The sequence below is a fragment of the Corythoichthys intestinalis genome, chromosome 19 (assembly GCF_030265065.1).
Source record: "Corythoichthys intestinalis isolate RoL2023-P3 chromosome 19, ASM3026506v1, whole genome shotgun sequence".
In the NCBI taxonomy this organism is placed as follows: domain Eukaryota; kingdom Metazoa; phylum Chordata; class Actinopteri; order Syngnathiformes; family Syngnathidae; genus Corythoichthys; species Corythoichthys intestinalis.
Window position 1 is genome coordinate 12,454,994 of NC_080413.1, and position 72,089 is coordinate 12,527,082.

The following is a 72,089-nucleotide window of genomic DNA, read 5'->3' on the forward strand; positions in this document are numbered from 1 at the left end:
TGCAACATTGCTATAAAATATGAAGCTACTGCAAATTGTGTACTTGCACATAAAGAGGAAACAAACCACAACCACTGATATCTCTTGGAGAGATCATGATGAATGGCACCCCTTAATTTCTTTAAAGTTTTAAATCTTTAAAAAAATAAATAACAGTGCTGTAGGTGTCAGTCAGCAGTTGAGCTTGGAGTGGGGCAATGATGAAATTAGTGGGTCTTTTCTTCGTAAATGACTTTTGTTGCCAAAAGCGTTGGTTTGAGCACTTCCACCATCTGCTTCAGCATTTGAGAAGTTGGACTGAGTCACAATTTTCCTAACCTTAAACACAACAAAATAAAATAAAAAATATTAGTTACTTAATAGCTTTTGAGTTGAAATCCTGATTTTTGTGTGTGTTGGAAGTATTGAGTGAATTAAAAAAAATATGAATTGAATGTATAAAAATTAAAAATGCAATAATTACCTATTTTTAATATGTAGGCTACATTAATTATCATGCACATCACCTTATATATCTTGGAAGCTATTCAAACCATTTTTATAGCTTATCGCATTAAAATGGCAGTAATAACAGTTTGAGTAGTAAACTAGATGAAAAGTGGTTCTCAATATCAAATAAATCAGTAAATTCATGTAGGCTTGTTCGATATTCATTTTCGCCCAGTTTAGGGTCCTGGTTTATTTTATATCACTCAACACCAAATGTCATCAAAATAATGCATGTAAATTAAAAAATCAATTACATTGCAAAACTTTCTTACCTCAAGTGATGAAAGCGAAGCAGTGAAGGAATCCGTGTCCACTTCGTCGCCAGCTGCCAGTGAACCTTATTTTTGTTAGACAATTCTTGCATGGAGCAAAGTCCTTGTTCACCTTACTTCCTTTCTTGTTGGTGTAAAATCTAAAGTGTGTCCAAATGGTGATTTGTAGCAATAATTTCGTCACTTTTTCCTCCACCGTTCCCACGAAGCTTTATTTTTTTTTTCAACCCACTTGGAGCTTCCTCTCTTCTTCTCTAGACGAGTTGTGCGCACTTTACCTTCACCGCCATACTTGAGCGCCCCTAGTGGACCGCCAAGGAATTGCTCAACAAACATTGAGCAGTTTACAGCATCCAATGGCCAATATGTCAAATAAAAGTATCGATACTTGGCGGGAGCATATCGATAACCGATCGGGTTACAAAATATTGCGATATATCGTTGTATTGAGATAAGTCACACTCTTAATTAGAAGCATATAAAGTATTACCATTGATTATTATATTGAGTACATGTTTCGACCAACAGAGGGCACCATGTTTTATATGTGCAATGGAAGCTCGGGGTGATGATGTAGTTTGTCACTGTCACTAGACGAACACTACCGGTGTTCTGGAATTCCTTCCTACGCGGCGAGACGACCAACACATGCGTACATCGGTTAAAATCGGCGAGTATTTACCATTTGTGTTTTTATCGAGTCTTTTATTACCTTTTCATCGCCTCAAAATACTTTTTGCAAGTGTTTCTCTCTCTTACTTTTAAGCATTGTGTTTTCTTGTGGTAGCTTTAAAGCAGATTATTGATCTGTAATTTGATATTACTACGTTTAAGTATTTCTTTAGGCATCTTTAGTACGTTCTGTCTGTATGCATCTAAACAAAATAAGCTAAAAGCACACGGTAGTACTTTGGGCGTCATATTTGCCTCTTGTAGGACGTTTCGCCAGTGACGCACATTTTAGCAGTACACCGGTTTTGTCCTACTCTCATCTCGTCTCATCCTGTCTTTCCTGTTCATTTTGCTTTTGCTGATTGTTTTTCTGAAATATTGAGAGTGCTGTTAATGTTAATGTTCCTCTCGGGTTCAAATTTAAAGGGCTGAACTGATGACATGTTTATGTCACTAAAGTCATACTATGGAAGCCTGGCAGCCTAACCCAGTGAAGTCACCGCCCTGCGACGTCAACAACAATGGCGACCTATTAGTTAACCAAATTTTACAAATTTTATAAAAACGAAAACAGCAAGAGGCGTTTTAATATCAAATTCTTTTATCCTCATAATAACATTTGTCCTTTTAAGAACTACTAGTCTTTCTATCCGTGGTTCCCTTTAAGGAATAAAAAAAAAATGAAAGAAATAATCATATAAAGCATGAAGATATTTTCATGGGCTTTCTGAATTGATCAATCAACACATTCGCTGACTGCACCCATGCACTTTTCTTACAGTGTTTTTGAGTATAAAATATATAAAGTCGCATCAGAATTTATGATGAAGACAAAAAAGTATTTGTCACATATTAGGGTGGAGGGTGCCAACAAGCTAAATAGACATTTCTTGACGTAAAATGAACAGTTATTTACATAACTATAGTCTAAACAGCTCAACAACGACCTGTTTACCAAATCCCTCAATCTCATTTAAAATCACTACCAAATACATTTCAAATTTTCATCTTTATTATCACTTCTGAACAACTCTTGCACTAGGTGGTGCACCTAGAGCATCCTTCTTATGGATGTTAGTGGGGTTGGGGGGGGGGGGGGGCAAGAAACAAAAACAAAAACCACATACTGTATGTCTCACCTGAATATAAATCGCAGGCCCAGCCAAATTTAAAAAAGGTGTGAATTATAATCCAGAAAACACAGTATTTATTCAAGGTTAGCACATTTACCTCAAAGTTCAGAGGTCAAATGTTCAAATCTGAGTCATTTTTACTTGCACTAACTTTAGGTAAATCGGGCCCTTAGTGAGCCTAAAAGACATTTAGATGGTGGCAACGGACGTGGACAACACTGGCGGCTCGGTGGCTGTTCCTTATTATTCAGACATGCCGATGAGTCTCTACTTTCACAGCCCTCGCTTCTCTTTCATCGGCAAGCCCAGTCATCGAGAAGCCGCTTAAGTGATAGCACGTTGTTCTCAGCGGGGCGTCAACCTCCCTTGGCAGCACACCAGCCTTCAAGGAGGCGGCTGTCATTCGTGCCCATATCAGGATTAGTGATAGTTTATGTCCCAGCTGTTGTGACGGTAAACTACATGGAGAAATGAAGGCGTTTGGCATGAAAGCCATGAGTCACGTTTGTGAAGAGCCAGCATCTGTAATCATCAGTCTTATTTTTTCACTCCAGCCCGGAGAAAACAACTTGTGAATTCCCCCAGAAGCTGTTTGCCTTTTTTTAAAATTGTTGCTATTAACGCTACGCTGTAAAGTCAAACCTGTCAGAGTGTCTGACTGTAATTAGCATCGACTTTTTAGGCGGGGTTTAAGTGGAGCTTCTCGGAGAAAGTTGGTGCAGGCATTCAGTCTTTTTGGCAGTTTTTAGGTTCATTTGAAAGTGACATTTCTATTAGGTCATTAGCTCACATTGACAACAATAGTCACCCAATCCATTTTGACTACTTTGACTTTGGATCGGACGTCTATCTTCATGAGTGGCAGTCAATGAGTTCATTAACTCTGGCGGCAAAGGTATATGAAATACTACAGCATATTGATCTTAAAACTTCACGATGAATCGAAATAAAACTGTTAAATCAAGGTACCAGTGCAATTTGCTATGCGGCAGAAAAAAATGTTCTCTTACAGTTTTGTGCTTTTTCATTTCACCATTTTATGAGATTGAAGTAATTGTCTTACAGTCACTATAATTATGATTTAAAGGCCGCAATTACATAGTTTAGTGATGGCACATTCCAAACTATGTACAAAGTCTAGGTTATGTCTTTTTCATAGAAAGGGAACATTGCAGTAAATAAAGTATTGGCTGTATCGGGCAAGGGCGTAGGTTTGCATAGGGACGGTAGGGACATAACACTACCAAGTTTTCAGGATGCTCAAATTGTCCCTACCAACTTTTAAGCAACCTTATTTGCCTTATATAATGACTTAATTTGGATAGATCGTTTAGATTGTCTTCCCACATATGTAAAGATAGAACTGACCCAACCATTTTAAGTGAATTTAATGTGAATTTTATTATTTTCAGACTGACATTGCCCCCTGTTCACTTGCTGAATGTGCCGGTCCATTTCTTCCCTCAAACGCAAGTTTGATTGGCTGATGACTTGACTCCCCCTTTCCACACACACACACGCGCAATCACAGTTCCAACACAAATACAACAATGCCGCCTCCTCCGCCCCCTTAGAAGACTATTAGAAGTTTTTTTTTTTTTTTTTTTCCACCAGCAACAGCCACTGTAAGTAATGTAAAACTGTTGTGGAGGTGATGAACACACCACTAATTTTGCTCCTGAAAGTCCGACCTGCATCTGAGTTAGCATAACATTAATCTGTGTGAATTTCCTGAACTTGAGTAGGAAGCTGCTTTGAGAGAAATATCCTCCTGTATGTGTTTTCTACTGTTAAGGTTAATTAAACTGTGAGAAATGTAATGAACCGAGGTTTACCCCCTTTTCCCCAATTTTCATTTTTATTTTATGTTGTCTTAAAGCAGTCCATGGAAGCTTTCATTTTTTTGTTGCGTTTGACTGTGCTTGTGGACAAAAGCAGTAGTGTTTTACCTGAAAGAAGGCTCCATTTCTTATTTATTTTTGTTATTCCCTTACTAAGAAGTTTTTTCAGTTATATTTAATTTCTTTATTTCTGACAGACAATGTTGAGTGTTCATAATATCAAATGTGTATTTATTTATTGCTTCCTGGATAGCTTAGAGATTATTAATAACTTTGTATATTTATTTTGAATGATAATATAATTTATGTTCAAAGATTGCACTTTGAATTTTCTAATAAAATCCAGAGATTTATTCTGGAAGTTTTCAAAAAATTTTCATTAGTAGTTTTTGAAAACAGAGATTTAAATCGAACGGTGTATCACCTGAACAAATACATACAGTATGTACTGCAAAAACACACTTTCTTAAAACAAGTTAAGTTCCTTTGTTTTCAGCGTAAATCTACTAGTAGTAAGTGAAATGATCTGCCAGTGCTTCAAGTAAATTTTACTTAGATTTCTTGAAATAAGAAAAATAGCTAACTGGAACTAAGTTTAACAGACTTATTTTAAGCAAAACGTTTGTATGTTTAATCCCCACCAAAAAAGCTTGTTTGTCAGAAATGTTTTTAATTCACGAATAGATTATTGTTATTACTACATTACATGACATTATTTTAAAGCATTTTTTTCTGGATTTAGGTGAAAAATGACCAACTTTTTGATGTATGGGCTTAATAAGAACAAATAGTAACATTTACCTAATTTAAGTGGAATAATCTGACATATTATTTTTTTAACTAGTCTTTAACAAAACAAGATGGAGAAAATTATTCGACGAGGTTTAAGAAAAATATCAGATTGAGACGTTATAAATTTGCAGTGTGAAAGTTAGTATAAATCAATACAGATTTATTTTGCATTGATCATTTAGCACAGGGGTCGGGAACCTATGCCTCGTGAGCCAGATCTGGCTCATTTGATGGCTGCACCTGACTCCTTTGCGCATTGCGTGAAACGGTGACGGTCACTAGCAACTAGAAAGTCGGTTCGCAGTAATTTTAGTGGGAAAGTGGCAGACATACGTGTCGTTGTGTCTATCTATCTATCTATCTATTGCATTGGCAACGCAGATGAGGCAGCGACACTGCTCAAGTGGGGTTGCTGTACTTTTCTGTCGAAAATAGCGGCTGATGTGCGTGAGATCAAGAAGTAAAGTTCCCTCTATTCAGTTTCGTTTTCCGCATTGTCAGCTAATTTTAGAAACCCTTTTGAGAGGATGGCAAAAAGAAAACAAGTATCCTACTTTTTAGCAGGAATGGACAGGACAGAGACTACAAAAGCAAAAAGTGTACATGCAGGTTATGCTGTTATATCGTCCCTACCAATATTAAGACCAAACCTACGCCCTTGGTATAGAGAAAAATTGGTAAGGAAGAGGACCTGATTCAGGTTTAATTGAGTTTAACTAAGCAAAAACCGCTTGTTTCCTTTTTAGGAGCATTTGTCTGGATTCTGAAAATGTGATTAATGGACACCCTCTTCTTCCAAAAATTCCCCCAAAACACGTGATGCACTTTAGTTTTGAAGTTTCTCCCTACAGGACAGATGGCGGTATTTTTGTATTTTCCATCACATATCTGAGCTCAACTTCCCATAGCTGACAACATTATGTTGTCTTTCTTTTTAGTCAGCAAAGTACTGGAGACCAAATGATCATATTCGATAATGTATGGAAATCATTCATCGGGATTATTTGGAGAGCTTCAACAGGAGTAAAAAACCATCATTCCCTTCCTGGCGTAACTTTAGAAGAGCCCTCTGGAAACATCTGCAGTATCCAAAAGGACAACACACAAAGAAACGCTACTCCAGAACATTTCATCAAACGTTTGAACACACAGGAAAATAAACCAAGGCAAATATTATTCCTAGGTCCGTGACGCTCGACGTTAACGGTGATGTATGAAGTGCGACGTATATGCTTTATAAACGTCTCTCACAATATGGCAGGGAATACCTGGTTTGGAAAGCGATTCCTAAAAATTCAATATTCCTGCAAAGGGTGCTTTCTTTTGATGAATGCAAAGGAATATGCAGGAAAACAACTTCATGTCAACAGATGTTCACTTTTTGTGATTTTAGTTCTCCTGTGAGACCAAATGTATTCAGCAGTACAGCAATTTCATTGTTGAACACCATGAAAATAATCTTCAAGAAAATGTAGTTTATAAGACAATGTTGATGATTGTCTGCTCAGTACCATACCATGTTTATTGAATTCAGCTCAAAAGGAACCAGAGTAACAAAAGAGCCCCTTTTCAGGAGGTCGTCCATGTGGCCTGCTCTCCAAGCATGACCAATCAATAGGCTTAATCCAATTGCTACATTAGTGTAACAGTTTGATTGATCGTAAATCGATCAGTCATGCCTTGAAAGTGAAGCACAATGATGGCGTAATAGACATAAACGGTTTGTAAAAAGTATCATTACAGTACGTTGGAGTTACAGTGTATCACAAAAGTGAGTACACCCCTCGCATTTCTGCAGATATTTAAGTATATCTTTTCATTGGACAACACTGACAAAATGACACTTTGACACAATGAAAAGTAGTCTGTGTGCAGCTTATATAATAGAGTTAATTTATTTTCCCCTCAAAATAATTCAAACAATAGCCATTAATATCTAACCCTTGGAAACAAAGTGAGTACACCCCTATGAAAAAAACGTACATCCCTAAATGTCCAAATTGAGTACTGCTTGTCAAGAAAGCCTGCAAAAAGTTCGCTGATGACATGTCAACAAAGCACATGGATTACTGGAACCATGTCCTATGGTCTGATGAGACGGGGGGGCTATCTTGTGTATCGTCTTCAGAAGAGGCTTCCTCCTGGGGTGACAGCTAGGGATGCAACGATACAGTTAATTCACGGTTCGGTACGATTTTCGATATGAGGGACACGGTTTTCGATTAGATTCAATACATTTAATGCTCAAAAAAAAAAAAAAAAAAATACAAGTGTTTTTTTTTTTACTTTTTTTATTTTTTATTTTGCTAACAAGCAAAAATAACAATGCCATCATATTAACATGCATTTTAGTGCATAATATTTGTGTGCTTACCTCTTACTGATCTGAAGAAATTTAGTATAAAAGTGCTGGGAACAATCTTTACTGTTTGTAAAGTGAGGCAGGTCACACTGTTGATTGCTACTCTTAGTAGCTATGTGCTATGCTATGCTACTACATGAGCAGTACATCCTATTTGTGGTCCAAGTCCATCTGTGTTACGTACTGAATTATTAATATTTGCAGCATTATCTATAGTCAGTGGTATGGATTGATTTGGCCTGCTTAACTTCCATTCAGTCATGGCGGTTTTTAATTAATCGATGTAGTTTTTGGACTACGCGTCCCATGATCACTCTGGGCTCACGCAGCCAATGGCATGGGATCTAACTTAGCACATCTAGGTTGCTATTTGATGATATATAGTGTGTGCGCGTGACTGTTGTCAGGCCATTAAAAAAGTTAACAGACGTCACAGAAGTCACGTCTGCTCATTACTGCACAACACCAGCATTTGACAATCGACTTTCATAAACAGGACGAGTTTGAAGTACAGCGCTCTTAATTTGCAACTCATTGTTCATCATGTAACCGTGAGTTAGTGCTCTGTGTCCCAGGGTTTAAGGCGCTGTCTGCTGTCAGACCGAAACTATTCGTTGCAGCCGAGTCGGCAACAATATATAGCGGGCATTGTTTCACATATCCGTATGGACAGTCTATGTCAATTATGTCAAAAAAAACGGATCTATATGACGTTGAGACCAACAAGCCGCCTCCACAAGCTTCTGTGTTTACTCACGAGTAATGGTCCTCGTGCACCACGGCTCCCGCACTTCAGGCAGTTTGGGGGAGGAATGGAGTGGGGCTGCTAGCGGGTAGGAGCCTTCTCATAGCTTTATTTACAAGGCAAAGATGCACCGGACATTATTGTGAGAGACCACCAAAAAGTTCGGAAAATACATTTTGGGAGCTTTTTCAATTGGATCGAATGTTTTGCCATATTGAATCGAAGAGGGCGTATCGAACGGTTCAATATAAAACAGAGTATTTTTGCATCTTTGTGACAGCCATGCACACCAATTTGATGTAGAGTGCGGCATATGATCTGAGCACTAACAGGCTGACCCCCACCTCTTCAATCTCTGCAGCAATGCTGACAGCACTCCTGTAACCAGTCACATGACATTTTGAAGGGAAAATGACAAGCAGTACTCAATCTGGACATTTAGGGATGTACGTTTTTTCACTCAGAAAACAGTTGATTGATGATTTTGCCACCACCAAACTTCACTGTTTTCTGAGTGAATCTCAGATCCATGCGGGCTCCGTAGGTCTCCTGCAATATTTGCGGCGACTGTGGTGTAATTCAATGGACGATTCATCTGAAAAATTCACCTTTTGCCACAAAACAGTGAAGTTTGGTGGTGGCAAAATCATGGTCTGCGGTTAAATTCAGTATGGGGGTGTGCGAGAGATCTGCAGGGTGGGAGGCAACATAAATAGTCTGAAATATCAACAAATCTTAGCTGCCTCTTACATTCCTAACCATAAAAAGGGACAAATTCTGCAGCAGGATGGTGCTCCATCGCATACTTCAATCTCTACCTCAAAGTTCCTCAAGGCAAAGAAGATCAAGATCCTCCAGGACTGGCCAGCCCAGTCACCAAACATGAACATCATTTAGCATGTCTGGGGTAGGATAAAGAGGGAGCATGGAAGATGAAACTCAAGAATGTTGATGAACTCTGGGAGGCAGGCAAGACTGCTTTCTTTGATGTTCCTGATGACTTCATCAATAAATTGTATGAATCCTTGCCGAACCGCATAGTTGCAGTCCTTCAAGCCCGTGGAAGTCGTACAAAATATTACATTTGGATCTCACAGCACCACTACTTAATTCGCTTATGTTATGTAACATTTTTTTTTTAACTGAAGTACATTTTTATTCAATTTTCATACTATCTGTAGGCGACATAACTTTTGCCTTGCCAAAATTTGACCTTTATGTCTTCATAAAAGGATAAATATTTTTTCAGTGAGGGTCTTAGCTTTCATATCAGCCATTTCTGAAACCAATTGAATAATTAAAAGTCAGGTTATTAGCAATTGTTTCTACAAAATGGATACGCGACAAGACTTTTGTCAGGGACTGTAGTTTGTATGTGCCTTTAACGCTCGTCGTCTGGAACATGGCCGATTAGTCTTGTTCTAAGCATCAGTTGGCCTACTATTACTCTATTCAAGTGTTTTCATTTTATATTTATGTCATCTGAAAGCGCATCAGCAACCTTTTATCTTTTCCACTTCAATCGTCAGCATATCAAGAGCGTGCTCGTCACTAAAATTTTGGCTTGCGACTCAAAGCAAAAACAACCAAAAATAATCAATGTCAGCTCGAAACTTGAGAAACTCTAAGTTGAAACACTCACAAGAGAAGTTACTGTTGTATTTTAAAGTGTCACTAAATTCCCTCAGCGTGAAGAATATCCTCCAGAAGACAATTCTTATGTTACCCTTTCCCCCCTGACTGTTTAGGGAAGGTAAAAAGTCATAAATCTAACCCTCCAATCGTCCCTTGATGTGCACTAATCGCCCTCCACAAGCTTCCACCATCTCCTTAACACTTTCATGTCCCCGTAGTGAATAGCGGCATCTGGTCGTCTCCACAACGTCCCGTCGGCGGGTCTTGATCTTTGGCAAGACCACCAAACTTGCACAAGCTTTTGGCGCCTGAACTCGTTCTCTCACTCCCTCTCGCTCTCTCTCTCTAGCGTGTCCATTAAATCACGTCGCCCCGCTTCCATCTCAATATAGCCATGTATTTTTGAACTAAGACAAATATTTGACTTATGCATACTGTAGGTGCAGCAGGGCTGGGATGCAGCCAAAAACACCATTATCAAAACGCCCGTGAAAGGGGAACATTCATGATGGGGGGCAGGGGGGAGCACATGCGGCATTTATTTGCCAGGCTCTGATAAGCTACCACTAAAGTAGAGTAACGCAAAAACTAGTGCAACAGCTGAAAATCATATGCATGGTATGTAATGTGATTATTTGTACATACATGATATGAGCCCTAAAGAGCTTCAGTAAACCTTAGCACTTTTTCTGTAGAACATTAATGTTAATTTATTTCAAAAACACACACGTATGCCCCTCAACTCAACTAGGTCACCATAACGTTTTGTTATACAGTGGGGCAAATAAGTATTTAGTCAACCACTAACTGTGCAAGTTCTCCCAGTTGAAAATATTAGAGAGGCCTGTAATTGTCAACATGGGTAAACCTCAACCATGAGAGGTAGAATGTGGGAAAAAAAACAGAAAATCACATTGTTTGATTTATTTGCAAATCATGGTGGAAAATAAGTATTTGGTCAATACCAAAAGTTCATCTCAATACTTTGTTATGTACCCTTTGTTGGCAATAACGGAGGCCAAACGTTTTCTGTAACTCTTCACAAGCTTTTCACACACTGTTGCTGGTATTTTGGCCAATTCCTCCATGCAGATCTCCTCTAGAGCAGTGATGTTTTGGGGCTGTCGTTGGGCAACACGGACTTTCAACTCCCTCCACAGATTTTCTATGGGGTTGAGATCTGGAAACTGGCTAGGCCACTCCAGGACCTTAAAATGCTTCTTACGAAGCCACTCCTTTGTTACCCTGGCTGTGTGTTTGGGATCATTGTCATGCTGAAAGACCCAGCCACGTCTCATCTTCAATGCCCTTGCTGATGGAAGATTTTCACTCCAAATCTCTCGATACATGGCCCCATTCATTCTTTCCTTTACACAGATCAGTCGTCCTGATCCCTTTGCAGAAAAACAGCCCCAGAGCATGATGTTTCCACCCCCATGCTTCACAGTGGGTATGTTTTTGGTTTCATCTGACCATAACACACTCTCCCACTCCTCTTCTGGATCATCCAAATGCTCTCTAGCGAACCGCAGATGGGCCTGGACGTGTACTTTCTTCAGCAGGGGGACATGTCTGGCAGTGCAGGATTTGAGTCCCTGGCGGCGCATTGTTTTCCTGATAGTCTTTGTTACTGTGGTCACAGCTCTCTGTAGGTCATTCACTAGGTACCCCCGTGTGGTTTTGGGATTTTTGCCCACTGTTGTTGTTATCATTTTGATGCCACGGGGTGAGATCTTGCATGGAGCCCCAGATCGAGGGGGATTATCAGTGGTCTTGTACAGAGGTTGCGCTAGACTTTTTCGTTGTCTGTCATTTTGACTGACAGGGTCATAAAAATCTGGTCATAATCTATTTTTACCCGTCACTTACATTTTTAAAATGATGATAATGACATTGTGGTGACCCTTTGTTTGGCATAATTCACCTTCCGTACTTGTGTGTCCATTTGGCCAAGCGTGTTACCGGCTACGACACAGTCACGTGACAGAGACACTTAAGAGACCTGCACGTTCCGGCTTGAATAGAGAGTTCACAGAGAGCAGCAGAGCTACAGCAGCTGGACACAGCAATTCGAGCTAACAAGACTCTTAACATTGCATACCGCTTCAACATATTCAATAGTATTTAGTTTTCGATCATTTAAAATTAATATTCTGTCCGAACAAGCTTAACAGAGAATCCACACCGTGCCATCACACATCAAGCAGATGAATATGGTAACTTTTTCTCTGCAGTGACAAAAACAGCTGACTGTGGCCCCAGTAGATAGGTAGCCTACCATATGTAGCATATGGAACAATGAAATTAACAGTTCACCTGCTGTGGCCTGAACGTAGTCTCACACCTTCCTCCTGGTGAGCATGGACTTGAATTGCGTGCCCGCTTGTGCAGTCCCTGTTTTTTCACCTCTTTTATCAACACCATCGTCGTTTTGGGGCTTTTTGAAGAAACTTGGGACACTCAGTTGCCTTGACATTTTTCAGAGTAAGGCCAACGACGTCATGCATCAAGAGAGACAATAGCTAATTAATATGCTCACTCGCCACCCTGTGGTCTGGGGTGTGAATTGCAACCTGTCAAAAGGACGGATGGACTTCAGTTTTTTCACCGTTTTAAAAAATCGGTCAACGACGGAAAATATTCGGTTAACGCGACCCCTGGTCTTGTATGACTTCCATTTTTCTAATAATTGCTCCCACAGTTGATTTCTTTACACCAAGTGTTTTACCTATTGCAGATGCAGTCTTCCCAGCCTGGTGAAAGTCTACAATTTTGTCTCTGGTGTCCTTCGACAGCTCTTTGGTCTTGGCCATAGTGGAGTTTGGAGTGTGACTGACTGAGTTGGGGACAGGTGTCTTTTATACTGATAATGAGTTAAAACAGGTGCCATTAATACAGGAAACGAGTGGAGCCTCGTTAGACCTCGTTAGAAGTTCGACCTCTTTGACAGCCAGAAATCTTGCTTGTTTGTAGGTGACCATATACTTATTTTCCACCCTAATTTGGAAATAAATTCTTCAAAAATCAAACAATGTGATTTTCTGTTTTTTTTCCCCACAATCTGTCTCTCATGGTTGAGGTTTACCCATGTTGACAATTACAGGCCTCTCTAATCTTTTCAAGTAGGAGAACTTACACAATTGGTGGTTGACTAAATACTTATTTGCCCCACTGTATTTCAAACATCTTCTTCATCAGCCGGCCACACTGCCCTCTAGTTGCAACAGTGAATATGACATAACTCGTTTAACATGGCTGAATCCAGCTGCTCCCTGTTAAGACCAACATAAGCTAGTGGTTTTTATGCATTCGATTCGATTATGATTTAATTTATAGGTATATTTAGCTGTTTTTTCTGGGAACCTGTGTTTAAACGATTTGTTAAGAGTATTGTTAAAAAAAAAAAAAAAGTTACCAATTTATAGCATTTAAACTAGCGGACTTGTGCTATTCAAGTTAGCCAATAGTTTTTTTGTTGTTCTTAGATCGTCATTTATTTTTCAATACAGTTTGAGGCTAAGCTCGGGTGTTTTGATTTATTTTTAAATGAGAGTGGAATTCTGCATAGTTGAAGAAACACTCAGAAATTTTATTTTGTGTTCGCATATAATGCTCTTTTGAAAGTGCAATCTTAGCAAGCCATTGTTTTACATCTCCTGATGCCTCGATTATTTGAACTAACTAGTCAATAGGTTAATTTGATTACTAAAATAATCGAGATCTCATTTGGCTTAGCAATTGGAGGAGTGAGACCGATTTTGCCATGACGTGTGTTTCTACGTCTACCGTAAAGAATGCTTTGATGATGCTAGCACTCACTGCTGAGGGAATTTACTCTTCCGTGAGGTTTCAGAATCGTCACCGTTCAAAGTAAATTTCTCGAGGTTCCTGGGTTGTCGAACCAATGCCAAGGCAAAGGGCATTAATCGGAAAAAAATAAAATAATTTCTTTTAAATGAAAATATAGAATTATACGCATGTGTATTTTTCGGCCCTTTGGTTATCGGCCAAGTGTTTCCAATATCAGTTTTAGCAGAGAATTTTGCTTTCGGTATGTCCCTAATATTTGTTAACACAGCATAAATGGTGGACTGTCGACGCCTGAGGCTAAGTTGGCGGCCTTTTCGAAAATCCGATCTAAAAACCATTAAGTATCACACAGTGCACATTTCCGTTGTTCTTCCAATAAAAAGTCTCGGATGACCAAACCACCTTACCACTGGTCTATCATTCACAGAGTGATATATTGCGTTATTTCACTGGTTACATGTAGAGGCTTTAATAAAACCCCACTTGATAGCGTGGAACATCCAGTGTGGCTAATATAAAAAGTTTAGACTTTATATAGTTATTTTATATATCTCCACCTCGACCCCTTTCAGTTCATCTCTTTCATTTTTATGTTCTCCTGGATGGGGGATTAATGCGCATAACATATGGTCACCATCCGCTGGTGGATTTCCTCTTAATGGAGGAGGGACAGTGTAGGCGAATCACCATCTTTGATCCGGCACGAACCCTCACATGCGTTTATTTCCCTGCATCCTCTCCGAAATGCCGAGGAACCTCAACTCTGGAAGTCATTTTGGGCTTGAGTGCTTAAACCTCCATGTAAACCCATTGTCTTTGCGGACGCTGGGATGGATTGGAGGCTTCTGTGCTGGCAGTGTTTCTTTGCCACTTGGGGCCTGATCACACTGCCAGGCCAAAATCGGATTTATATCATCTGTGGTTGAATCATGCCAGCATGATTTAATGAATTTTAAACAGCAACAAACCCAATCTAAGTACAAGCAAATGACAGTGCAGGCTGGTGAGCTTCCACAAAATCGTAATTGAACTGTATATTATTAGGCTTTAATGAGGGATTGGACACTTGGACCTGAAGTGAAAATCCATCCTTTGAACTGACTACTTGTAACAGGCGAGGCTCCCCACCGTGGAAACTTCTGGCCTGTTGGGTGACGTCCCAAAATGGCCTCCAGATTTCCAACTTTCATTCCCCGTTCAAACATTACTCAGCGGCAATTACAGTGGCAGTTGACAAGGCGACGACCTACGCACATCCACAACACCAAGGCGTCTGTTGATTGAGTAATGTAGCGCTTTCTGAACAGGCACAATTACAGCCTGTGAACTTAGGCTTCCCAACCGTGGGGCGTAATGGCCCCCCGACCCCTCGGTTCAGGATTGTCACCGAGGCCATCTCGAGACACTCCAACGTTAATGAGAGTAAGACCCCGCTAAGAATATCCGTCATGTTCCTTCTTCAGTGACTCATGAACCGACATACCCACCAGTGTACATCGCACACCTCAACGCCGCCTACACACACGTGGAAGCAGTCAGTGGACACCGAGCTCGGCCCGGTCTTAACTGAAACATGGAGGGGCTTTGAATGGATGATCTGTTTACGGAGCAGAAGAAAGGCAGACTATCAGGTTGCCAGATCTGGAACGCATTGATGTCGACGACGCTACTTTGACAGATGAAACTGCCGATGCTTTGATACGCAGCAGATGACTCGCAAGAGCTTTACAGGCTCTTTGACAATTGACAAGGCGAGGCAGATCTTCCAGAGCGCTCAAAGATCCAAGATTTAAAGAGTATTATCATTTAAATAACGGGAGAAAATGTTTCGTCTGTTCTCCAAGTCTCGAAACGATTATTACTGGACTGTTCTGGTTGTCAAAGAAGTCTCTCAAATGAGTGCCGTGATCACTAGACACATACTGGTATATCACTGTTTGTGTCAGGATTAGCGATTACATAGTAGGATGAGGAATGTTCACACATGATTTGTCCCAACACTGTGTTCGCTCCTACACATCACTAACATTGCTTGTGCACTCACCCTACCCTGTCACATCGATATCTGACCTATCTTCCCTTTTACTATTCTTCTGGTTACAATGGCGTCCCCTTGGCAAGAGTTGTTATTAAGAGCTTGCAACGCTGCTTAAAAATAGGTAGCATACTGTATTTATTCTATGATTTTGTATCACTATTACCTATGTCTTTCCCATCAACCCTTTTCTTTTTCAACAATATAAACAAACACAAAGAGCATACACCAAACTCACTTGTAGTAGATTAAAAAGGCTTTAAAGGCTAGTGGTGTGACGATATATCAAAAATGTGATTCTGTATATCGCGACACTTTATAGCCTAAAAGGTTATCAATATGCTGCCACAAAGAATCGATATATGTCACAAAACACAGACAAGGCTGAAAAAGCAATTTCTACTCTTGCACCCCCTCTTTAAAACAAACCGCTGTATTTTAAGCCATAAGAACTGTTGTGTTTGATAGAACAATATGTCTATATGCTGCCATAGCAATTTCATGGTGTACTGAGCCCAAGAACTATTTTTAATTTGTCTGTTTTACCCTAAAGACGCTCGTTTACAGACACCGCACAACCGCTTTTGTTTTAACCCAACCATATAATGAAGCTAAGTAATTATATTTATTATTCGAAATTTCTGTCATTTTTACCTTATAATTAGGGTTGTTCCGATCATGTTTTTTTGCTCCCGATCCGATTCCGATCGTTTTAGTTTGAGTATCTGCCGATCCCAATATTTCCCGATCCGATTGCTTTTTTTTTTGCTCCCGATTCAATTCCAATCATTCCCGATAATTTTTCCCGATCATATACATTTTTGCAATGCATTAAGAAAAAAATGAATAAAACTCGGACGAATATATACATTCAACATACAGTACATAAGTACTGTACTTGTTTAGTATGACAATAAATCCTCAAGATGGCATTTACATTATTAACATTCTTTCTGTGACAGGGATCCACGGATAGAAAGACTTGTGACTTTGTATATTGTGACTAAATATTGCCATTTAGTGTATTTGTTGAGCTTTCAGTAAATGATACTGCAGCCATCCAACCCAAATGCATGATGGGAAGTGGAACCATGACTGTGCGTGGTGCTACCAATTGATATATCTTCTCTGCGTTGGGAAATAACATAAGATGTTAAGAAAAAGATCAATTGCTACCTTGCTTCCCCACATTGCTTCCCATGATATTTCTAATCGTAGGGAGAGGGATTGTAAGGCTTTAGCCAATTAAAAAAAGGCTCCAAAGGCTGCCAAAATTCACTCTACTCAATTTACGCTGCCTTTTATCTCTCTATATAGGTAAAACGGCGCCATTACAGATCGAGCGCGACAATGCTTGAGTGGGTCGTGCAAAGCATGCATTAATTGCGTTAAATATTTTAACATGATACATTTTTAAAAAAAAATAATTACCGCCGTTATTGGGATAAATTTGATAACCCTACCTTAGGCATAAACTAAAGACTCTGGATGAGTGTAACATATTATGTCTGTAACATTAAATACAATTAGAAAACGATTTAATAAAAAAAAAAAAACATATATATATTTTTAAAAAAGGCATGGCCGATATTTTTTTGCCGATTCCGATACTTTGAAAATGACCTGATCGGACCCGATCGATCGGCATCTCGATCGGGACATCTCTACTTGGAATCATTAATTGATGTCTAATATTTAGTTTAAAAAAAAAAAACACTTTAAAAAAATATTCACTCGCATTTAAACTTTTAAACAAATTACATCACAATGAAAAAATAGTGTCTGTAATGGATATGTACCTCATAACTATCGCTTAATTGTATTATTATTATTTTTTTTTTGTTACTGTCGCATTTTCCCTGATATTTTTGAAGATAATTAATCGATCCCCCCCAATTTTTTTTTCTATGTCACTGTTGCATTTTCCCTGATATTTTAGATGATAATGAATCGAAAAATTGGGGATTGAAAAAAAAAACATTTAAAAGGTTAAATATATGAAAAAGAAAATCTCGACCACTTCTTGATGTCTGCGATTTCTGCATCGGGACCCTTGTTATATTACCATGTTTCACCCATAAAATCCCCCCAAAATCTGGCAGTGGCCATTCACAGCTGTGTCTTGACACCCGCTGATACATTCTTAATGAGTTTTTGGACCGAAACAAGGAAAGTATGCAAAAATATCTCGTTAAAGTCATGGTGTGTTTAATTATGCTCTCTTATGCTGTCACCTACAGTTAGGATTTCGCTGTTTAATTTTTTTTTTTTTAAAATGCCCTCCTGTTCAGAAATGTTCTTCCCCCAGAAAATTGAGATTATAAGCTTTCCAATGATGTATCACACATGCATATAGGACCATTCTGAAATTTGGCCAAATTGGGGGTCTCAGAACGGAACTTAAGTCACCTGAGTGTTTTCTGTCATATCTTTTTTAAAAAGTTTCACTGTTTAACCCTTTAACACTGAACGTGTCAGCGACGACAAAATTATGCATATCATCTTTGAAGCCTTGTCACGCTGTAATTACGTCACCCATGTACCGCTGGTTGTTCTCATTTGAATGTGCGGAAGTTGAGGTCCATGCCCATTTTTACTTGAAGTCAATTGTAAAAGCAAAAAAAGTAGACTGAAAAAAGCAGTTTCTGCTCTTGCTCTCCTCTTTAAAAGAAAGTGCTGTATTTTAAGCCACAACAACTGTTGTGTTTGATAGAACAATATGTCTGTATGCTGCCATAGCAGATTCATGGCGCATTAAGCTCCCGAACTATTTTTAATTTGCCCGTTTTACCCTGGAAACCCCCGTTTACAGACGTTGCGCAACCGTTTTTGTTTCAACCCAGCCATGAAAACAAGGTAAGTGATTATATTTATTATTCAAAATGTCTGTCATTTTTAGCTTAGAATCATTAATTGATGTTTAATATTTTGTTTTAAAAAAAAAACTTTTAAAAAATTATTCACTCGCATATTTTAAACTTTTAAACAAATTATGTCACAATGAAAAAATGGCGTCTGTAAAAAAGTCACAAATATCTACCTGAAAACTATCGCTAAATTGAATTTTTTTGTTACTATCGCATTTTCCCAGATATGTTAGATGATAAATAATCAATCCAAACAAAGAAAATTTGAAAAATAACGTTTAAAAAAGTAAATATATGAAAAAGAAAATCTCACCCACACCTTGATGTCTGCGATTTCTGCATCGCGACCCTTGTTATATTACCATGTTTCACCCATAAAATCCTCCAAAAATCCAGCTGTGGCCATTCACAGCTGTGTCTTGACACTCAGTGATACATGCGATATGGAGTTTTTGGATCGAAACAAGGTAAGTACGCGATAATATCTCGTTAAAGTCATGGCGTCTGTAATTCTGCTCTAGCGTGCTCTCACCTCCAGATAGGGTTTTGCTGTTTAAAAAACATTTTTTTCTTAAAAATGCCCTCCTGTCCAAAATTTTAAGCTTTCCAATGATGCATATCGGACAATTTTGAAATTTGGCCAAATTGGGGTGTCTCAGAGCGGAACTTCAAGTCACCTGAATGTTTTCCGCCATATATAAATTTCAAACCAAGTGGTATCGGTATCGGGGCAAAAAATGGTAATAGTGCAACACTAGTTTTCATCAAATTACACAGAAGTATTTTGTCCGTCTGTCTGACAACCTAAGTTGAATATTTTTCCTGAAAGAAAACCTGGTGGGTGTAAATGTGTTTTGAGCACAACAAAACCATCCAACTGAGCAATTTTGATTTAATTTTCTCCCTCATCCTGTCATCTCCTTATAACTTGGGGACATTCCTGCCTTTTACAACAGTAGGGCGGGAAAACAGCTGGGAGTACACCCTCTAAAAAACATCTACAGCACCATAGCAAAGTTTCCCAGGAAATGGGCGGCAGCCGCTTTGTGACTATTTGTCTTGTTTTATTTTATATTTTTCTATCAAACAGAAGCCATGCTTTATTTTTAAAAGGTGTTTGTGTGGACTCAACGAGAACTGCAGACCATATCCTGTTTTTGAAGGCCCGGGTGGTGTCTTTATGGCATGTTGGGCATGTTTCGTCATACATTAAGAGAGAAGGACACTTAAACGCTACCTGATGTTAGCGCCACTGGGACTTCTTTTTTTCCCTCTCTAAAGGCGTGCCTCATAGAGCATGCACAACAATTTGGCCATTTACTGCGGTCGCACGATGGTGCGCTGCCGCTGTTATATTGGTTTGGAATGTACCATTCTATTTCGGAGCGAGACCACTCAGAGGGTTGTGGGCCACGATGGTCACTGGCCCATTCACAACAGAGGCTGACGATTGGCTCAGAAGCGATGCTGCTTTGACGCGGGACATTTTTGAGGCCGGTGTGTCAACATTTCTACAACGCGAAGAAAGAATTACGAGCAATAATGAACTCCACTACTGTGTTTTCTCTAAAAATCATCTTAGTTAACAAATTGCACTCTCGGGATTTTCAATGTTTTATTGTTTAAAAAAGCACAAAAAAAAAAGTTTTAAAGAAATTTGCAAAATGCTGCTTATTCAAAATCCGTAATTGTGGAGAAGATAGCTCACTCAACTGAATTTACTGGAGCTTTTCACAGCACCATTTGTCTACAAAGCAAATGAACTGCAATGGCTCTGAATTCAAATACTTTGACACATCTCAGCATTTATTTGTGGATGTCATCAAAATTTCAGAGTGAAATTCTATACTTCTAAGTTTCCTGAGCGAAACATGGGCAGCGCCATCTTTGACATTTTCTGCTACGGACATCCGATTTAGACTAGGGTTGGGAATCTCTGGCATGAAGCCAATTCGATATGTATCTAGATACTAAGGGTGTAACGGTACATGTATTTGTATTGAACCGTTTGGGTACGTGGTGCTCGGTTCGGAACGGAGGCGTACCGAACGAGTTTCTGACATAATGTAACCCTTACTTTTCGAGTTTCGCTGTGAGTCGATCGGGTTACAGTTTCTTTGTGCAGATTATATTTACTCCGTCTTCTCTACTATAATGAGGACCAACACGGTAGGACAGTATAACCCAGAAACGTCAACGGCGTGACAACGTGGCCGCCGCGAGAACGCAGTGAAACGCGGGCGTTAAAGTCAATCAGCCAATGCACACCAGTCGCAGTGCTGCCGCGTGTTAGACTCGTCCCAGAAGCGGCTCAACACAACGCACGCGAAAACAACGGCAGAGTTTATTATTTGACGCGAGACGCGACCCTCCTGCGTCAATGCTACTACCGGTAGCTAGGACCGGGCAGGCTGGAAGTCACTCGTGTAAAAATACGGTGGATCCGGTCGAATTTCAAACTAATATGCAATCGTAACCCACTTTTTGAGTCCATCAGATCTCTTGAGTGGTAGATCGGGGCACAGTTGACTTGTCTTTGTTGATTTACTGCTGTCTTCTCTGCTATAATAATAACCAACACGGCCCTGTGTTCAATACAAAACCCTCCTATCGCAACAAAACAAATAGGAACTAATATTCACATTGGAACTAAAGTTATACAACATAAAATATACAATATAAATGAATACTACATCACATTTGTAAAATATAAACAAAATAAATAATAGCCCATTTAAATGAAATAAATTGAAATGAGCACCTGTAATTAAATAATAGGAATAATACACAGATCCTGCTTACACAATTAAATTTATTAATTTTTGTGTGGCGCTTTAAAGACCAAATGTGAAGTAATTTGATAACATGCCAAATAAGGTCACAATTAAAGTAATTAAACATTGTCTAACAAATAAAGCATGAAAAAATAATTTATATGTTGTATATTTGACAAAAATAATCGCGTTTCCGAAGTTCGAGCCTGAAAGGGGACGAACCCGGAAGTGATACGTCGCACCAAGAACAGCGATGGCAGCGCTCCATATGGCCGCCATACAAAGCTCTTCAAACAATGATTCAAACAGCGATATAAGCGATAGATCGAGCGCAAGGGAGGAGATCCAAGTTTTTGAAGAGTTGGAGGAAGAAGAGGAGGTTGGAATTTTATGTTGGACCTAACATGTATTAGCCAGACGCTAATCAGGATGCAAACAATGCGCCTAGACTACCTGACATGGAATGGAGACGAGACCCATCGAGATTACAAGATTGGAAAGTCCCAGCGTCTCATAAACAGATTGTGCATAGTGTCTTGTTATGAGCTTTTTTTTGACAAAGGTATCGAACACATGACGTGCTGACAACTTTGTTTCTTTATTAACAGATGGAGCTAACAGTACGAACACAGCTTGGGGCTCTCGGCAGGCTGTGCGGAGCGATAGTTAGAGCCTGTAGAAGTGGCGTCTAATGGCGTGAGGAAATGTAGTTTTTTCACACAAGCGAACAGATTACAAAGCACCACTTAGGTGTTGTCCCGAGACTACATTTCCCATGATTCACTGTGTGACCTGCGCCGCTCGCTGATTCACTGCGAGATTGACTCAATGGCTAAGCTAAACCAACACGCTAGTTGTCAGCTGTCACCTGTCAGCGGCTCTCGTAATACACAAACTAACGAAATTCATTCGCTTAGTGCGAACAAAAGATGTCCATTCACGTGCCCTGCTATCCTTCAGCCACTCATACAACTTTTCTTTAGGATTAGAACAATACATCGCCACACACCGCCGTGGCATCTTACCGAGAAGCAATGCAACAATACTGTGTGTATGGTGGACTTCCCTCGCAGTTCTCGGTGTGACGTCAATTCCGAAGATTTCCAAAGATTGTTGAAGAAAAGCATTTTCGTTGTCAAGGGCGTTGCTATGGGTTAAACAAAGAATCTAGAAGGGTTGCGTAAAAAAAAAAAAAAAAAAAAAAAAAGAAAATATGCTTATAATTGTTTAGCCATTGATATTATTCAAAAACATGGATGCCCAACCTTACTTCACATTTGGCCTTTAAGTTTGATCACATATCTGTTCTTCGCCTTTAGTTTGTCTCTTTATCGAACTGCCAAGTTAAAGTTTAATGTCCCGCGAGCCAGACCTGCTTCCAATATGGCTGCGTTGTTGTCAAATCTCACGTGATCCCCCATTCTGTGACGTAAACGCTCAAGCCCAATAGCGCACGTACATCAGAGTCTGTGTTTTCACACACAAATTGGAACAGCGCGTGACAAACACACACACGTAAAACAGAAACAGAGGGATATGATGGCAGAACATTCAGACGAAAATTTGTCCTTTACGAGGTGGAGATATAAACACTATTTCAAGTTGGTCGAAATTAAAGGAAAGAACGTGCATGTATTAAAGTGTAATTTATGTCCCGGGGCAAAGCTTTTGTCGACATCTGTGGTAAGCAATTCAAATCTGTTTATTTTTGTTGCACTTCAAGTGTAGGATAAATCTGTTGCTGTTGAGGTGTAATAAATATTACAAGGTTCTATAACAGTCTGTCTGTTCTTCTCTATTCAACTGACTAGAATACTGCTCAGAAAATTTCAAATTCTTTGACATACAACAACTTCTTTTTAAAGCAACGGAAATAGTTACTTTCCCTGGTAACTAGTTACTTCTACTATACAGTAATTCAGTTACTATCTCAGATACTTTTTGGAAGAAGTAGTGAGTAACTATTACAAATTACTAGGGCTGTCAAAATTATCGCGTTAACGGGCGGTAACTAATTTTTAAAATTAATCACGTTAAAATATTTGACGCAATTAACGCACATGCCCCGGTCAAACATTAAAATGACAGCGAGTTTTGTCGCCCTCTGCTGGCACATGGGTGCGACTGATTTTATATCATCAGCATCAGCAATGGCGGGCTACTAGTTTATTTTTTGATTGAAAATCTAACAAATTTTATTAAAATGAAAACATTAAGATTGGTTTTAATATAAAATTTCTATAACTAGTACTAACATTTATCTTTTAAGAACGACAAGTCTTTCTATCCATGGATCGTTTGAACAGAATGTTAATAATTGTAATGCCATCTTGTTGATTTATTGTTATAATAAATAAATACGGTACTTATGTACCATATGTTGAATGTAAATATCCATCTTGTGTCTCATCTTTCCATTCCAAAAATAATTTACAGAAAAATATGGCATATTTTATAGATGGTTTGAATTGTGATTAATTGTGATTAATTACAATTAATCAATTTTTAAGCTGTAATTAACTCGATTAAAAAGTTTAATCGTTTGACACCCCTACAAATTACTTTTTTAAAGTAACGTGCCCAACACTGGTTATGGAAGGTATGTTCGTCCTATGCCTGCATTTTCATGTGTCCCATGTGTCACGTTGATGGACATATATCGAGACTATGTGCCTTCTACGCTTCTGCGCTTTGAAGCTGGACGCTCTTCAAAACATTCTACTTCAAACTACCTATATAGGTGCTTCCAGGAGTTCAATCACAGCACATCTCGGAGTTTCATCTAGGTCGTGCTGAATCCATTTTTGCAAATTCCATGGGTTCCTCTGGTTTGATGTTGCAGTTTTGACTTTGTCAACAAAATGCTTACTTCAATCGCAACTAATAGTTTTTTTTCTAAACCGGAAGTTTGGAACAGACATTTTCCAAGATGGTGCTGCCCATATTTCGCCGTGAAACTTGTCTATAAACAAAGTTAAAACTGCAAAATTAAATCAGAGGAACCCACGGAATCTCCCAAAATTGAATCAGCACGACGTAGATGAAGCTCCAGGACTTTCTGTGTTGTGCGTTTTTTCTTATCACTTTGTTCACCGTTCGTGGACAAAATTCTAACAATCTGTGAAGCCTGTGTTAACATGAGATGTAGATTGATATGCCGCCCACTTGAGTGACCAAATTGAACCATTGAACATTTTAGGCATTACATCCAACATCAAATGACACCAGAGAGTTATTAAAATTCTCCCAGACAAATAACTGACATTATTTCCAAGGTTTCGTTGTTGAATTTCTTGTTTTTGGTAACATATTATCCGCCTTAGGCCGTGTTCAAAGACTCTTTGTTCTACATCGTTCATCGCTGGTAATTACAGAGTGCAACGCTGTTGTTGAAATTGCGCCTCAAACTGTCTGAAGCGCCACTCTGAGAGTGAAGCAAAATAAGCAACGTTTCCACGCGTAAAAGTAACAACTCCATGGCTGCGGCGGCACCGCGTTTATTTTCCCAGACGGCCTCCGCCGAGGGAATCTCAGAATTAACTGACAGACTTGAAAATATTTACGGAAAGGCTGCCGTAGCAAAGTGAACATCAGAGAATGTGGAATCAAAAAGCCTCCCCGGTTGTAGCTTGTTAGCGTTTCTGAATGCTGAACAGCTGTCCACCTAAATACAGACTCCCATGTCATGAAATATTTTGATTTGCTGCTGAAATTGAACGCCAACTCTGCTCAAATTTGCTGTCCAACTAGCAATATTGATATTCAACAGGAAAAAAATTGTAGTTTTCTACATGATATCATATTGGTGGTAGCACGAGCACTACTATATAACAGTTCAGTTTCTTTGGTTCTACCGTAGCACCGATTTTTTAGCGATTTTCTGAGTTAAGTCTGGCAGGAATGTCCATCCGTCCCTGCGACAAAGAAATGAAGATTTTTTTTCATGTTGCCATCCTTTCAAGAGTTAGCCAAAGTAACCCAGACAATTCAGATTAACATATTAAAAGTGGTTTTGGATTGGGAAAGCTATTACAAGAAAAACAAGAAGTCAAGCTAGAAAAGAGTCCAACCTTGATTTTCCTGATCTGAATTCAAGCATGTTATCTCTTGCACCACTAGCCCTGCAATCCACCTGGGACAGCCAAAGTAATTTATTCGTTACAGGTGAACATAATCAAAGACAGGAGTTTGGGATTGATTTAACCACAACATGAAAACAGACGAAACACAAGCTAGCAAGGAGTCAAACTTAGAATCACCTTATCAGGGGTGTTATCCATTGCACCACTAAACCTACAAGCAAGTGGCACTAGCTGAAGAAAACCTAATGTCAAAGGTGAACATAATCAAAGAGCAGTTTCAGACTAGCATAACCGTCACATGAAGAACAACAACAACAAAAAAAACAGCTCGAGGTAGCCCCGGGTCAAACCTAGAATCACCTGATATGTAGTCAGGTACATAATCCATTGGTACACTATCCTTACAATGCAGTTGTGCCAGTCAATGTAACCCAAACCCCACAAGTTAACATAATAGTAGAGAGCTATTTGGGACAACACGAAAGAGAGAAACCTAGCTAGCCAGGAGTCGAACCTGGAATCTCCTGATCCGTAGTCAGGCGCGTTATCCATTGCGCCACTAGCCCAACATTATAGGAGTGCCACTTGTATGAAACTCTGGAATCCTACCTTTACCGGACAATTGAAGCCTAATTTATGAAAATGTAACAGGGTGTGCTATATCTGCCATAACCCCAACTCCAGCTGAATTTGCTGCTACCACAATGCAGAGACACGCTCGTCACCTAGCGGAAATGTCGGTCCAACACTGTTGTCTGCAGATAAGCTGGAGTACAGTAAGGCCTAGTGACATCTGTATCCCGACATGTATGAAAAAAATGTGAAATGCATCCAATGGGTGCAGTTTGAAATAACCACAATTCTGATTACCATATATTCCACATCTAAAAAGCCTTCACTTTTCTCAAAAGCCAACAGTGCGACTTATGTATGGAACAATATTGGTTACTATTGACATGACATTCCCTTTAGCGCAGTTCCATCTAGGGAATGCAGAACGCAACCCCAATTACTACTACTACAACAGATAATAATACTACTACTACTGGGCCTTATGTGCGAAGCGCCATATATATGAAAACAGTTACAAAATAGGCCATTCGTTGACGGTGCGGCTTATACTCTGATTCTCCCTGATAGCAAAATATAACTGGAGGGGACATGGGCCAGATGTACTGCAAATTTCTGCCGAATTCCGTAAAGGATCCGCCCCAGTGTCTTTTTGAACAATGGCCCAAATTCAGTAGGGAGTCAATTGCCGGATCAGCAACCAGTTTTGGGCCAAAATTGGTCCAAAGTAGCAGACTCTACATTAATGTATGGCCCAGATGTGGCACACAAAACCGTTATCGGCATTAAATTTTGGGTCCATTTTGTTCAATGTATAATACTGTAATCTGTTTATATTGCAAATTAAATTGGTCTATTAAAAGTAGTGATGTCATGAGGTGCGCAGAGCCTTCGAAGCGTTAATACCAGACACACACACAAAATTTAACGAATCACTTATGTGGTTGGGAGACAAATGACTGTGCTTATACACTTAGCCAGTAGGTGGTTCCGTGAACACATGAAGCTCCGAGAAATGAACCCTTTCTCAAACCAATTAGCTCAAGTGGAGCAATGCCTCATGAGGCTTCATCTCACCATCACTAGTGAACGGCCAGGCAGGCGTTCTGGCACGCAAGCAGTACAGGATCTAGGCGGAAAATGCAAAAATGGGCTCAGTATCAGGATTACAAGATTCTTTGCTTGCTGAAAGTCATGTCGGTGAGTTGTTGATCTGGCGATGATGTTAGGCCAAGGACCGGTTTAAGTAAGCTGTTGACAATGATCAGCGGCACCTGGTCCCAGGCTCACCCATCTGTGCAATTAAGGCAGTGACACAAATACACAAACACAAGGAAGAGGGGCTCAATTGGAATAATAGTATTCAAACTTTTTGAGCAGTCAAGAAGTGCCTTCAAAACAATATTATGACTTTGAATAAAGCACTTACCATAAAAATTTCTGTACACCGAGATGACATGTCCTGAATCCTGCGTGTTCTCCCGTTTAGTGTTGCAGTTGACGTCCGCCTTCAGGGTGCACACTTTTGTGACCTCACACGTCTACCGTTAAATTTCAGATTTTTAGTGCGTCAGGTTTGCACGGTCCGCCCCGGACAAGTGCGAAACCTATCATTTGGATTGTCAGATTGATGATCCCGGCTGCATCTGGCGCATTGAGGCGTTCAGCAGACATGATTGTTATGTGAACCTGGCGAGCTCACACCGGATCCAGTGCACAGTCACTTGCTATCAGGCTTGGACTGTCAGATTGATGATCCTCGCAGCATCTGGCATACTGACGCTCAGCAAGCGTGATTGCTATGCGGATCTGGTGAGCTGACGCTGGACCCGGTGTACAGTCACCTGCCATCATGGGCCTTATAGTACGGAAAATACAGTAATTCTTAGTTAGAATTGAATTGAGCATTGATCACCTTTTCTTTAGGAGACCCCCCGCCCAAAAAATAAATAAAAATCTACGTTTAAACACACCTGAGACGTAATAAACAACACAGATTAAAGGGTACCAAATACAGTTTCGAGACAATTGAAAAGAAAATTTTAAACTTGCATGAGTTAGCTGGAGTAACCCAGGCATTTCAGATGACGGCAGTCTAAGAAAGCAGTGATGGAGCAGGATAACATCCACATGAAAAATTGTGTTTGACCTATTCAGGAGTCATACATGGAAGCACTTGATCCATAGCCAGATGCATTAGCAATTGCGCAACTAGCCCTTCAATGTACCGTATTGGCCTGAATATAAGACGGCCCTGATTATAAGGTGACCCCCTCTTTTTCAAGACTCAAGTTTGAAAAAAGACTTTTTGAACAAAGAATTAATTTTTATACAGAAAATAATTACAGTATATCCGAAACAAATGATTATAGCAATATATTTGAGAGAAAAGGCATGTTATTTTGCCTCATTCAAATCTTAATATCTGAACATTTAAATATGTAAACTAAAGTGCAATCACATTCGTAAATGAATGGCTTCTGGTTTTTGAAATGTGAATAAACCAATCTATTGTGATAAAACAACAAAATTGCAATAACCACATTAACCATTAAAGTGAAGTCTTAACTGTAACTGTAGTCTTGAAACAAATCTGAATAAGGAAAACATTGCAATAAAATAATATAAACTGGTTAAATTTGAGAGTAGCTGAGCTCTGTCATGACAGAACATCGCTTCATTGATATCTGGCGCCATCTAGCGTCGTGAATGGGTATAATGTCTAGACCGCGAATATAAGACGACCCCTCTTTTTCAGCCTTATTTCAATGCAAAAAACACCCTCTTATATTCGGGCCAATACGGTAATATACAGTAGTCCTACAAATGCAACTGACGAACACTGTCCAACTAGCCAAGTGAAATCTGTTAATAACTGAAAAAAGATACTTTTCTCTTGTGGCGATGTATTTTCTTGACAGTGGTGGCGGAGTAGAGGGACCAGTTGTGGTGCTCACGGTTCGGCACTGGTTTAACTATACAGTATTTAAATTTATTTAGTTTTTCAGTGAACTTCAATGGAGGCTTTAAAAAAAGTTGAAACGATATGCCGCTTATTTGGGCAGCCTTCTTTTCTCATTTCTTCAAAGTGATGTTAAACAAATGTCTCACATTTCATAACTGGCAGGAAAGACTACTTTATAGATTGTGTTTTCAAAGAGTACTTTTCATAACTTAAAATTATCTTTATGTTGGAAGGTTAGAACTGTATAAAGTGTTTTTATTTGGCCTTTACATCAGATTAATGCAGATGTCAATCTATCGTGGGTGGGTCTGTAAAATATCCCCATGATAAATGACAGGCCACTGAAATTTACTTCCAAAAAGCTTTTCATATGTGAGCTGGCTTTGATTTTCTGCAAATAATAGGATGCAGAGAAGCCAGCGACAGACCCCCTGAGGGGTCCTGCTGCCTGGTGCGGTTCTCCGGGTCCGCAGCCAAGGTTGAGATCGAGGGTAACGGGCTTGGGTTTTGCAAAACACAAGACGAGTCAGGTTAAGGCCTAGAAGGATGATAGCTGAGAAAGTTATAATTTAAGTATTTGGGCAAAATTGAGCAAAATATATCAAATTTTCTTTCAGTCTTCAACATGACATAGCAACAGACAGCCTAAAATGTCCTAAATAAAAACATATACACTCACCGACCACTTTATTAGGTACACCTGTCCAACTGCTCGTTAACACTTAATTTCTAATCAGCCAATCACATGGCGGCAACTCAGTGCATTTAGGCATGTAGACATGGTTTAAGACAATCTCCTGCAGTTCAAAACGAGCATCAGTATGGGGAAGAAAGGTGATTTGAGTGACTTTGAACGTGGCATGGTTGTTGGTGCCAGAAGGGCTGGTCTGCGTATTTCAGAAACTGCTGGTCTACTGGGATTTTCACGCACAACCATCTCTAGGGTTTACAGAGAATAGTCCGAAAAAGAAAAAATATCCAGTGAGCGGCAGTTCTGTAGGCGGAAATGCCTTGTTGATGCCAGAGGTCAGAGGAGAATGGCCAGACTGGTTCGAGCTGATAGAAAGGCAACAGTGACTCAAATAACCACCCGTTACAACCAAGGTAGGCAGAAGAGCATCTCTGAACGCACAGTATGTTGAAGTTTGAGGCAGATGGGCTACAGCAGCAGAAAACCACGCTGGGTGCCACTCCTTTCAGCTAAGAACAGGAAACTGAGGCTACAATTTGCACAAGCTCATCGAAATTGGATAAAGGAAGATTGGAAAAACGTTGCCTGGTCTGATGAGTCTCAATTTCTGCTGCGACATTCGGATGGTAGGGTCAGAATTTGGCGTCAACAACATGAAAGCATGGATCCATCATGCCTTGTATCAACGGTTCAGGCTGGTGGTGGTGGTGTAATGTTGTGGGGAATATTTTCTTGGCACTCTTTGGGCCCCTTGGTACCAATTGAGCATCGTTGGAACGCCACAGCCTACCTAAGTATTGTTGCTGACCATGTCCATCCCTTTATGACCACAATGTACCCAACTTCTGATGGCTACTTTCAGCAGGATAATGCGCCATGTCATAAAGCTGGAATCATCTCAGACTGGTTTCTTGAACATGACAATGAGTTCACTGTACTCAAATGGCCTCCACAGTCACCAGATCTCAATCCAATACAGCATCTTTGGGATGTGGTGGAACAGGAGATTCGCATCATGGATGTGCAGCCGACAAATCTGCACCAACTGTGTGATGCCATCATGTCAATATGGACCAAACTCTCTGAGGAATGCTTCCAGCACCTTGTTGAATCAATGCCACGAAGAATTGAGGCAGTTCTGAAGGCAAAAGGGGGTCCAACCCGTTACTAGCATGGTGTACCTAATAAAGTGGTTGGTGAGTGTATATACTGTTCATAATTTTATCAAAAACTCAACCTCAAATTAAGCATCTTAACTCTTAGACAGTGACTTGACATCACGAATCTGCGATTCCAAACAATCTGAATCGAATCAGCTCTCGACATCGTTCCATCTTGTGATGTCAAACGCAATCAAGTCAAGATCAACTCATCAAATAATTAATACGCAGTACTGCAACGTGCAAAAGATGACGCGGATGCAGTTGCAATAAAGTTAAAACGTCAAGTACGGCTGATTTATTGGAAGTGGAAGGGTTTAATACGAGACACATGGTTTCAATAGATAGCGATTTGCAAGCGATGTAAAAGTGACTTATACAGGAGCCTGTCAAGGGAAGGAAAATGATAGAAGACAGACACAGCTGCAAGCCGGACGGTAAAGATGACGACAAGCTTTAATTTTACCAAGCACAGTAATGTTTATTAACAAACTCATGTCGTTGATTTACAGTATCTTTGTCTTTATTGTTTGCCTTTGAACCTGACTGTCCTTTCCAAAACAAACCAATATGAATTAGGATAACACTACAGTGTTCCCTCCTGTTTTCATGATACTAAAATTCGAACCTAGTTACAGTCCTCGTATATCTATATTACTGGCCTGAAAACGACAAACTCCACCATAAATGCTGACTTACATGTAATAAAATCTAAACTCCTAAAAACTAGAATGATCTCTAAAAGTACAATTTCTGTTGCAGTAATTTTAGCGCTTGTTGCCATGGCAAATTAATGAGTTTCCTTTGGATTGCATTAACTCTGCTCCGTTTTATTGGCGTGTTACAAGAGATCAAAAAGCGAGTTAAGTGGCAGAGTGGGAGGCCCGACACTCCGTTTCCTCTCAAGCGTGGAGGCCCAACATTGGGCGAGACTACGTTTTCCCTCGTTTGTCGCGCCGCGTAGTGTCCGACTGATCGGCGGCCAGTCGGCTGGCTTTTGAAGACAGTCGTCTCTGTCGCTTCCTGAGTCGGCCGGACCAAAGCTCATTGTAACTAAACAAATGGAATGAATTACCCAACTGGAGCAAATTACTGATTTTTTCCCCCTCCTCCCCCATTAGAAGTCGTTTTTTTAGTATTACATATGCGTTCATGTCATGAACAGAAACTAAATGGGGAAGTTGTAAAAGTTCATTCCCAGGCTTGTCATTAACAGTTACGCTCCTTTGGATGGTTTGAGAATTTTTGCTTTTTTAAAAATATTTTCTCCCACCGATAATTCCAAGGATGACGGAGGCAAATGAGCTGCAGGATGCCTTTAAGCTGGAGTCTTACATCCACTAAATGTATTCTTTCCAGACCTAGCTCACAGACACAAGCACTGAATGGAACAGTCTTGGACTAAACAAAAAAATGCACTATGGAGTTAAACATACTGTACGGGAAAAAAAAACAAAAAACAATGGGAGTGGCATGCAAATATAAATCACGACGCTCGAGTCACTTGCAATCAACACCTAGCTAGTCCTTTTTTTCCTTGATGGCCATTTCTTTATTTTATCCTAGTGCAGTCAAAAACTGCTGGCTATTTTAATTTTCATCTTAGTCTAAAGCCCCTTTCAGACTTACAGTGGGGCAAATAAGTATTTAGTCAACCACCAAGTTTTCCTACTTGAAAAGATTAGAGAGGCCTGTAATTGTCAACATGGGTAAACCTCCACCATGAGAGAGAATATGAAAAAAAAAAAACCAGAAAATCACATTGTTTGATTTATAAAGAATTTATTTCCAAATTAGAGTGGAAAATAAGTATTTGATCAGCTACAAACAAGCAAGATTTCTGGCTGTCAAAGAGGTCTAACGTCTTCTAACGAGGTCTAACGAGGCTCCACTCGTTACCTTTATTAATGGCACCTGTTTTAGCTCATCATCGGTATAAAAGAAACCTGTCCAGAACCTCAGTCAGTCACACTCCAAACTCCACTATGGCCAAGACCAAAGAGCGGTCGAAGGACACCAGAGGCAAAATTGTAGACCTGCACCAGGCTGGGAAGACTGAATCTGCAATAGGTAAAGCACTTGGTGTAAAGAAATCAACTGTGGGAGCAATTATTAGAAAACGGAAGACATACAAGACCACTGATAATCTCCCTCGATCTGGGGCTCCATGCAAGATCTCACCCCGTGGTGTCAAAATGACAACAAAAACGGTGAGCAAAAATCCCAGAACCACACAGGGGGACCTAGTGAATGACCTACAGAGAGCTGCGACTACAGTAACAAAGGCTACTATCAGTAACTAAATGCGCCGCCAGGGACTCAAAACCTGCACTGCCAGACGTGTCCCCCTGCTGAAGAAAGTACACGTCCAGGTCCGTCTGCGGTTCGCTAGAGAGCATTTGGATGATCCAAAAGAGGACTGGGAGAATGTGTTATGGTCAAATGAAACCAAAATAGAACTTTTTGGTAGAAACACAGGTTCTCGTGTTTGGAGGAAAAAGAATACTGAATTGCATCCGAAGAACACCATACCCACTGTGAAGCATGGGGGTGGAAACATCATGCTTTGGGGCTGTTTTTTTCTGCAAAGGGACCAGGACATCAATTTTTCAAGACTTTTTAAGGTATTATTTCCAAATTTATAAGTTCAATGCTTTTAAGACTTTTTAACACCCCGCGGGAACCCTGGCTAGCGCGAAAACTATGCTACGAGTTGCATTTAGTGATTATCACTCAACACAGTGTTTTAAAGGCTAAAGCAAAATTACATATTCTCTCTTGCTAAGATATGAAAACAAATCTTTCGACTTGTTTCAAAAAAGCAAACCTACAGCATAACTTGAAGCACATTCTAATGCCGGTACACTGCAAGTTGAAGTACTTCGCGTACAATATGAAAATGTCACGCAAAGAGGTGGGTAGAGTAGCCAAAAAAATTACTCAAGTAAGAGTAGTATTACTTCAAACTAATATTACTGAAATAAGTAAGTATAGTAGTCAACCAAAAAATGTACTCTATTGCAAGTAAAAAGTATTTGGTGAAAAAAATACTCAAATAATTAGTAACATTGTGAGTAACTGCTTCTGATGTTTGATTTTCTTTTCAAACAATTGTATTTTTTCTCAGCACAAACTTATTTATATGAACTGTTATTAGTATACTGTACTACAACATTATACATAAACACATTAAGCCAAACAAATACAAAAAAACCCCATTGCGTTACAGTGAGATAGAAAAATAAAGAAATCAAGCAACACAGAATTGTCCAAAGAGCATGAGTGTCCTTTGGTCAAATTAAATGGATCATATCCCCGGTTTTCCTTGGTCAATCGGTGCCAAATGAAAATTGGGAGAGAGGTTAAAATCTGCGATTTCGACTCATGATGACAGCAGTGCTCTATGTCAGATACTTAATTTTTACAGGGCTGTGATGGCCGGCATGATCGTAGAACGGCAAGCTTGAGTCTGATTGGTATAATGGAGTCATGTGATTATTGTTACGACATCTCACTGGTGAAACCCACTGTTGGCTTCTCTGGCAAAAAAGTTAAATATAATATTTAGAATAAAGAAGAAAAATGTAACGACTTGTGTAGCCCAAAGTAGCAGAGTAAGAGTAGCGTTTCTTCTTCACACATCTACTGAAGTAACAAGTTTTTAATTTTTCTCATAAAGTTACTCAATTTAATATAATGCAGTAAATGTAATGCGTTACAACCCATCTTTGGTCATGCATTGTGAAGATAAGACAGAGACTATGTCGTATTTTCATGTCTTTGTCGTCTCTTCACACAAATACTGGCATTCGTCTCGTTATGTTTTAGTCCCTCAAGACACGTTTTTAGCTCGTCAGTGTTACATCATCGTCACGGAAAAAATCTTCGTTGACGAAACATTTTCGTTATCGTCGTCGTTGACAAAAACAACAATGCTCTTCATTCATGTAAAGCTCTCAGTTTGTTTAATATTGGTCACTAGTAAAAAGGGATCCATCTGCTACTTTTTGCAGTGCAGACGGCGATAGACGTCCAATCCGTTTTGACCGGGAGGGCTGAGAGCGATCATTCACTCAGACATAATCATTTAACAGCAAAAAGTTAAGGCAAAAAGTTAAACAATAAAAACATTTGCAGATATACAAAACAACCTTGAAAAAGCAAAATATTCTTAAATTTTTCTTCATTGTCAAGAGAACAGCACCAGCGCTACATTACAAAAAAAAACACACATTAAACGATCATTTTCACAAGAAGAGAGGAAAAAAGAATAACTGTTTTATGCATCGGAAGCAATTTTTTTCTATGACTTGACATTCCAAACCTTGTAAAAATAGTTAAAAAGACAAAAACACAGGCACAGCCCAGAACAAAAACAAGCACACACAAACACGCACACATTTACTGGAAAAGTGACAAAGCATTGCAGCGGCCGAAGAAAAACGAAAAAAAAAAAAAAAAAAAAAGTATGCAAAACCACTTGGTGGGTGACGGGGGAATAAAACAGCCTCCCTCATTATCAAGGGTGGAGATCTACCACAAGTGCGTTACTCATCCAATACTCACTTTATTCCAATATATTTATATTTAGATCAATAATAGTGTAAACACTGGGCAGCACCCACAGAAAAAAACAGGATGAAGAACTTAACGGTCTACTGATAACTCCTGATATGACCAATTCCAATTGGAATTACCGTTAGTGCCGCATTTAGCATTTCAAAGGGAGAGTCTGTGGTGTTAAAATTGCTAACAAGAGTTGAATGTGGCCTCGCTTCACTCAAACACGCCATCCCCAACCTTTGGAGTGAATGAATAAGCCAGGCCCCTCGCTAATATGCAAGACCATTCTCAAACATGGGTATGAAAAGTGTCCGGTTGGTCTGAACAGTTTTAATGTTTTACATTGAGAGTATGGCATACTCCCAATGTGATCATTCAACATACCTAGTTTATTATGACAAAGCAGCGAACAGGAAGGGGTTATGGGGGAACAGAAAAAAAGAAACACAAGAGAAGAAATAAAAGAAACACAAACAAACAACAAAAAGAAATACATTGAACATCTACACTAACTACTAATATGTTGGTGCTATTGTCAGCTAGATGTATTTCCGGTTGACACCATGTGGGGGGGCCTGTTGACCAGGGAAAGAGGGGGATGGGGCTGGGGGAATCTATAAGCTAAGTGGTTGAAAGGGGTAGAATCTGGGACCCAGTAATCGTGTGAATCCCTTATGAGTGTAAGCCTGTTGGCGACCGACCCTACGCCGCCCCATCACCACTCCCGGCACCAGGACCCCCCAACCAGGCGACCAAATTCAAAGACGGCAGTTTTGCATTACGATAAATTCCATTTGAAAAATAAACCTGAAGATAGCCAAAAGACAAACCTGGAATCTTCTGAATCGTAGTCAGACATTTTATCCATTGCACCACTAGCCCTACGATCTGTTTAGAGCAGTGATCGGCAACCCAAAATGTTGAAAGAGCCGTATCGGATCAAAAAAAACAAAAATGGCTGGATCCTCAAAAAATTAACACCCTTATATTAGCCTTATAATGAAGGGAACTCATGCTGTATGTATCTATCTTAGCTAAATTAGCCTACTATCAAAATGATTAAGTATGCTACCAATACATATTGAGCCTTCATGATTACTGTATTTTCCGCTCTATAAGGCGCACCTGAAAGCCTTCATTTTTCTCAAAAGTCGACAGTGTGCTTTATAATCCGATGCGCCTTCGATATTGGTTAATCATGGCATGACATTCCATTTAGCTCAGCTCCATCTTGTGGATGCATAATACAACGCCAACCACTACTACAACTGCGCCTTATAATGCAGTGCGCCCTATACATGAATACGGTTTAGAAATAGGCCAAATAGGCCATTCATTGATACTTATAATCTGATGCACCTTAGTCCAGAAAAATAAATGTTTATTTTCCCTGCAGTGCAACCTATAGAGAATGTGACTACTCTGTTGTACGATCCCGCCTCGAGTTTAACTCATTACAATATCAATAAATTAGAGGAGTGTTAGTGTCATAGTAGTAGTCCTCCTCCTACAAAAAAAATTAAAACTATAAAAAATGTAGTTCCCGCCTGCATCTTTTTCCATTCTCAATAATTTTTGAAAAAGCTCCAGGGACCCATGAGGGCAGCGCTTAATGAGCCGTATGCGGCTGTACAGCTGCGGGTTGCTGACCCCCGGTTTAGAGCCTCTGCATACTACTGCGGAATACTGTCTCAGCGAAAAATGCAAATAATGTATTTAGATAAGAAAGCTTATGTGCACCTGCCGTAACCCGGATTCGAACCGGGGTTGCTGCGGCCACAACGCAGAGTACTAACCACTATACGATCACGGCACAGGTCTCCTTTGTTTAGTTAAAACGTCAGTCCATGACTGATGCTTTCAACAAAGCTGATGCACAGAAAGACAGACAGGCTTCATGATCTGGAGACGTAAGAAACAATGTGAGATTCATTCTAGCCAATAAACAGTCCTTATCTATAGCAGATATTGAAACAACCACGATTCAAATGTTTGGAACAACTATTCTGTGCAAATTCATTTTTTAGAGAAGAGCAGTGATTCTTCTGAAGTACTGTAAATTCCATTTACCTTCTTTTTTCATGAATATGTGAGCGCAGATTTAAATGCTACCAATGGCAGATTAGAAATTTGACATTTTATTTTGCATATTGGAGATATGGACATATTTTTCAATCCATTCTATGTGTAAGTGTGTGTGCACTCTACGGGGCAGCTTTGAATCTCATGACGCTTTGTGTAATGACAATAAAGCTAAAGACAAAAAATTATCGGTACCTACCGTGACCCCGATTCGAGCAGGGGTTGCTACAGCCACAACGCAGAGTACTAACTTCTATACAATCACGGCACAGGTCTCCTCCATTTAGCTGAAACATCAGTCCATCAATGATGTGTGCAACAAAGCCGACGTACAGTCAGACGGACAGGCTTCTTGATCAGCAGACGTAAAAAACAATGTGAGATTCATTCTAGCCAATAAACAGTCCTTATCTATAGTAGATATTGAAACAACCACGATTCAAATGTTTGGAACAAGTATTCTGTGCAAATTCATTGTTTAGAGAAGAGCAGGGATTCTTCTGAAGTACTGTAAATTCCATTTACCTTTTTTTCATGAATATGTGATCGCAGATTAAATGCTAGCAACGGCAGATTAAAAATTTGGCCTTCTTTGTGAGTTTGCCTGAGTAACCCAGATATTCCAGGTCAACATAATGAAACACAAGAGTCTTACATTGGTCTCACTACCACATGAAAATACTTGAGTCAGGAGTCAAACCTAGAATTTTCTAAACCATAATCAGACACATTATCCATTGTGCCACTATCCCCACGATCAGTCTAGTTCCTCTGCATGTCACTGTGGAATACTGTCTCAGTGAAAAATGCAAACATATCTAAAGAAAAAAGGTGATCTGTACCTGCCGTGACCCGGATTCGAACCGGGGTTGCTGCGGCCACAACGCAGAGTACTAACCACTATACGATCACGGCACAGGTCTCCTTCAGTTAGCTGAAACATCAATCCATCACTGATGCTTGCAACAAAGTCAACACACAGTAAGACGGACAGGCTTATTGATCTAGAGCAGTGTTTTTCAACCATTTTTGACTGACGGCACGTTTTTACATTGAAAAAAATCTTGCGGCACACCACAAACCAAAAATGTTCCAAAATTATTCTCTGTACAGTATATTTAATTATAAAATAATTTCTCAGTATGTATACTTACTCAGTGTGAAACTTGAGCCTGTTTAGATGAACACAAAGTCGATATCCTTATTCTTCAACAGCTCTGTCTCTATTGTTATGAATTTTTTTTTTATAGCAGTTAGGCTTGAAAAAGCTCAGGATTATCAGACAGGGGGACTTGAGCAATGTCTTTAACCACATCAGGGTCGAGCATCTCGCAGACAATGGCTTTGCAGGCAGGTAGGAATAATGTCTATCACGTTGTGGGACTTTTTGGATTTAGCAACAAGGTAACTAGCTGCCTTTGAGTGCTTTCTCAATTACCTTCGTAGTTTTTATCAAAAAAGTTTCCTGTTTCTCTGTATTTTCACATAGGCGACCAAAATAGTCCATCGAGTAGTTTTGAAGTGACGGGTGTTTAGTTTGGAGATGATGTTTAGGAGAGCTGCTCGTGTCGCATTCAAGAACTGCTCGGATTTCTAGCCGTCAGCCATTTTGCTGTCGTTGACAATGTGTTGGAATAAAACACAGGAGGAGAATTGACGGTCGTCACATATGGATAAAATAGAAAGAACACTTTCGAGTATAATGACACATGACGAGTCTAACCAAATATTATCATTATCATAATAATAATAATAATTATCATTTATTTACGTTGATGTGAACCTGTTTTCTATCGAGGACCAAATTGATTCAGCAAATTATACAGACGTCCAGCATTGTCTTTTGGGAGTTCGCTGTATAGCCAGGACCGAGCCGTAACGTAGGACAGTATATTCACATTTCGTTGTTCATACACTGTACACTGTACATTTATTTAGCATGTTGTTCTCTATTGTATTTTTATATTAAATTGCCTTTTCAAGATGAAATGTCTGTTCTATGTGTGGATTTTATTAAGTAAATTTCCCCAAAAAATTCGACTTATACTCCGGTGCGACTTGTATATGTTTTTTTTTCTCCTCGTTGGGCATTTTATGGCTGGATCGACTTATACTCAGGAGCGACTTGTAATCCGAAAAATACGGTATGTTTGTATTTTTCTTATCTTTTGCTTGAATTCATGTTTTTGTAATGGTGTATTTTTGTTTCAATAATAAGAATTATTTCACAGTATTTTTGCTGCGTGTATTATACATGGCGTTTTAAATTTCACACAAATTATACACACTTATTTAGTGCTGCGACAATTAATCGATTCACTCGAGTAATTTGATTTGGGAAAAAAAAAAGCTTCAAATCAAATTTTGCTGCTACGAGTATTCGGTTGATTAAAGTGGCATCGTAATGTTTTTTTCCCCAAGTGTTTCCATTTAGTTTTACTGATTTGGGAGGATACACTGCCCTCTAGTGGCAATGGTGAATAAGACATAACTCGTTTAACATGGCTGAATCCAGCTGCTCCCTGTTAAGACAAACATAAATATGTTTTTGTGTGATGTAATGTGTATTTTTATGCATTTGTAATTTAGTTTATGGGTATATTTACCCGCTTTTTTGAGGGAATATGTGTTTGAATGATTTGTTAAGAGCATTGTATAAAAAAAAGTTAGCATTTTATAGCATTTGAGCTAGCGAACTTTTGCTATGCAAGTTGGCCAGTCGTTCTTTTGTTGTACTTAGATCCTCATTTATTTATTTATATACCATTTGAGGCTTATCTCAGGTATTTTAATTTATTTTTAAATGAAAGTGCAATCCTGCATAGTTTGATGAAACACTCAGGAATGATATTTTGTATTCACATTTGATATTGATTTGATTTTGAAAGGGCAATCTTAGCATCGTTTTATCTCCTAAAATTTATTCTGATTCCGATTGTTACTGTTTCATTTTGTAACATGCTAGAAAACAGGAAAAAATTTTGTTTTTTTCACCAAAAAATTCTTTATATTTATTACAAATATCTTGGTTTGAATTAGCTAATAACTTTGCTTTGATGGAGTATGACAGAATTCTGAGATGCCAGTTGAAACATTGAAATGACAAGAATAGGGGAAATTGGAAGTTGATCAAGAATTCTAAGCGATTAAAGTTGTCAGTTCATTTGATTATTGACTTGCATGGCAATAAGAAAGTTACTTCTTACACTGCCTGGACATTTGAGCATGAGATATATTTAAAATGGAGCGTGTGAAGAAGCAGCGACAAAAAGGCAGAGAAGAAAAAGTGACTCAAGATGGCTGAGGGGAGGGGTTAAAGGTCACGAACCTGACACGTGTAGCTACTTGACCCCGAAAGTGAAGAAGCGGGCGGGTCACGGAAGGCGGCGCTTTACTGTTGTGGTTTACGAGCTGCTTTAGCCAGTGCTGTTAGAAGCTCCTAAATCACAGACGGAACTCACTTTTCCCAGCTGAGATCTTAACGCTCCAACGCCTCGTCAATAATCATTTAAGAAAAGGGGGGGGGGGGGGAGTCAACAGCGAGTTCATTCAAAAGATCTATTAGCTTATGCTCAACACTAAATCAACATAGTCATAGAGAATTTTCAAATACCAGTTTTAAAAAGTTAGAGAAAAAAAATTAAGACAATTTAGCTTCTTTTTGGAACTGGAATGCTAGTCAAGGGAGAATAAATTATGAAAAATTCAAAACCTTTAGGCTTTTGTTAGCAAAGAATGTCAAGAAAAGACTACTAGAACCGCTAAACTATCAGAGGCAGTTGTTTGCTGACTTTTTTGATATGAGTTGGAACTCATCTTAAATCTGAAAACAAAAGAGTCTGCAGACCAATATTTATTAATGTACAGTGATCCCTTACTTATTGCTGTTCATGGGGACCAGAATTGACCGTTTAAAGTGAAAAACCACGAAGTAGTGTCAACCCCCCCATTTTTTGTTGTTGTATATGCCATAATTTTCGCACTGTATGGCACACCTGACTATAAGCCGCACCCACCAAATTTGACACGAAAGCAGCATTTGTTCACAGATAAGCCGCACTGGACTACAAGCAGCAGATGTTCTCAGTGCATTATGGGATATTTACACCAAAAGATGTTAACCGGTAACACTTTATTTGACAACGGCATCATACGACTGTCAAAATGAACCACCATTGCTTCAATAAGCTTCATTTGGCCATCACTGCTGCCTTAGGGGAGACAGTCCACCTCTGCTGCCATCTGCTACCAACACTGTTTTTGTCCAACATGCCTCCTAGCATGCATTGCAGCACTACAGATGTAAATAACAATCAAAATTCATGTTCAGTTTTAATTATTTCTTCAGTTACTATATCAGTTGTTTCATTAATTGCTGTTATGGTACTTAGTAACACTTTATTTGACAGAAGACTGTCATTAGACAATCATAACTATGACATGACACTGTCATGAGCAATAATGAATGCTCATAACAGATTTCATTTAGTGTTATTCGGCAAATTATCTCGCATTTTGAATGGCTGTAAAATATTCAAGATGGACATAAATGGAGTTAGTGACAATTTGCCAGATGACACTTAATGACATCTGTTATAAGCATTCAGTAATACCGATGATAGTGTCATGTCATAATTATGACGGTCTTATGACAGTCGTATGACGCCGTTGTCAAATAAAATGTTACCTAGTCACTGAAATAAATCAACAAATAAACCACACTGGACTATAAGCCGCAGGATTGAAAATGAAGGAAAAAAGTAGCGTCTTATAGTCCGAAAATTACGGTACAATATCAATAATTGTATACAAAACCCTTTGAATGCATGTTATCCTTAGAACATTAAAGAACAGTTTGAAACAAAGAAATAAAATATTTATGAAATAAAAAAAACATACATAAAATATTTTATAAATAATAATACATACTGTCTACGCTATCATATGATAAATGCGTGTGAGTGTGTGTGTTTGTGTAAGTACAAACCTACGTAGTGCGGAAAACACAGACAAGGCTGATAAACAGTTTCTGCTCTTGCAACCCTCTTTAAAATAAACTGCTGTATTTTAAGCCAAAAGAACTGTTGTGTTTGATAGAACAATATGTCTTTATGCTGCCTTAGCAGATTCATGGCGCATTAAGTCCCCGAACTATTTTTAACTTGTCCGTCTTACCCTGAAGACCCCCGTTTACAGACGTCGCGCAACCGCTCTTGTTTCAACCTAGCCATAAAAACAAGGTAAGTGATTATATTTATTATTCAATATGTCTGTCATTTTTAGCTTATCACAATTAATAGATTTTTAATATTTAGTTGAAAAAAAAAAGACTTAAAAAAATTATTCACTCCCGTATTTGAAATTTTAAATGAAAAAATTGGCGTCTGTAAAAAAGTCACGGATATCTACCTCGCGGCCCTATGTGGAATAGTTTGGACACCACTGATATAATCGATCCAAACAAAGAAAAATTGACAAAAGACGTTTAAAAGGGCAAATTCATGAAAAAAAAACATTCCGACCACTCCTTGATGTCTGCGATTTCTGCATTGCGACCCTTGTTAAATTACCATGTTTAACCCATAAAATCCAACTGTGACCATTCACATCTGTGTCTTGACACTCGATGATACATGCTACATGGAGTTTTTGAATCGAAACAAGTACGTGATAATATTTTGTTAAAATCATGGTGTCTTTAATTCTGCTCCCGCGTGCTCTCACTTCCAGTTAGGATTTTGCTGGTTAAATTTTTTTTTTTTTTTTTTAAATGCCCTCTGTAAGATGTGCTTTAATGCTTTTGCACAATAACAGTATTTACAATAATTAATGCAATTATGTGTGTTTAAAACTAGGTGTTATGATTATGTTTTCTCATGTAACAGTCTATTCACATGTGCTTTAGTGAGTAAAGTTTCTGTTTTCAGTAAACGTCACCATAATGTTTCATTCTGGTTTCTGTTCTCAGTAAATTATACAATCTCGATAAAACAAAACTTACGCATGTGCAATGAATGCTCTCCCACTTTTTAATAAAAGGCTGCGCTCCTCAGGGGAAGGTCAGATAAGCTTGTTGTGAGCCACCCGCTCCGCATCAACCTTCCTCCTGACGGCCGTCAGCGTAAAACCTTATCTCTGTCTCCGTTCTGATCCTTGTCTTCGTCCTCCTCTAGGTCTTTATTATTTTGCTAGATACAAGTATTAAGTTTAGACCTAACACCCTCCTGTTCAAATTTTTCTTCCCCCAGAAAAATTATATTTTAAGCTTTCCAAGGATGTATCACACATGCATATAGGAAAATTTTGAAATTTGGCCAAAATGGAGGTCTCAGAGCGGAACTTCAAGTCACCTGAGTGTTTTCCGCTGTAGATATAAGTAATGTGTACATAAATATGTTGTTAAACTCTTTTATTCTTATAACAAGATACTTGTAACAAGATCAAAAAGTCCGCGATGCACTGAGGGCACAAAAGCTGAGGAGCGAAGTAGTAAGGTATAACTGTATAACAAATAGTGCTGCAACGATTAATCAATTAACCCGAGTAATTTAATTAGAAAAAAGCTTCAAATCAAATTTTGCTGCTTCGAGGATTCATTTAATTAGAGTGGTGGTGCAATGGTTTGTTTTAAAAGGATTTGAATTTAGTTTTATTGATTTGTGTGGATATACTGCCCTTTCGTGGCAACAGTGAATATGACTCATCGAACATGGCTGATTCCAGCTGCTCCCTGTTAAGACCAACATAAAAAGTTTTTGTTTGAGTTCATATGATTGTTTATGCATTCGTCATTTAAGTTTAGAGGTGTATTTAGCAGTTTTTTGTGGGGAATATATGTTTGAACGATTTGTTAAGAACATAGTTTAAAAAAAAAAACATTTTACAGCATTTAAGCTAATGGACTTTTGCTTTGCAAATTAGCCAATTGTTCTTTTGTTGTACTTCGATCCTCATTTATTATTATTTTTCCTTCCGTTTGAGGCTAAGCTCATAGAATTTTAATGTATTTCCAAATGCATTTATTGCTCTTGTGAAATGAAAGTGCAATTCTGCATAGTTGAAAAAAAAATTGGAATTTTATTTTGTAGTCGCATTTAATGTTCATTTGAATGTGCAACCTCATCAAGCCTTTGTTTTACATCTAAAATCTAAAATCTATTCTGCAACACACTAAATGTTCCTAATCCGATTACTCAAGTATTCGATTACAATAGCTGCAGCCCTAATAGCAAATGTTTTCATCACCAATAAAGGCATTTGAACAGGAATTTGCAGGCGGCCAGAGGGTGAGGTGCTGAAAATCAAACAGTCGTGTGTTCCCTATTGATGAACAGTCGACACAGAGAGTGTCAAAGGAAAGAGCAGCGTTATGGTGATGATGATGACTCTAAATGAATCTTGTGCTCTCCAGCATAGTTTATTAGTTTAGGCCAACGGCCACTTGCAGCCTCGTCGAGTGGACGCTAATTGTACGCGCGCTCCTTAAGCATCGACCGCAGCAATAATAGACGGAATTATGCTATAAATTCCCTCCAGATGTGCGCTCACACCAGCCCCCCCTCTCCAATTTGACGCTTCACACACCCGCCATCTGCGCGCACGCAGTTCCACGCACACAAGTTGTGGCTTCGGTGAAGTGTTTGCATTGTCAGATTGTTTCCATACCGGGTGTTAGTATGCTGCGTTTCCTCACCGCCGCTGCAATTACAAGCGGTATTAGCTGATGAGTGTTTTGTTAACCTCCTAATAAGATGTCCTCCTGCCTATGCTGAGCTCACACAGACGCCATTCAATAATAAGCAAGCCTGCTTGAAGAAGAAAAAGAAGAAAACACCATCGGACAGCTTATGACAGAATTTTAATATCCTCTTTCACTTAAAGATTCTTTAAAATTGACACATTCATATTTACAGTGAACCCTCACCTACTCCGGAATTTTTCTGTACAGTCAACTCCCATTAGGTTAAAATCTGACTTGATGAAAAATAAAAACATTTGCTGCTTTAGTTTTACCACTTCTACACAATTTATACTTCGCGCCTGGACTCTGTTAAAAAAAAAATTAAAAAAAAATTGTATCATATCGTATAACATCGCTTTGTGGAAACCAAAAGATGACTTTGGCCGAGTCAGTTTTCTAAATAAGAAACAAAAAGCTTGTTCATTTGTCTTTTGTTGAAGGTTATCTATAAGTGATACATAAACATAAAAGAATTCAACGTTGTATATGTAGTTCATAGACCAAACTGTTCAAACAATGGCTATTTGTACATCAATCAGTCCTGTAATTTTTTACAATAGTGCAAACTACATGTAGTAAACTCTTTGTAGATACAAGTAACAGTTTTTATTATTATTACAGTAGACAATAGTTTTATTTTATGTTGCCATTTTAGGGCCTCCAAACCCTCATGACAGGCAAGCAAGAAAGAAACAGCCCAAAGCAATGAAAACCAAAGGTCAACCGATATGGGATTTTCAAAGGCTGATACCGATTTAATAATAATAAAAGACAATTCAGTCGATTGTTGATGTCTAAAGCCAGTTTTGTAAGCCCATATTTGAGGCAGATACTTCTTTACTCTAATAGTGGAAAATCACAAAATTTCACAAAGATTATCACTCAAACAGTGAACTTAACAGTTATCCAATTATATCGGCTATAAACTGGTTGATATCTTGAAAAAAACAGTCCAAATATCTGCCGGCGAATGTATCGGTCAACCTTTATAAGAAAGATCAACACGGAAACAGCGAACAGAAAAGTTATCCTAATATATGCTGCAACGATGACTCGATTAACTCGAGTAATTCAATTAGAAAAAAGCTTCAAATCAAATTTTGCTGCTTCGAGTAATTGTTTAATTAGAGTGGCGTTGTAATGGTTTGTTTTGAAAGTGTTTGCATTTAGTTTGATTGATATGGGTGGATACACTGACCTCTAGTGGCAACAGTCAATATGAAATAACTCATTTAACATGGCTGAATCCAGCTGCTCCCTGTTAAGACTAACATAAGCATATATATATATATATATATATTTTTTTTTAATGCATTCGTAATTTAGTTTATAGGTATATTTAGTTGTTTTTTTTGTGGTAACATGCGTGAACGATTTGTTAAGAGTATTGTTAATAATAAAAGTTAGCATTTTATAGCATTTAAGGTAGCGGACTTTTGCTGTGCAAGTTATCTGAATGTTATTTTGTTGTACTTAGATCCTCATTTATTTATTTTCTTAATACTGTTTGAGGCTAAGCTCAGGTATTTTGATTTATTTTTAAATGAAAGTGCAATCATGCATAGTTTGAAGAAACACTTGAGAACTATATTTTTTGTTCGCTGTTGTTTGTTTTTGTTTAATGCTCTTTTGGAAGTGCAATCCTAGCAAGCGTTTGTTTTACATCTCCTAAAATTTATTCTGCAACGCATTAAATGTTCCTAATACGATTACTCGATTATTCGAACTAGTTCAAAGATTAATCGACAGCTAAAAAAATCGATAGCCTAAGCCCTAATCGGCCAATACTCGATCTTGAAAAATGTCCATATATTGGTCACACCATAGGCAGAGTTTGACTTTTGTGGCGGGGGGGCCAAAACATGTTGATGACCTCGAAACACAGTGCCAGCAATAAAATTAACTTACAACATATATGCTCGGATAGTAGCTTAGCCCATGCTCGTACATACAGGCATCCCAGCTGAGTGTGTGTGCTTGCCTGTGTGAGCGTGTGCGTTTTTCTGTCTTACCTAGTGGTAAAGTAGACGTTGCATCCTTTTTGACTGAATATTCCAGCCAAGAATATTTATAATCATACGCTGAAAATGAACTTTTTGTGTGTGTGTGTGTGTCCCGTCATTTTTTTTTAGGGAATTCTAAATCAGCCCGCGAAGGACAGCTATGCTTTGGCCAAGATCGTCGTCCATTGACTATGATACGCCCGGTGGGGGCTCTGTTGTACAATTAACATCTTTAGTGGGGCAAACTGAAACTCCACTCACCATTTTGGCAGGGCTCTCTGGCATTTCATGGTCCACGTCTTCAATCCTTGGTTCTTGCTTAGTAGCTGTTGTCGCTTTTGAAGGCTTAGGTTTGAAAAAATTACGTATGTCCATCTTACATCTTCTGTCCTCAGGTGGTGTTGGCTAAGCAAAGCAAATGACCGTCTCTAAGGTGCTAGTCACATGAATTGTTTGAAAAATAATTTTGATGCTTTATTCAAATGTTTTTTTGTTCTTTTCATTCATTTTTTTTTGTTTGTTTTCTTGCTTTACAACTTTTATAGACAAAATTTTAGTCTTAATAAAGTCTTAATTTTAAATATATACGCACACACGCATATTATATATATATATATATATTAGGGCTGTCAAACGATTAAAATTTTTAATTGAGTTAATTACAGCTTAAAAATTAATTAATCGTAATTAATCGCAATTCAAACCATCTATACAATATGCATTATTTTTCTGTAAATTATATATATATTTTGTAAAATTGTTGGAATGGAAAGATAAGACACAAGATGGATATATACATTCAACATACGGTACATAAGGACTGTAGAGGGCATTTCACTCTACTGTCATTTAAATCTGTCTATGCTGTCCTCACTCCGAAGCATCTACTTTTTCCAAAGCTAGACAGCTAGTTAACGACGCCTTAATAATCAGACTTCTTCCTTTTTCGTCTGATTTATTAATAAAATAGCCTCAAACCATTGTCCTCTTTAGACCGTCGTAAAACTACAAAAAAAAAAGTACACAAGCGTTGCATTAGCAACAACGTTAGCTTAGCACTCTATACAGGTTCACTAAACATAAAGAAAAAAGCGTCTCATACAAAAAATATAACATTTCGCTTACTAACATAATATGTACATTCTTTACAACAACCATACTTACGACAAATCTTGTTCAAAGATCATGTAAGCACAACATTACAAAGTAGGCGTCAGCCCAAGACGTCGTGCAGCCATATTGAACTGGCAAGAAAACAATAAACCTTGTCGCAAAGCGACCACAAGAGTTCGCTGTTAGACAGCACAAAAAGCCTTGCTGCAAAACTTACCAAAAGGGAGAATACTGTCTGAGTGGGACATGTGCGTTAATTGCGTCAAATATTTTAACGTGATTAATTAAAAAAATTAATTACCGTGCGTTAACGCGACAATTTTGACAGCCCTATATATACGTATACTTCGGCCACCTTAATCGAAAGCCAAAGGAGCAAGTTACTTAATGTTATATAACTATATAATGTTATATGATGGCAAGCTTTCACACAAGGCCAAAATTCAGTGCATGCTTGAAGATACTCCAAAGTAACTATGCCTGAAAAGCCACACAAACCCCAAAGGTAAAAGTAGTTAAATTTTGATGGCTCAGCATTATCGTGAGAGAGTTCAAAGAACCAACAGGTTAGGAAATGGAGCTCGTTCAAAACGATGACCTTAAATTAAAAGTATAACGAATGTTGATGGTACAAAAGTGTTGTTTCACAATGGTATCAGATAAGACTCCATGACAGGCGATACTCAAAATCAATTGACTTGACCCAAAAAAAAAACAAAAAACAAAAAAAAACTGATCTGGTCATGGCAAGTAAACTCTTCGGTATCTCAAAAAGCCTAAGTGACAAATGGATAACGACGCACAGATTTTCTCAAGTGCAGTTTTCCATCTTTTCCCCCTGATGGGGATATTCATGGCAGAGCTTGGAGAGCATTGACCCCGGACAAAAGGCAGAGGCAGCAAGCGGGGGAATATCAGCGTCTATTTCTGGAGGGTGAGGAAGAGCGAAGAGGAAAAGCGTGGTCAGACTTAATTATTATGTACGCTTCAGCTGAAACGCCAGTCGGGAATTTTTTTGCCATTTGCACTGACGCCCGGGTTTTTTTTGTACTTCTACTTTGTTTCACATTGTGTGGGTGTAACCTAGTAGTGGAATTGCTTCATATTGATGGTAAAAATAAAAAAAAAATAAAATAAAACTCATTGGCTGCCATTGACCGCCGCCATAGATGTCCAATCCAATTAGACAGCTGTCCTAGTTGAAATGGATTTGAGGATATCATTGTCAATGGTAGTGAATAAGATTGTAAAATCTTTCATTTGTGTTTATGCTTTCAAATAGACAGTAAATCAAGTCAAGAAAGTTCATTAAAAAACATATTTTTTAAAAACAATAACACTTTATGTTTTGTAGTGCTGCAAAGATTAATTAACTCGTCATTCGATTAGAAAAAAGCTTGGAATCAAATTTAGCTGCTTCGAGGATTTGTTTAATTAGAGTGACGTTGTAATGATTTGTTTTGAAAGTGTTTGCATTTAGTTTTTACTTATTTGGGTGGATACGATGCCTTCCGATGGCAACAGTGAATATGACATAGCTCATTTCATTTAGCCGAATGCAGCTGCTCCCTGTTAAGACCAACGTAAGGTAACTTATTGTTCGAGCTAATGTTTTTTTATGCATTTGTAATATAGTTTATAGGCATATTTAGCTGCTTTTTGTGGGAACATGTGTTTGAATGATTTGTTACGAGCATTGTAAAAAAAAGTTAGCATTTTATAGCATTATAGCTTGCATACTTTTGCTATGCAAGTTAGCCAGTCATTTTTTGTTGTACTTAGATCCTAATTTACTTATTTTTATACCATTTGAAGCTTAGCTCAGGTATTTTAATTTACTTTTAAATGGAAGTGCAATCCTGCATAGTTTGATGAAACACTCAGGAATTTTATTCTGTATTTAATACTCTTTTTAAAGTGCAATCTTAGCAATCCTTTGTTTTACATCTCCCAAAATGTTTTCTGCAACACAACAAATGTTACTTGATTATTTGAACTCACTAGATGATAGATTAATTGAAAATAATCGATAGCTGTAGCCATATACTGATTGTCACCGTTTTATTTTGTAACACGCTAGAAAACAGGAAAAAATGTTGCTCACATTTTTTTATTTGGGTGGATACGCCCTCCAGTGGCAACAGTGAATATGACAGTTAATTAAAAAACATATATATATTTTTTAAAAACAATAACATTTAATGTTTTGTAGTGCTGCAAAGATTAATTAACTCGTCATACGATTAGAAAAAAGCTTCGAATCAAGTTGAGCTGCTTCGAGGATTTGTTTAATTGGAGTGGCGTTGTAATGATTTGTTTTGAAAGTGTTTGCATTTAGTTTTTACTTATTTGGATGGATACGATGCTTTCCAATGGCAACAGTGAATATGACACAACTCATTTAACATGGCTGAATCCAGCTGCTCCCTGTTAAGACCAACATAAAGTACGTTTTTTTTTCGAGCTGTTTTGTTTTTTTTTCCTCAATGCATTCGTAATTTAGTTCATAGGCATATTTAGCTTTTATTTTTTTTTATTTTTTATTTTTTGTGAGAATGTGTGTTTGAATGATTAAGGAGCATTGTTTAAAAAAAAAGTTAGCATTTTATAGCATTTTAAATTGGTGGACTTTTGCTATGGAACTGAGCCAATTGTTCTTTAGTTGTTTTTTGATCTTCATTTTTTAATTAAAAAAAAAAATATATATATATATATATATATATATATTACCGTTTGAGGCTAAACTCAGGTATTTTGATGTATTCCGAATTGCTCTTGTGAAATGAAAGTGCAATTCTGCATGGCTTGAAGAAACACTCGGGAATTTATTTTGTATTCACTTTTATTGCTCTTTTGAAAGTGCAATCTTAGCAAGCCTTTGTTTTACATCTCCTAAAATGTATTCTTCAACACGTTAAATGTTCCTAATCCGATTACTCGATTATTCGAACTAACTAGTTGATAGATTAATTGATTACTTAAATAATCGATCGCTGCAGTCCTAATGTTTTGGGCAGATTAGCGACTGAAGGTGTCTATGGTTAAAAAGCATTGATGCTGCTTTAATCTGGAAGAGTTAACATTTTTGCCACACACATCTAACTAAAAAAAATTTTTTAAATGACTATAACGGGGACTGGAAAAGCTCAGGAGTTGAGACACTGATGAATTACTGATGAATTACTGTACCGCAATATTTGTGCACACGCAATTCAAAAGTGAGTTCTTGCAAAATAGTCCCATTACAGTAATATTAACGATTGACAAGCTTAAATTTCACACCTTGTAACTGAAGCAAATGCTACCTCTTGTTGTGGTGATGTCACGATATTGAGTTTGCCAGGTGAGAAGCCGGCCCGACTAATCAGTAGCGGCAGAGTAATTTGCCCACAGACATGTTCCAGAGCCTGACTTCACCGGCATTTCTCTCAACCTGCTGCCCCAGGTGGCTCCGACACTTGAATACCCCCCTTTACCTGCTCCCAACGATGAGGGGAGAGGGGGGTTTTAGAAAAAAACACAGAAAACAGGAAGAGGAAAGTGGACTGCGCAAGGCCAGGTGCGTATGTTTGGCTTAAAAAGAGGAGAGGGGGTTGATTTCTGGTAGCCTTTTCATCACTCGGCATCTTTATCAAACCCCTGGGTCTTGTTTGTTCTGTTCTTGCTGCCAGAGCAGGGGGGTTGCCATGATAAATTATCCTGAGTGGCGGTTGATGTGGAAAAGCTTCCCAGCGATTCCTAGCTCTCCCAGTTAAAATGGATTGGAGCACAGGCAAAATTTTTGAGTTTACCAATGATTGCATTGTTGCTTTAGTCACTTGGGGTCACAAGCTGAAATCAGTTTCAGGTACACTGCTTCAGGAATTAAATCAAGAAAAGGAAAGTCTTGCTAAATGATGTACTTCTGACTGTTCATTGAATGGGTAAAAGACTCAAATACACGAATGCAAAATGTGAAAACACATTGCTGTATTTTTCACATTATTAATCACATCTGTGTATAAGTCGCACTAGCCAAAAATGCACAGTGAAGAGCTTTAAAAAACATAAGTCGCTCGGCAGTATAATTCGCATTTTGGGCCGGGATTTCATATTATCAGAGGCCAAGAACAAACATTATAGACTACGTTCAAATAATGACCAAGGGGAAAGGTGTTCCGGTTCCGGTAAAATATTCGGAGCTGGAACAGGGTGGAACGATGCTTTGATCCCGAAAATATGACACCAACTGTCAAAACCCCATGATTTAAAAGAAAAAAAAACCTGCCACACTGCCACAAACTCGTCTTCAATAAGAACAATATACTAACGTAAGATTTACATACACAAGTGTTAAAAACAAGCCAAAAAAGTTATTGTGTAGCGTAATGTGTTTCCACCAATACTTATTATTCATTTATTTATTCTACGTAGTTCTTCAAAGCGTCTCTCTTTATCTGACAAGTCGCTGTGCACATACAGGCAGCAAAAAAAAAAAAAAAAAAAAAAAAAAAAAGGACTGGACTCTGCTGTCCGTTCATTTGGTTGACATACTGACGTGTGATCAGTATGGATAGTTAGCTCTGATTGGTCATAAACTTCATAGTATATTGATGGGTCACGGGGCGCGGGGCTGATTAATAGGAGGCCTGCGTTATTGGCGTGGCCATCAAAGCTGACCGAGTGGAATCACAGACAAAGAGCTTTTTTCCTTGAAAATTCTTGCGAATAAATGCTTAAATCCCTGTAGTCTTTATAGATATGGACGTAAAACAGTCTCTTAAAAACAAACAAAACAAAAAAAAACGTGCAGTTAGCATTGAGTTTACGTAAATATTGCGAACTATGATGCTAGTCAGTAAGCAAATTAGTGGCCGCCATATGTAAACAAAGAGGTTTTTCCGTTGAAAATTCTTGTGAATAAATGCTTAAAACCCTGAATTCTTTATAGATATGGACGTAAAACAGTCTCGATTCTTGGTCAAAAGCAGAAAAACGGGCAGTTAGCGGTTATTTTACGTAAATATTGCGAAGTATAACGCCAATGCTGTAGCGGCTAATTACTCCCATTGATTTTTTTCACAATGTTTCAAAATGCATGCATGGTACGAAAAATATAACAATTACCTTGAATCCTCAAACAAAACCCGTGAGACAATCCTTCCTGTTTGTATGCAGCTTTCAACCTACATTCGGCGTTAGATCGCTGCATGTGACCGACTGCTAATAAATGAAGCGGAGTGTGGGACTGCCCCCTTTGGGAAGGCGTGACACAGTGAATGGGGAATGTGTCATGTCAATATATAATGAAGTCTATGGATTGGTTCAAATGCACGTTTTTTTTGGGAACAACAAAACAAGCTCGTTGAATTAAAAGGGCAATACAACGGAAAATTGATCAGCTCTTTAAGAGAAAGGAAAGAGTTGATGAGGTTTATTTTATTTGAGAGGCTCAGAACATCTTCCATGTTAAGATGGACTTTGGACTTATTTTTGCTCATTTATGTAAGGCTACTTATTCATTTCCCCATAACGTATTGGCCCAAATATAAGACGGCCCTGATTTTAAGACGACCCCCTCTTTTTCAAGACTCAAGTTTAAAAAAAAGACTTTTTGAACACCAAATTAATTTTTATACAGAAAATAATTACAGTATATCCGAAACAAATGATTATAACAATATATTTGAGAGAAAAAACATGTTATTTTGCCTCATTCAAATCTTAATATCTGAACCAGGGGTCGCGTTAACCGGAAATTTTCCGTCGTTGACCGGTTTTTTAAAACGGTGACGGAAAAAACTGAAGTCCGTCAGTCATTTTGACAGGTTGCAATTCACACCCCAGACCACAGGGTGGCACATTAATTAGCTATTGTCTCTCTTAATGCATGACGTCGTTGGCTATTCTGTCAGAATATTGTAGTGTAACCGGGGTCTGGCGGCGGCACCGTGATTGACACATCAACGCGAGGTTCTTATTGGTGCACCCGGTGTGCCAGCGCGTGATCCAATTGGTGGACTAGATTGCCGCCTGTGTATAGACAAGTTTTCGAGGTACCGGTTTACTTCCTTATGTCTTCCTTCCCCTTCCGTTTCCGCCTGTTTACCATTGAAGTCAATGGCGGTGGAATCGAAGTTGGAAGGTCTTTATACAAGATCCCGGGAATGTTATTTTGATGTAGGCGGGTGGAGAACCAAGCCAAGGCCTCCATGCTTCGTACCATGTCGATTTCCAAACCATGGGTGCTCGTACTCGTCATAAGGAGATGGACAAAACTGACAGCTCCTGCAGTCATGCCCCCGCTGTTATGGAAGGTAATGTGCTCTAAAAATACGAAACCTAAAATCTGGCGCATGAAACGACTTGTTGCCTTTGCTATTGATATTACGATGATGATTGTAATTACGAAGTTTAATCATTTTTACAACAACTAGCTTCTGCTACTGCTGCTAGCCGCCTGTTGCTAATCGTGTTTGAATGCACCGCATATATCCAAGTGTTACAAGTTTTTATTCGTTTGTTTACAGCTGGGAAATGCTGTTATAAAAGAGAAGACAACTTGACTTGTACGTTGATGGACATATATCGAACATATATAGTTTGCGTTCCACAATGATGATGACAGCTCGACTCCCGGGAGAGGCCGAGAGAGGCAGGAATTGTGACAGACGATGGTTCGCCGAGATCGCCGTGATCCAACTACGAACTTGTGAACGGTAGCATTTTTAAATATATGCTATTGGAGCTGGAATTACCGAAGAGGAGAGCGAGATGGACTGCTGTAATTCGACAAGAAATCGGGGCACCAAACGATCACCACAGACTATGTAGTAGTCATTTTATATCTGGTAAGATGCATTTAATATATATTTAGAAGATTTTGGGCTGACAACCACAATTAAGATCATTGTGTGACGTTGGTGATTGGGGTCTATATGGTTGCCTCTTTTTCTTTGGGAGTGGAGTTGTTTTGTTGGTGTTGTTGGCGGTAAGCAGAGTAAAAAGAGGGAGAAAAATACAACTTCAGTGTCTAATTTTTCGCTGCCAAGCAAGCGTTACAAAATTAAAAATGAATGAAAACTAAATACTATTGAATATGTCATCATTATCATTTTAAAAATTTCAGTGACTGGTAAAAATAGATTATGACCGGATTTTTATGACCCTGTCAGTCAAAATGACAGACAACGAAAATGTCTAGCGCAACCTCTGATCTGAACATTTAAATATGTAAACTAAAGTGCAAGCACATTCGTAAATGAATGGCTTCTGGTTTTTGAAATGTAAATAAACCATTCCATTGTGATAGAACAACAAAATTGCAATAACTACATTAACCATGAAAGTGAAGTCTAACTGTTACTGTAGTCTTGAAACAAATCTGAATAAGGAAAAACATTGCAATAAAATAATGCAAACTGCTTAAACTTGAGCGTAGCTGAGCTCTGTCATGACAGAACATCGCTTCAATGATATCTGGCGCCATCTCGTGTTGTGAATGGGTATAATGTCGAGACCGCGAATATAAGACGACCCCCTCTTTTTCAGTCTTATTTCAATGCAAAAAAACACCATCTTATATTAAGGCCAATACGGTAATTAAAAAAAAAAAAGTTAATGTTTGCTTTATTTTCAAAATATATTCCATTTCACTTTGCATAATGTAAGTCATATGTACTTATTTTTGGCTAATGTACGTTACTTATATCTTTAATACTTAAAAAAAGTCAGTGTTTACATTATTTTCAATTTTAATGTACATCCTAAGTACGTACTTGAATAGTTAACATCGAGGTTTTGCATTTAGATTTGAGGAAATGAGGGAGGGAAAGTAAAAATTAGATGGGGTTTTACATGGAATTTCGTAAATCAGTGAAAGAATTCAATTTTGAATGGAAATCAATTAGGGCTGTCAAACGATTAAAATTTTTAATTGAGTTAATTACAGCTTAAAAATTAATTCATCGTGATTAATAGCAATTAACCACAATTCAAACCATCTATAAAAAATGCCATATTTTTCTGTAAATTATTGTTGGAATGGAAAGATAAGACACAAGATGGATATATACATTCAACATACGGTACATAAGGACTGTATTTGTTTATTATAACAATAAATCAACAAGATGGCATTAACATTATTAACATTCTGTTAAATTGATCCATGGATAGAAAGACTTGTAGTTCTTAAAAGATAAATGTTAGTACAAGGTTTAGAAATGTTATATTAAAACCCCTCTTAATGTTTTCGTTTTAATAAAATTTGTAAAATTTTCAATCAAAAAATAAACTAGTAGTCCGCCATTGTTGATGTCAATAATTACTTACACAATGCTCATGGGTGCTGAAGCCTATAAAATCAGTCGCACCCAAGCGCCAGCAGAGGGCGGCAAAACTCCATAAAACACAATTAACAAGTGGGCATTTCACTGTACTGTCATTTAAATCTGTCTGAGCGGGGCATGTGCGTTAATTGCGTCAAATATTTTAACATGATTAATTACAAAAAATAATTACCGCCCGTTAACGCGATCATTTTGTCAGCCCTAAAATCGATTTCTCATGTATGCCTTGTTTAAGTGTAATGCAGTAACCTAATGCATGTTTGAAACCTGTCATTCATTCATTTTTGGAACCGCTTATCCTCAAAAGGTTCACGGGGGCGCTGGAGCCAATCCCAGCTAACTATGGGCAGTATGCCAGGTACACCCTGAATCGGTTGCCAGTCAATCGCAGGGCACAAGGAGACGAACAAAAGGACTCCATGCCGACTTCTACGTCAGGGAGTTCCGGCAAGAAATTCTAGTGACTTTAGCCACTACTAATAACCAAAAAATGAAAAAACAACAGGCTAAGTATGCATCTGTTAATGAAAAAAATAACATTTATTCAGATAGCTATAGCCTAACCAACTGTACATACAATGACTTGTTGACCAAACTCAGAATATCCCTCCACATCTGAAGTCATTGTCCAGAATTTTCTGCACAATGTAGCAGGATACAATGCACAAGCAAATGAGCCATCAATTGTCAGTTATCATTACTGCGATATAAAACAAAGGCTTTGGGTAGAAGGTGGAAAACCTAAAACTTTCAGATGCAGGGGACACAAGTACAATTGCTTTCGTGGTTGAAGTTCGGTTAGAATAGTACCAAGACTCGCTTCCGAATTGGTTTATGGTGTTTACGTTTGTTGAACTACGAGGGTAAAATGAACTGGGACTGGATTCAAACCATAATAAGCCGCCAGTTTAGCTTCTTGCCGACCTCCCCTGCCGTGCATCTTTCGAGTCGTTCAAGGTTTTTTTTTAAAATCAAGACCCCGAGGTCTAATTCAATCATCCGGTGCACTCATCAAACTCTCCAAGCTACACACTAGTAGGAAATTTACCGCCTGGGCTGCAGAGGGGAGCGAATTAATTCAGAGTCATGGAGACCGGCGTAGAACATGATGACATTTCAAGGAAGGAATTACTTTTAGCCGCACAGCACGAAAAAGATCAAAATCAGATACAACTGCTTTTCCGTTTCGTTTTATTGAGATTATTCGCCTTCACAACATACTATTTCCAATTAATTATACACTGTATATCCTTGGCAATGAAGCTTTGTTTTTGTGTACTTTGTGGGAGTCGGCTAAAATCGGGAGCCACTGTGGCTTCCCGGGTGGTCGCGGCAAGTGCCAAAGATGCCCCCCGTGTTTAATCTCCGACATTTATTTGTTTGTTTTGTGAAGGAAGACGCACGGCTGTGAGTGGGATCAGTTCCAATTTCTTCACATTACAGGTTGAGCGTTCATCCGGTCAGACTGTGGTTGCCCAATGTCCAGACGCCACCGGGACTAACTCACCTTTGGACAGTTCGCATCTTACTACTTGGCAAGACGGCCAGACGGCTTAAAAGCCACAGTGACATCACATCAGCAAACGGCGCCTCGCATTAGCCCGCCTTTGTATCAACACTTCTTTAAAAAAGTTACTCTAAGACGACTTGTTCTATTTGCACAGTTGTCTCCCAGAACAGTTCCTGCATTTGTTCGCACATGTGAGCGCTCATTCTTCGTCTTCGCAGCATCGGCGAGGCCCCGAGACTGCCGGCCCAGCCTCATCTGGCAGCCATTACCAGCACACATGCCCCGTCTGAAGGTTGATCCCCGGGGTTAAACAAATCCAGGCGACAAAGCGCAGTCCGCCAGGAATCGGACTTGTCGTATAACAGCCACGCGCAAAAGCCCAGCTAGACAAGGCTCGTACAAAATATGCTGGCGAACGCCAATCTGGGTTTGGTTCAAGAGATGGAATAAACGGACGGTTCCTGGCTTTGGGGATAAGGAAACCGAGTCGTCTCCTGGGAATGTACTGACTGTGGAATTCAGTAGTCGTGTTAAGAAATTGGTAAATACACACACATATACATTATTACTTTACGAATGTGATTCCCCCTAAAAATCAGGTATGAATACTAAGACTACATTTAGTTTCACTATATAGTGGTATGAAAAAGTATCTGAACCTTTTGGAATTTCTCATATTTCTGCATAAAATCACCATCAAATGTGATCTGATCTTTGTCAAAATCATTCAGATGTAAAAACAGTTTCTGCTTTAACTAAGACCACCCAAACATTTATAGGTTTTTATATTTTAATAAGGATAGTATGCAAACAATGACAGAAGGGGGGAAATAAGTAAGTGAACTCTCTGCCTAAGGAGACTTAAAGAGAAATTGAAACCAATTTTTACCAAACAATTTACGTGAGGTGTGTGCCCAATCACTGATGAGTGGTTGAAATTTGCCCTGCCCACTATAAAACACTCACCTGGTAAGAATTGTCTTTATGAGAAGCATTGTCTGATGAGCTTCATGGCTCGGTCAAAAGAGCTGAAAGGATACATAACCATCTCTAAAAGTCTGGATGTTCATCAATTGACAGTCAGAGAAGTTGTCTACAAATGGAGAGAGTTTGGCACTGTTGCTTCTCTCCCAAGGAATGGCCATCTACCAAAGATAACGCCAATAATTCAGCGCAGAATATTCAGAGAGGTAGATAAGAACTTTAGAGTGTCTGCTAAAGACTTACAGAAATCAATGGCACAGTCCAATATCTCTGTGCACACATCAAGTATGTGTAAAAAAAAAATGGCCAAGAATGGTGTTCATGGAATGACTCCTAACATTGTTGCTCATTTAATGTTTGCAAAAAGGCAATTAGACACTCCACAGAAGTTTTGAAAAAACATTTTGTGAACTGATGAAACCAAAGTTGAATTGTTTGGGAAAATTGGAACAGCTCACAAACATCAACACCTCATCCCCACCGTGAAGCATGGTGAAGTGAGCATCATGATTTAAGGCTGTTTTGCTGCCTCAGGGCCTGGACGACTTGCAATCATTAATGGAAGAATGAATTCAAAAGTTTATCAGGATGTTTTGCAGGAACACCTGAGGCCGTCCGTCAGAAAGCTGAACCTAAAAGGAAGATGGATGCTGCAACAAGACAGTGATCCAAAACACAGAAGTAAATCAACTTCAGGCGGGTTTCAGAATAACGAAATACGAATTCTGGAGTGGCCAAGTCAAAGTCCAGACTTGAACCCCATTGAGATGCTGTGGCATGAGTATAGACAGTGATTCATGCCAGACATCCCTGGAATCTCACTGAACTACAGCAGTTTTGTAGAGCAGAATGGGCCAAGATTAGTCCTGATCGATGCGCCAGACTGATCTGCAGCTACAGGAAGTGTCTGGTTGAAGTTATTACTGCAAAAGGCGGGTGGGGGGCACTAAATATTAAATGTGATGGTTCACTTACTTATTTTTCCCCCTTCTGTCACTGTTTGCATACTATCCTCTTTCTAAAATGAAAACCTATAAATGTTTGGGTGGTTTTAGTTAAAGCAGACACATATTTTTTCATCTGTGTGATTTTGACAATGATCAGATCACATTCGATGGGGATTTTATGCAGAAATGTGAGAAATTCCAAAAGGTTTCGATACTTTTTCATACCACTGTATGTAAAAAAAATTTGAAAAGATAAATCAAACAATTTGCTGTGGATATACATTGATATACTGTATATAGATATTTAGACAACTAAACTAAGCACACCAAGCAACAGTGGTAACAAGAAAAGCACCTCACATGAAATTGCTGGAAAAAAATATGCAAGATTAGTAAATACCACTCTTGGTTCAGAAACAAACTATCATTCAGGTTTCATACAATGGTGTAAATATTACATTTAATTTGAAACCAAATTAAATTAAACTATTAAACTACTAATTAAATCTATGTGCATGTGTTGTGGACACTTCCATTAGTTACAAGTGTTTGTTGTGTTTGCTTTATTTAAATTAAATGAAAAAAAAAAAAAAAAAGAAATAATACTGGTCATCAGCTGTTAGAATATTATCTACTCTCAATGTGTTTTCTTCAGTCAGAAAAAGTAATAGTTAAAAAGGACTAATCACGATAAAAAGTACACTAATTAGGAGTGTAATAAATAAAAAAAATCGACACCACTAATTGTAATTTTAGTTCATTGTTCATTGTGTTTCTTCATTTTTAAAGTTTGTTTTGTTTTTCAGTTACGCTAAACGCACAAGTGCACTTTCTATCGTAGCTTTTGGTTACGTAACAACTGGCCGAACGGACTTATGACGTACGTGAGTGTGAAGGGGTGTCCCAACTTGTAGGGCTGACGTTTCAAGCCCTACCCCTTATTGCTCAGTTTGAAGGGCCAAGGGGTAGGGGGAAGTGGTAGGGGTAGAATAATAGAAATGGGATCGGGCCTTCCTCACGTGCCACCCTGCGGTGCATCAGTAATGGCTCCATTTACAAAACAAAGGCTACACTCTGTGCCACAGTGGGACAGTCTTGGGGGGTGATCCCAGGATTTCCCAAAAAGGGACACTGTTGGTAATCCCTTACACTCTGTCCCACAGTGGGACAGTCTTGGGGAAGATCCCAGGGTGTCCCAAAAAGGGACACCCATGGGCAGTGGCGGACTTGGCAATTTTCGGGCCTAAGGCGAACATATCCAGGGGCCCTCTTCATAGGTCAGGGGTTAAAAAGGTGAGAAGGGCGTGGAGGAAATATGTTCTGGTACACTAGGGCTGTCCTAAACAACAAATTTTCTCCTGATTAGTCAGCCGACTAGTTTTACGATTAGTCGACTAATCTAATAATTTTTTTTTTTTTTTTTTTTTTTTTTAGTAATTTAGTAATGACATTTTTTTTTTACGCTTATTAATCCACAAAACCATTTTGGAACACTTAAATTCTTTATTAAAGTACAAATAATCATGTAAACAACAATAATTAATCACAAATAAACAATGAGGTTAAATGCTGATCGCATTTACTAGTGCAAAAGAATGGAAAGTAAACAGATTCAGAACACTGACTTTGCCTTTCCAACATTATTCAAAACAATACTTAAAAAAAAAAATTCTAGCAATAATATTATAGTATAGTACTATATGTAATAGTAGTGTAATAATTATAATAATTATTCATTGCCAATCATATTTGTCATGAAGAGTGTCATTTGAAAGCTATTCTTAGTGTAGAATCTGTATTCTGTAGTATTTACTCAACATATTATAATATTAACGAACATGACGTGCTTTTGCTGTTAACCAGCTATTCAGTGTTATTGTATGACTGATTGGAACTGTACTACATTGTTTCGCCACAGGGTGTGATGTCGTGTATTTTATGTTCAGTGTGAAGAAGAAGAAAGTTAAAAGAGGCATTAGAGGCCTGTTCTCAACTTCTCCCTCACTGCACTTTGGCTCTCATGGAGAGCACATTCGCTCATGTGTTCGAAATAAACGATTGGCGACGTGCAAAGTAGCAAGTGAGCTGTATAAATAGCGAACTTAGTGGCGTGAAAACCTCAGGAGAGCAAAGGGAAGCTAACGAACAGCTAAGCGGAGCTAAGCGATGCTAAACGGCGCTAAACGAAGCTAAGCGACTGATACTCAGTCCGTCGTCGTGGAACAGTCCATTGTAATGCGTGTGTGTGTGGGGGAGATAATATAAATGTGGCATTCAAATGGCTTTCTTTTTTTGTTTTGTTATTTGTTTGTTTGGTATGGTGACATAATGATACATGAACATGACGAATAGTTGGGGGTTCTGCTGGCTACGGTGGCCCAAGCCGTTGCTCGTTGGGGCAAGGGCGGCTGGTTGGGGGCCCCCTACTGGTTGGGGGCCTAAGGCGATCGTCTACTTCGCCTGAATAGTAGATCCGCCTATGCCCATGGGTCTCCTAGTGTTAATATGTTAAAGTTTTTAAGTATATATCGAGTAGAACATAATATTCAATCAGACAATGATTTAAATAAAAAAAAAAGAAATATATGAATGTAAAATAAATTAAGGTTCATTCAGGGGCCCATATGGTCCTGAGGCCAGGGACAACATACCCGGTTGCCCCCCTTTGTCAACAGGCTTGGATCACTGTATTCCAAAAACTGTGTGAGCTAGTGAGTGTTTTCGTTTCCTCTATAAAGGTTAGGAAAACTTTTAAACGCACATTTTAGTAAATTCAAGTGTGTTAAAAGATTGGGGGAAGCTAAAAATATAATTGCAAATGACAAATTTTCACCTATCCTGGGTCTGCCTGGTTCGTATCCCCTTTCATTTTACAGTCAATTCTAAACATTCTTTTAGGTTGAGCAATTGCTTTTGGATTTTTGCTATTTATGTCCTTCTTTCCACATACTTTGACTCTAAAGAGACTGCTTCGGGGAAAGGCAACCAAATCATCTCCCTGGAAAGACGTGACACGAATCATTGCTCTTGAAGCGACGTTCCAAAATTAACGGTACCAGGCACACTGTCTCCGAACTGAATGTGGAATTCGGTAATTACGTGCAGCATTAAACTTTAAGCAGCATTCTGGGGGGATGAGGCCAGGCATGAAGGCCTCTCAGTTGGGATGGCACGAAACTGACAGACCATCCGGAGCTCATGGGGCGGGATTTAATTTGAATCCCAATTAAACGAGCCGGGATCGTGCTCGTGTTCATTTCATTTCCTGTTTCTCGCGTCGTCCTAGCCGAATTGAATATGACAGCGTAATTATCATTTCATCCCAAATTGATACCAATCCATAACTGAGGCTCCAAACATAGACACAAGAGAGTAGGGGGGGGAAGCATTTGGCGACGATTCAGTCATCTGTAAGACGTATCGAGAGAAGCAAAGGAAGGGGAGAAGCTTGGAGATTGCGTTGCGGGTGTTCCCTTGATGTCCCCCTGACAGGAACCAGATTGGGTGTTGCGTGGCGTCGGCGTGTTGTGCTTTTTTTTTTTTTTTTTTTAATCCGTCTGGCTCCGGCGGGTTTTTCCTGGCCTGCGTGGACTCCGGGTTCCAAGACGCCGCGGCGGCCCTGGCTTGCGGAGCCAGCCTGCCCGTTTGAGTGAGAATAACAAACGCTTGAAAAATAAAAGAAAAAGAGACGAGCAGCGGCAGCACAATCTCGCTATTGTTCGTGCGAGCGCGACCACGTCCTCCCGACGTTTTACTGGCGGCTATAAAAGACAGCGAGCCGGCTGCCAGACTGACAGATATGCTCGAACAAAAAGTGCTGGACGGTTCCGTATCGTCAATTTCGACTTGTATTACTTGGCACCGGCCTGGTCATTCATCGCGCTGAATGTACTGTAGCAGGTTCAGGGTTGCTTGTGATGGCATGCCGCGCCTCACGGTCAACTAGCTGGCAGGCGGATGTGCACCGGACGTGAGAGTTTGAAACCCCCCACCCGTGCTAAGGCAACGCTACATGAGGCGTTCACGGACAAAACAATATTTAGACTTGTCAGTGAGAAATAAAGTTGCCAGTTATATTCGGGAGACGGCCTAAATATACTCTGAAAGGTTTTATTTATGATGTGAAGTGCGGAGCTGAGCAGCAGGGGGGTGCCATGCGCTTCAACGGGAATGTGAGATTAACACTTATGGGTTCAGAAATGAGGAATAAAATGAAATGGGGGGGAAAGGTTTCAACAAAATCAGTCACAGGACGGGTAGGATCACAAGAACAAACCTGTATTTATTTTAAACCAGGACTCCCAAATTGTGGGAACGCAAGATTAAAAAAGAAATACTAGTGAGGTAAAATAAAGTATACATTTACCTTGTGACCCTCCAAAGTATTTTTTTCCCCTCACAAAAATATCTCTTCCTTGAGAAAAAAATTAATCAAATGATAACCCAAAAACCTATACACATGTCTAGACAATACTATATACCAGGGGTCCCCAACCTTTTTTGCACCACGGACTGGTGTTATTTCGGTCTTTTTTTTTCATGGACCAGTGTTCTGACAAAGTTTGCAACCCATCAAAAATTGCAACGATGCGGTTCTGCGCATGCGCGTAACGTTAAACATAGCCGCAAAATGCGCAAATGTAGCGATTCCAAAGTAAACACTACAAACTTTCTTGAAAGAAAGGAATATTAACTTACGTTTGATCATGGAAGGACTTCTAGAAAAGTTCTCCTCAGATTCATCCTGCCATGTAAACTGCACACAACAGCTGCACACCGCGCTCACCATTAACGACTTCGCCTTGTCGTTAAACATTAAGAAGCCCGCTTCACAAAGATACGATGTTGGAAATTGTAGCAAGGTTTTCAATGCTCTTGTCGCGACATCAGGATATTCCAGAATGACTTTAATCCAGAACCTCGGTAGAGTTGTTGTCTCAAATGTACGTTTAATAAGGTCGCCGTCATTTGCGATCTCTGTTTATTCACAAATGGGTCACGAATCCACTCCTTCGCAGTTCGTGGGTCTTCGAGGTTGTAGGCTCGTCAGGTGCCCTTTTCGCCGTAAAAATATCCTTTTCGCCGTGAAAATATCTCCAAAGACGTCTGTTTTCCAGTTATCTTCGCTCGTGTGGAGGCTAATTATTTCCGGGAACAAATGTGCTGCGCCTGCAGTCTAGTAATACGCTATTATCGAGGACAACCCCACATAGATATATACACAAAAAAGATGTCCTGTTAGCAGTCCAATCAATTGACTCCTATGACAACATTTTAATCTATCCCATAGTATTATATCTAGAGTAGACAGAGATATTGGTGTGTTAAGCAGGGGCACAGGCCACATTCGGCCAGAATGCGGTCGTTATTAAATTATTATTTCTGTGCGGCCGGTACCGGTCCGCGGCCCGGCAGATGGGGACCCCTGCTATATACAACCCTTAGCAAAAAGTATGGAATCAACAGTCTCGGATTAGCACCCACTCAGACATTTTATCATGTAGAACTAACTCAGATAAAAAGCTTAAAAAATAATGAATTAGTTCAAAAGTGCAACTCTTTAGCATTCAGAAACACTAAAAGAAATGAATAAAAAACGTTGTGGTGGTCAGTAAATGTTAATTTTATAGAGCAAGTGCATGGAAATATATATGGAATCACTCCATTCTGAGGAAAAAAATATGGCATCAAGAGAAACAAACAAAGAAATAACAATCATAACACATCTCTAGTATTTAGTATCACCACCTCTGGCTTTTATGACAGCTTGCAGTCTCTGAGGCATGGACTTGATGAGTATTCTTCATCAATTTGGTGCCAACTCTCTTTGATTGCAGTTGCCAGATCATCCTTGCAGGTCGGAGCCTTGCTGTGGACCTTTTTTTTTTCAATTTCCACCACAGGTTATCACCAGTGTTGAGATCTGGGCTATTTGCAGGCCATGACATTGACTGGATGAGTCTTTCTCCAAGGAATGGTTTAACAGTTTTAGCTTTGTGGCATGATGCGGAAAATGAAAAACATATTTTCAATTGAAGGGATAAGAAAGCTGTCTAAAATTTCAATGTAAACTTGTGCATTTATTGAAGATTTGGTCCCATATTATCAAGGACTGAGGGAATTTTGATGTCTTCTTCAGTCAGTCATATTTGTAAATCACACTGGAACAGCACCAAACAAAAGTTTCAGCATCATCACCTTGTCAAGAGGCAAGAATCTGCATTGGACAAGGTGTCAAGAGTCTGCATCTTCAGATTTTTTATCAAGGGTGTCATTTTAAAGCTATTTTTAGTGTAAAATCTGAAGTATGTGGGATTAACTCCAGAAATCGTTTATATGACAAACATGACGTGCTTTTATTTTGAAATGTTCACTTGAAGTACGTTTGCTAAACCGCTAACCGTAAGCTTTACACTCTGCAAAAAAAGCACTTTTTGTCATTGCATGTGGTGTCAGTAATTTTTTTTTTTTTTCCCCGTTATCAAATGCTGTTAACCAGCGATTTTTTCATGTTTGAAGTGTCACCTTTTAACGGTAAGTTTGCGTTTTGGAGAAGATTGCCAATGTTTTATAGCAGGCTAAAGTAGGTTGTCTATTTTACCCATTAGCCTCAATGTACCAATGCTAACGTTTACAGTGTTTAATATCGATGTGTTTCCTTATTTTGTATGTATGAACTTTGATTCTACGGCGTTTTGGTGACCAATAAACATCTGTGAAAGGAACTTGAGTCTCATATGCAATCAACACTCATGCACAAATGTATGCACGTACGCGGCGATAAAACACAGCAGTGAAAATTACCACCCTCATTTTTATTTACCGTGCGATAAATGGGCTCATATCACGACAGGCTTAGCAACTTTAATAAAACATGTCGTTAGTTAGATGGATTTACGATCTGCCAGCTTGTTGTCTCCTCTCGTCTTCCAAAATTACAACTGGGTGACGGAGCTTTACGTGTTCATTCACGACCGACGTGCAACCAAGCTTGGCATTGAAGAGACAGGACACAACAGTGCTTTGTTTTGGTGAAATCAGTCAATGTTTTGGCCACTCCGGTGCGCTTTTTTGGCTTTTTCCACTGCAGCAGAGCTCCACGAGACCTGGTCACCTGAAGTCCCTGTGTCAACCAGAACAGTCTGTCGAATTCTGTCTAGAAATGGCCTCCATGGTTGAATCAGTGCCCAGAAACCAGCATTAAACAAAAGACAATTAAAAAACCGTGTGGCATTTGCCACAGCCCACTGCCTGTCAAAAGGATGGACGCTGGAAAAGTGGCAAAAGGTGGATTTTTCAGATGACTCTACCAGTGAATTACACAACAGTTGGCCTGACTTTTTTTTTTATTACTGCATTACAGCTGCTTCTCTAAGGAAAGTTTGTTTTATCTGCCATTCGGTTGTACTGCATTCACCAACCCGAGAAACGCCGGGTCATGCTTCTCGTAACACTAGTTTTTTTTCCCCGTACAATTTACGGCACTAGACGTCCAATACATGCAGCCACTGGGTTAAATGAGTGCCATGTAAGGGTACAAGCCATAATTTCTGCATCCATCTTTCATGCAAAATGTATTTATATTAGGTATTGTCTTCCCCTTCAATGCTAATTAGGACCATTCTATCACGTTTCTGAATTTCAAGCATTTTGCAGTTCATAGCAAAAGCAAAACACGCACCCGCTCAGACGGCGTGCAAAACACAGTTGGGTCTGTGCTTAATCAGTTGTGTTTTAAGTGTTCTCCTGCTCTTCCAGCGCAGTGAAAGAAAAACGTCTGGTCGTGGGTGGCTTCGCTGGGTCACTGAGCCTACAGAGTGGAGCATTTCATAAGAAAGGGCCCACTTAATTCTGAGCCATACATGGCATTAGCTGATTTACATGCCGACAGCTATCATTCTGTGCGCAGCGTTGACATTGATAAATGAGGTGTTTTACCTAATAGGTAATAAAAACAAATTACAGGCCTTAAGAGAAAGGATGTTCTTCATTTGGCTCTGTTTTCTGTCTCTCGGAGGGCACGGGCCAGATTGTTTCCATATGATCACGCGGGTTCATTTGTTAAAACTGTAGACACAGATTAATAACGCCACATTTGCTGACGATCCATCCCGACTGAAGGGCGGATTTATTTAGAAGACGAATGATAGGAACGAGTGGAAATGGAGAGCAACTGTTTCTGTTTGGCAGCTTGGCCTTATCTGGGCGGTTAATGAAGTCAAATTGAAGTTTTAAGGCCACTTTGATCTTCAAATAGAACACCTGTATGGTATGGTTTCCATATCACGTGTTAAGGAACTGTTTCCTTGTCCGTTGGTCTGATAAAGTCTGATTTTGCTAGTTAAGTTTGGCCATAAGCGGATTTTAAGAGGGGCCAGGCTCCCCCTGGTGTCCGAAAAGTGTCATTGTGTGTAACTGAATTTCCTATACATGTGAAAGTTGTAAAGCAATAAAACTGACACAAAAATGAATGAAATGAACAAAAAATATATTTTTATAATGAGTCAGAATTCTTTTTCGAACAGATCATGTGACTAGCAACTTGGTCATTTGCTTTGCATATAATTTTCAAAACAAAACAAAAAAATAGGGGAGGACAATTTTATTTTTAAAATATTTTTTTTCTTTGATTGAAAGTATTTTTTAAATTTTTTTTGAAGCAACATTTTTTTGACATTGAATGATTTAGATACACATGCCCTAATCATAATATGGCCCTAACACAAAAATGATTGCTTCAATCAAAGAAAACTTTTTCTATTAAAAATGAAGTGTTCTGTCACGTTCTGCTGCTGGTTGGGTTGTGTTTTGTTGCAGAGCTGATTGTGGGGGCGTTCCCGACGTCGCACCTGCAGCCGATGCACGCTCATCAACACTGCATTTAAGCACGGGAGATCTCAAAGACAGCTGCCGAGATATTTGCCTTGCTGGTCGCTATTTGACATCTCGCATTAGTCGCTTGTCTTTATATTACGTATACTATATTACGCTGCCTAGGATTTTTGTTCGGCTGCTGCCTCCTTTTGAATCTCTACCTTGTGCAGGTATTCGAGTATTGTATTTTATTTGCCTTTTTCGGCTCCGTGCCTGTTATCTTAGTTTACCCTCGAGTTTGTATTTGAGCCCCGTCGACCTACGGCCACGGACCCTTTTTGTTTTTTCCACCTTTCCGCGATCGCGTGTTGTTTTTCGTTGTGAGTAATAAACCTTTGTAAGCCATCCCCGCTTGTTGTCTGCTGCATGGTCCAACCTTGCTTCCGCATTTGCGGACCTAACAGAATATCTCGGCCATAATGATGGACCCTGCAGACAGTGAGTCAGGACAGCACGCTGACCCGCACGATCGTGTGCTAAAAGAGATCATGTCGGCGATAAACGCTCTTACAGTTAATATGTGCTCTCTTGAGGCGCGTGTGGACCGGGTTTGCGCTTACCGCCCCGCTTCACCTGCAACTGCGGCGTCAGCGCACGTTCCCCTCACCACGCCTTCTGCCCCAGCTTCCACTCCGTTGCGTGAGCCAAACATTCCTCACCCGCCACGCTACGGTGGGGAACCTGGTTCATGCGGGCAGTTTTTGCATCAGTGTTCATTAGTTTTTGACCAACAACCCCACACGTACATCTCTGATAGATCCAGAGTCGCGTTCGTCATGAGCCTCCTAACCGGTAAAGCGGCAGCGTGGTCCATGGCGATCAGCAATCAGTACCCCGAGATTCGTAACACGTTTCCTGGTTTTGTTGAGGAAATGAGGAGGGTTTTTGATCACCCCATTCGCGGTAAAGAGGCTGGCAGTCGCCTGCTAGACCTGACTCAGGGAAAACTTTCTGTCGCGGACTATTCGGTTTCTTTCCGCATTCTCGCAGCTGAGAGCGGCTTTGATGACGCGGCTTTACGCTGTGTATTCCGGAGGGGGCTAAATCCACTGGTGAAAGACGAACTGGCCGCCCGCGATGAAGCAGTGGATTTGGAGGATCTTATTGGACTTTCGGTCCGTTTGGACAATCGACTTAGGGAGCGGGAGCGTGAGAGAGGCGTGGAGTGGCGCGGCCGGTCAACAAGTGCAGACATCGGGAGGGCTGTCCCAGCGGCGCGCATGGGGGTCTCCCATCCGGCTTCTCTTCCTTCGTCTGACCCTGAATGGCAGTCCACGACCAGCGAGGAGCCCATGCAGCTCGGAGGGAAGAGACTCACCGCAAGGGAGCGCAACCGACGCATGGCATCGCGGCTCTGCCTGTACTGCGGTGAACCCGGCCACCTCGTCGCTTCCTGTCCAGCGAACCCCCATGCGGGCTGCAGCGGCCGCTTCGCCCAGGTACCGACTTCGGATAGTGGCCACGCAGCGATGCAGTTCCCGTCTAGTGGTACTCCGCCAGGACAATGTGAGTACCAACACATGACCACAAAGTCTGCTAAACAGCTAAAGAACACGAGACTACAACTGTCCGGGATCATTACGGGGAAAAAACGCAGCTGTAAGGTAACTGTTTTAGTCGACTCGGGAGCTGATGACTGCTTCGTGGACTATTCTGTCATTGACTCGCTTGGTGGTTCCTTAATTGAATTGAAGGAGCGCCGAGAGGTGCGGGACCTTAACGGAGACTTGATTTCCACCATAACCCATAAAACGGAGATTTTAACATTGTCGGTGTCTGGTAACCACGTCGAGCGTCGACCGTTTTTTGTCATGCCAACAAAGTTGGCTCCAGTTGTTCTTGGTTTAACATGGCTGAAGCAGCACAACCCAGACATTGACTGGGAGGTTCCTAGGATAAACAATTGGAGTGTTCACTGCCACTCGCATTGCTTGCACGCGGCCTCTTATTCCCCGGGAGCGTCTGTGCCGCGTGAGCCGAAACCAGTAGACTTGTCATTGGTGCCCAATGAATACCACGACCTCAAGCTGGTCTTTAGCAAGGACCTAGCCATGTCGCTTCCACCTCATCGTCCCTATGACTGTTCCATTGATTTGATCCCAAGTTCTAAATTGCCCTCCTCCAGGTTGTATCAGGTGTCGAAACCTGAGCAGGAGGCCCTGAACGAATACATAACATCGTCCCTTGCAGCCGGGCTAATCCGACCGTCCAAATCCCCAGTCGGGGCAGGTTTTTTCTTTACCGATAAGAAAGATAAGTCCCTCCGCCCGTGCGTTGATTACCGGGGCCTGAACGACATAACCGTCAAGAACAAGTACCCCCTACCTCTCCTGGACTCGGCATTCGCGCCGTTGCAATCAGCGTCCGTTTTTACCACACTAGACTTGCGCAACGCTTACCATTTGGTGAGGATTAGGGAGGGGGATGAGTGGAAGACAGCGTTTAACACATCCATTGGCCATTTCGAGTATTTAGTCATGCCGTTCGGACTCACTAATGCGCCTGCGGTTTTTCAAAATTTGGTTAATGACGTGCTCAGGGACATGATCGGCCGGTTTTGTTTTGTTTATCTGGACGATATTCTTGTTTTTTCCAGAGACCTTGACGAGCACAAGCAGCATGTTCGGCTGGTCTTACAAAGGCTGCTAGAGAACCGGTTGTACATGAAAGCTGAGAAGTGCAAGTTCCATGCACAGTCGGTCCAGTTTCTGGGGTTCGTTGTGGAGAAGGGCCAGTTAAAGGCAGATCCAGCTAAAATACAGGCTGTGGTCGAGTGGCCTTCTCCTACATCAAGGAAGCACTTGCAAAGGTTTCTTGGGTTTGCCAACTTCTATAGGCGCTTTATCCGAAACTATAGTCAGAAGGCCGAACCTTTGACGAGGCTTACATCCATAAAAGTACCGTTTCGATGGACCCCAGAGGCTGAGGCTTCTTTTACAGCGCTTAAACGTTCTTTTACTTGTGCTCCTGTTCTAACTCACCCTAACTCCGATTTGCCGTTTATCGTAGAGGTGGATGCCTCGGATTCGGGAGTGGGGGCGGTTCTG

General features: G+C 39.5%; 3 non-coding genes across 3 annotated transcripts; all 3 read right to left on the bottom strand.

The window, feature by feature from the left end:
• Window positions 1–26,002: 26,002 nt before the first annotated feature.
• On the bottom strand, window positions 26,003–26,075 carry trnar-acg (transfer RNA arginine (anticodon ACG)). The gene has a single exon. It is a non-coding gene; the product is annotated as a tRNA-Arg (tRNA).
• Window positions 26,076–37,199: 11,124 nt separating this feature from the next.
• On the bottom strand, window positions 37,200–37,271 carry trnah-gug (transfer RNA histidin (anticodon GUG)). Its single transcript has one exon. It is a non-coding gene; the product is annotated as a tRNA-His (tRNA).
• A 1,112-nt stretch (window positions 37,272–38,383) lies between these two features.
• Window positions 38,384–38,455, bottom strand: trnah-gug (transfer RNA histidin (anticodon GUG)). Its single transcript has one exon. It is a non-coding gene; the product is annotated as a tRNA-His (tRNA).
• Window positions 38,456–72,089: the final 33,634 nt, after the last annotated feature.